Source organism: Cervus canadensis, chromosome 3 (genome assembly GCF_019320065.1).
Source record: "Cervus canadensis isolate Bull #8, Minnesota chromosome 3, ASM1932006v1, whole genome shotgun sequence".
In the NCBI taxonomy this organism is placed as follows: Eukaryota; Metazoa; Chordata; class Mammalia; order Artiodactyla; family Cervidae; genus Cervus; species Cervus canadensis.
In genome coordinates, this window is record NC_057388.1 from 93,082,088 (window position 1) to 93,154,176 (window position 72,089).

The 72,089-nt window shown below is 42.4% G+C and overlaps 2 protein-coding genes across 7 annotated transcripts; one reads left to right on the top strand and one right to left on the bottom strand.

The window, feature by feature from the left end:
• Nucleotides 1-31,971: 31,971 nt before the first annotated feature.
• AKR1B10 (aldo-keto reductase family 1 member B10) lies at nucleotides 31,972-49,054 on the top strand. Of its 6 annotated transcripts, none has more exons than XM_043463756.1 (11): nucleotides 31,972-32,138; nucleotides 33,715-33,882; nucleotides 37,852-37,968; nucleotides 38,964-39,041; nucleotides 43,629-43,751; nucleotides 44,027-44,133; nucleotides 44,505-44,586; nucleotides 44,775-44,861; nucleotides 45,371-45,454; nucleotides 46,644-46,726; nucleotides 48,707-49,054. In XM_043463756.1, the coding sequence occupies exons 1-11, from the start codon at nucleotides 31,980-31,982 to the stop codon at nucleotides 48,747-48,749; spliced, it is 1,131 nt and encodes a 376-aa protein (XP_043319691.1). In that variant the 5' UTR covers nucleotides 31,972-31,979; the 3' UTR covers nucleotides 48,750-49,054. The 6 variants fall into 6 exon arrangements, with proteins under 6 accessions (XP_043319691.1, XP_043319692.1, XP_043319693.1 ...); XM_043463757.1 differs by having other exon boundaries at nucleotides 48,813-49,054; XM_043463758.1 differs by lacking the exon at nucleotides 44,775-44,861.
• A 9,737-nt stretch (nucleotides 49,055-58,791) lies between these two features.
• Nucleotides 58,792-60,080, bottom strand: LOC122438663 (nucleosome assembly protein 1-like 1). The gene has a single exon (XM_043463755.1). It carries the CDS (start codon nucleotides 59,990-59,992, stop codon nucleotides 58,817-58,819), a length of 1,176 nt encoding a protein of 391 aa, XP_043319690.1. The 5' UTR covers nucleotides 59,993-60,080; the 3' UTR covers nucleotides 58,792-58,816.
• Between the last annotated feature and the right edge of the window lie 12,009 nt (nucleotides 60,081-72,089).

Genomic DNA, 72,089 nt, shown 5'->3' on the forward strand with positions numbered 1-72,089 from the left:
CCTCCATCTTCAAAAGGCAGCAGTGCTAGGCTGATCCCTTCTCATGTTGCCATCTCTGACTCTTTTCTCATCTCTCTTCCTAACCTCTTCCACGTACAAGGACCCACGTGATGACACTGAGCTGACCTGAATAATCCAGGATACTCTCCCCATTTTCTTAAGCTCCAAAATTGCTGCAGATGGTGACAGAAGCCATGAAATTAAAAGATGCCTGCTCCTTGGAAGAAAAGCTGTGACCAACCGGGACAGCATATTAAAAAGCAGAGACATTACTTTGTCGACAAAAGTCCATATAGTCAAAGCTACGGTTTTTCCAGTCGTCACGTATGGATGTGCGACATGAACCATCAGGATGGCTGAGCTCCAAAGAATCGATGCTTTTGAACTGTGGTGTTCGAGAAGACTCTTGAGAGTCCCTTGGACTGCAAGGAGATCAAACAAAAGTCAATTGTAAAGGAAATCAGTTCTGAATATTCATTGGAAGGACTGATGCTAAAGCTGAAGCTCCAATACTTTGGCCACGTGATGTGAAGAGCTGACTCATTAGAAAAGACCCTGATGTTGGGAAAGATTGAAGGCGGGAGAAGGGGACAACAGGGGATGAGATGGTTGGATGGCATCACTGACTGAATGGACATGAATTTGAGTAAGCTCTGGGAGATGGTGAAGGATAGGGAAGTCTGGCATGCTGCAGTTTGTGGGGTCACAGGGAACTGGACACGACTGAGCTACTGAATAACAGCAAAGGTCATCTGGAAATTTAATTCTCCTGTGCTATGTAACCTAACATATTCACAGGTTCCAGAGATTAGAGTGTGAATACCTTTGAGGGGTTCATTTTTTCACCTACCATTCCCCATATATTATTTCTCAACAGAGTATGAACTTGAGGCCATTATAATCCTTTGTTATTCCAGGATTCAAAATATCTGAGTAAGGAATTAGAGAATCTTGAGTACACAGCCAAATTCCTTTCCTCTGGGTATTTGGCTTAAATAAATACTGCTTCCCAGTGAGAAAGGTCCACAGCAGGGACCATGGGAAACACTCTAGTCCTGTTTAAATCATGTCCAGTGGAAAGGATAATAAAAAGGGAAGAGAAAGTCACTCAGTCATGTCTGACTCTGCAACTGTATAGTCTGTGGAATTCTCCAGGCCAGAATACTGGAGAGGTTAGCCTTTCCCTTCTCCAGGGGATCTTCCCAACCCAGGGATGGAACCCAGGTCTGCTGCATTGCAGGCAGATTCTTTACCAGCTGAGCCACAAGAGAAATCCAAGAATACTGGTGTGGGTAGCCTATCCCTTCTCCAGAGGATCTTCCTGACCCAGGAATTGAACCAGAGTTTCCTGCATTGCAGGAGGATCCTTTACCAACTGAGCTACCAGGGAAGCCCGAGAGTAATAAAACAAGTACCTGTAAGAAGACCACCAGGTCCAGACAATGTCAAGGATGAGTTTTGCAAACTTCCGAGGAACAGATCATTTTAATGTTGTATATACAGTTCCACAATATAGGGAAGAAAAAAGAGTGATTGAGAGAAGCCAGCCAATTGTTTCATCAAACTAGCAAACCCAATAACAAATAACTACTCTTCAGTACACAGCATATTTCTACTGGCCCGTGCAAGGCCTCTCAATTTGTCATCTGTTCCCACTTCCGTTTTTTCCCATTGCCCTTCAACCCTGCTGCATGCTTCCTGTCCCTATTCATGGGCCAGCACTGTTGTATAATTAATTACAACCTTCTAAAATGGCTTTTGATGCCTGTTCTTTTAAATGTTGTAAATAACATGCTGTTAGCAAGAACAAAGAGTGTAGGGCAAGAAACAAAAACTATTGGCTAACCTCATGTATGAATTTAGGTACAAAATTCTATGATAACAACTTTTCCGCTACACAACTTGTTATATTACTCATGCTATTATGTTCAGATGTCCAAGATACTGCTCAGCAAAAAAGTTGCCCCCAAAGTGCATGATATCTTCCAAAACTAAAGAAATAAAATGTGTCCAACTACCATGAGCTGCACGACGGGGCAAAGAATGGTTAGCGCTCAGTCATGGTGCTGACCCTTGGAAAGAGGGTTTCAAATAGGTTGCTTTCCCCAATTAAACCTTTTCATAGATGGGGGCAGGGGGAGCCTATAAGTCCCCCAGGAGCATTCACTTGGACTTCTGCTCTGAGCTCCCCTGGTCATCGTGCCTGGGATGCCTCAGACTCCATTCACAGGAAGATATCTAATAACCCAGCGTGTGTGGACCTGCCAGCTCATTTTCAACACTGGATCTGGGTATGTTGTCTTCATATCCACCCTAATTGCAGGGCCCTTTTTATGAGTGCTGTGTTTCCATCCCAGCTGACTTGCTACGTTTTCCCTTCTCCCTGGAATAGGATGCCTTCTTGGTGCCCTATTTATGTTAAAATGTCTTTCCTTGTGAAAAGTGCATTCGGGACTTGCCTGGTGGTACAGTGGATAAGAATCCACCTTTCAATGCAGAGCATACAGGTTCGATCCCTGGTTCAGGAGGATCCCACATGCTATGGAGCAACTAAGCCCATGCCCCACAACTACTGAAGCACATGTGCCTAGAGTCTATGCTCCGCAACAAGAGAAGCCACCACAATGAGAAGTCTGTGCACTTTAATGACAAAGAGTAGCCCCAAGTGACAAGTGATAGTCGTTCGGTCGTGTCTGACTCTTGGCAAACCCATGGGCTACAGTCCATGGAATTCTCCATGCCAGAATACTGGAGTGGGTAGCCTTTCCATTCTCCAGGGGATCTTCCCAACCTAGGGACTGAACCCAGGTCTCCTGCATTGCAGGTGGATTCTTTACCAGCTGAGCCACAAAGGAAGCCCAATAACACTGGACTGGGTAGCCTATCCCTTCTCCAGTGGCTCTTCCCGGCCCAGGAATCAAACTGGGGTCTCCTGCATTGCAGGTGGATTCTTTACCAACTGAGCTATGAGGGAAGCCCTTGCCTGCTGCAATTACAGCAAGCCTGCACAAAACAACAAAGACCTAGTGCAACCAAAAATAAAAAATAAATTAATTAAAAATAAGTTAAAAAATGAATTCTTCCTGGCCCATTTCTCCTGTCTCCGATTCTATTTCTCTCTTTTTCTTTTTGAAGATTTTTTTGATGTGGACCATTTTTCAAGTCTTTATTGAATGTGTTGCAACGTTACTTCTGCTTTATGTTTTGGTTTTCTGATCTTAGCTCTATGACCAAGGATTGAACCTGCACCCTCTGCTTTGGAAGGTGAAGTCTTAACCACTGAACCACCAGGGAGGTCCCCTCCTAATTTTCCGAAGGTCTGTTATTTTGAGTGATCCAAATGCTGTTTGATCCTCCAGACATGCTGCTGCTGGTGACTACTAACTGTTTCAGTACAGTTAGGAAATAAAGCGAAGGTGAGGAAAAGTCGAGTTCCTCAGGCTGTGATCACATGAGTAGCAATGACCCCTGAGTGAATTGTTTTGTGTGTCCTGTAGTGTTTCTCATAACCATCCATAGTGAAATTTTGTCTTTCATCCTGAGGCGTGTGGGCCCATCAAGTTACACCTAATTGCTTTCTTTTGTCAGTAATCCAAGAATGCTGATTAAACCGCTACCTCGGCATGGATTTCTTACCCACAACAGTTTTATTTTTATAAATGATATTCTGGCAGGTGAGACATGCAGTGAATAGACTTCTACTCTTATATGCCAAAACCTTACTTAAACCTTCATTTTCACAATTAATGGTCCACATTAGCAGCACCCTGCATGTCTCCCTAAATTAATTCTATCTTTTAAGTTAGCTCATTTTGAGGCTCAAGAAATATATAGTGTACCCTTGCATCCAATAAATCAGAAAGAGTTTCTTGTCCACTCCTAGGCTATTTTACCCTCATGTTTGTAAAAGGCCTTGGTTTCCACAGCCAGATGGGTTTCAAATGGTAAACAAGAGGCAAAGGATCCAAAATGACAACGCAGGAATCTCTGGGTTCTTGTAGAACAAGGACTCAATATAGAATAGCATTAAAGTAAGAATATCCATCACAGCCAAAGGCTGCCTCACAGCAAAGATATGGGGAGACTCTTGAGCTCCCATTTTAGGTAAGGGCTGTATTAGGGCTTCCCTGGTGGCTCAGTGGTGAAGAATCCTTCTGCCAATGCAGGAGATGCAGGTTCCATCCCTGGGTTGGGAAGATCCCCTGGAGAAGGAAAGGGCAACCCACTCCAGTATTCCTGCCTGGGGAATCTCATGGACAGAGGAGCCTGGCTGGCTACAGTCCATGGGGTGATGAAGAGTCGGACATGACTCAGCAACTAAAGAGCAACAAAGGGCTGTACCGAGACATACTTTGTCTCTTGAATCAGGAACCACCAACTTATATATGAATCCCGTGAAATGAAGCGGTCCAGATAGGACCTCAGTGTTTCTTATCCTTAACTGCTATATCAGCGTTTTCTTGCTTACATAACTGGCAGTAAATCAGAGTTAACACTGAGATGCAGATCACTGAATTTATTTTTGTCAGCAAATAAAGCTGACAAGCTGGTAGAAGCTCTCTTGAAAATCCACAGAGCCAAGGTGACAAAGTGATGTGCAAGTCATTCAGTCGTGTCCGACTCTTTGCGACCCCATGGACTACACAGTCCAGGGAATTCTCCAGGCCAGAATACTGGAGTGGGTAGCTTTTCCCTTTTCCAGTGGATCTTCCTGACCCAGGAATTGAACCGAGGTCTCCTGCATGGCAGGCGGATTCTTTACCAACTGAGCTATGAGGGAAGCCCCAAGGTGATAAAGCAACACATTAAATCACTGTCTCATGCTCAGTGCCACATAGCCACATGGCCACATAGTTATATTTATTATTTTTATGTGGTTCAGGCTATTTTGCGTAGTGCAGACAGATGGAGTCAACTCTCTGACAGCATACATGGATACATAAACTACTTTTTTAAATACTTCCATTTATCTTTTTTAGAGATGAACTTCCAGTGAAATGCTATAGATATTTAAGGATTTATAAAAAATTTAAATTATATCTCTATTTAAAAAAATTTTGGACTAATATTAATGCTAATAATAATGCTATTCAGAAGAAAAGTTTCCTAATCTTTCAAACCTTATGGTCATAGACAATATGCTCAGATACTCAGTCATGTCCAACTCTTTGCAACCCCATGGACTGTAGCCCACCAGATTCCTCTGTCCATGGAATTTTCCAGGCAAGAATACTGAAGTGAGTTTCCATTTACTCCTCCAGGGAATCTTCCCTACTCAGGGATCGAACCTGGGTCTCCTGCATTGCAGGCAGATTCTTTATACCAACTGAGCCACCAGGGAAGTGGTCACAGACAGTAAAACATTAAAATGTTAAAACTCAATTTTTGTTGGAGAGAAACATGATCTAGTGAACAAGAAAAACACTTCGAGCCTAAGAAAGTACTACGTTAGGATAAAATTCTGTGAGAGTGAAGCCTAGAGTTATGAGTTAAAGGAGCAAAAGGCAAGATGTTAAGTTTCTAAATATCAAAGAAAAATCTCAGATTTAGGAGTAATGTTTTGTTTTAAAATGGCAATATTGATAATCAATTGGGATTATGTCCTTTGAAGCTCTTTCAAAAAGTAAATATTTTGCAAAATTTCTTTGGACAAAAATATTAGATTTCAACATAAAGAGTAAGGTTTATGTAAGAAGGTTCATATTTTTTTCAAACCATTTTAGGAAAAGTGTGAAAAATTAGAAGACATTGCCTTAAAGAAATTTACTTAGGTGTAGTAGAAGAACTGTCAACATTTTTTGCAGTAGCATTTTCAAAATAGCAAATAAAATTTTTTTTAAGTGTAACAAACCAAATGTCCATTAAGAGGCTTAACCCTTGGCACGAACAAAAGGAAATCAACTCTGAAGCTGAAGCTCCAGTACTTTGGTCCCCTGATGCAAAGAGCCAACTCCCCTTGGAAAAGATCCTGATGCTGGGTAAGACTGAGGGCAGGAGGAGAAGAGGGCGGCAGAGGATGAAATGGTTGGATGGCGTCATAGACTCAAAGGACTTAAGTTCGAGCAAACGCTGGGAGATAGTGAAGGACAGAGGAGCCTGGCATGCCGCAGTCCGTGGGGTGGCAAAGAGCAGGACACGACTTAGCAACTGAACAACAGCAACAACGAATGAGCAAAATATGCCAAAGGGCAGGTGTACACAGGCGCTCCAGGGGAACTGGGCAAACACAGTGGTTGGCAGACTACAGCCCCTGGACCAGATTTAGTCTGTCACCTGGTTTATAAATAGCATCTTATTGGAACGTGTGAATTCATGCTACATAGCAGGGCTGAATATTTGGACACCACAGAGTTGGCAACCCTTCATTCTCCTCTCACTGGAAAGAAGGCCAAAACAATTTGCTTATTTGATAAGCTTTGGCTTTTTACAGAAAAAGTTTTCTGACCCCTGGTTTAGTTCGTCAAGCTGGGGCAGGGGGTAGGGTGGGGAGCACAACTATCCTTTATAATGTTCTTTTAAAAATTGAAATGTAGTTTATTTACAATGTCATGTTCATTTCAGATGCACAGCACAGCGGTTCAATTATATAGATACCCTTTTCCAGATTCTTATATATTGTAGATTTATCACAAAATACTGACTATAGTTCCCTGTGCTGTATAGGAGGCCTCTGTTGGTTATCTATTTCATTCTTTATAACTTATCCATACATTATGTCTATTCTTTTATAGGTATGAAATATGGCATGAATTTTAATTTAATATTAAATATCTACGAATACTTTTCATTTCCCTGCAACACAAAATTCTAAGTAGGTAGGAAAAATACCCTGGACTATTAAAGCATAGTTTCTGTGGAATACATTTTCTTCAGTATCGTTTCTCATTGTGTGTTCTGCAGTTCACTCGTGTCAAGGAGGATCTACTAACAAAAGCACATCAGAGTAGGAGGATGGTCTTCCAGGACTGGAAAAGTTTAGAAAAATCACAACTATACTTCCACTTAAAAAAAATTCACAATGCAGATGGTTAGTGTGTTAAAGGACAAGTCCTGCACAAAAAGTGACCTGCTTATATTTGCTTAACCCAGAATTTTCCAAACTGTTTTGAATAGATTCATTTTTTTCCCCCCACATAACATCTATTCCTTGGAGCACACTTTTGGCAACTCTCTAACCATCTACCGGCAGTAGGGATAGGAGGAGAGGGCCAAAGGGAAGCAAAGGGCCATGACATTGATTTGGGGGTGATTCTATATGGTTTTGAACTAAAGCTGGGACTGTAGAACAGAAAAGTATGGATTGAAACAGAAAACACCGCTTTAAAGAATCAGTAATGCTAGAACTCTATTTGAAAATGAGGAAGAAGGCAGGGAGATAGAGCAGGACCATTCTACACATCTTCATAACGGAGGGTGTGTTTGTGGCTCAGTTGCGTCTGACTCTGCAATCCCATGAACTATAGCCTGCCAGGCTCCTCTGTCCATGGAATTCTCCAGACAAGAATACTGGAGTGGGTTGCCATTCCTTTCTCCAGGGGATCTTCCCAACCCAGGGATTGAACCCGGGTCTCCTGCATTGCCGGCAGATTCTTTACCGTCTGAGCCATCAGGGAAGCCCATTCATATTGGAGTGGCTGGGGACAACTGGAGGGGGAGAAGATATTGGTGACAGAGGCTGCGCCAGTCCTTCCACGGGGCAGACTAAATGCCCGCTGCTGCCTTTGATGAGGCTGCTGCCTGCGTTCCTGCCAGTCAAGGAAAGGCAGAGAGGGAGCTGGGCAAGAACACCAGTAGATCAGTATGAGATTACTGCAGGATAAAGCCACCTTCGTTCCCTTCTCACAGGAGAGGGGGCCAAGCTAGCTGGCTCTGCTGATCACTTGTCAGCAAGCACCCTTTGCTTTGGTTCATAGCAGTTTCAGTTATTGTCTGTTATGTCAGAACAGGGCGGCCTGTGAATTTCCCTTCAATGTGCTCATGTGCTGTGGCCTTAGCTGGGGTCAGTGTTGATATTTTTGCAAAACGTTGTAAGAGGGCTTTGCATCGGCTGCTGTTTGAACTTGGTTTCTGGGCAGAATGGTGGAAGGGAGGGCAGATTCTTCAACTGTTGGACTTTAGCCTTGACATATCAAGTGGGCCGGAAACTCTGAGCAAAGTCCAGGCAGGAGTGAGGTAAGGACGAAATGGTGAGAGAAGAGAGAAAACACAACAACAAAGAAAAGAGTGCTTCTGGCTGTCTTTGATCCTGGCCAAATGAGAAGTGGAGAGGACCTAAGAGGTGGTGGGGACAGCCCTGGGAAATACCCTTATCAGCCCTGGGCCCAGGCCTCACTCCTGCCCTGGGGACAATCACTGTCAAAACCCCACAGCCCATCCCTGTCCCATGGAGCCATCTAATCTTCCTAGGCACAGCCTTTTCATTTATTTTCTTCTGACCTTTGAGGTTGCCCCTGAACCATCTAAAGAGAATACTTGTTTCTGAGATGCTTAACAAAATAACAGCTCTGTTAAAGTCACGCTTTCAGTTCAACTGCGTTGAGTCACGTAGGCTAAACTTCGAGGCTCCGCAGCTGAGCCCGGGGCCTGCTCAGGCGCCGGGGGCCCTCGGGCTCCTGCGCTGGCCTCCCGGCCTGTCCAGGCTGCCCCGTTCAGTGTGAATGCTGTCCTGTCCTCACAGCTCTGCCCTTGGTGGCCCCCGACCCTTGAGGGGCCGGAGCCACACTGCGGCCTGTGGTGGGGGACGGGCCCCGGGCCTGAGACTATCCTCCTCTCCACCTCCTGCGCAGGGTGACCTTCTGGGGGGCTGGGGCTGTAGCCCGGCGTCGGGCAGAGGGGCTGGCCCATGCCGGCCCCTCAGAGGCTTAGTAGCGCTCAGTCCCTCGGTCGTGGCCCCCTCTTTGTGGCCCCATGGGCTGTAGACTACCAGGACTGTGGCCCACCAGGCTCCTCTGTCCGTGGGATTTTCCAGGCAAGAATACTGGAAGGGGATTGCCATTTCCATCTCCAGGGGATCTTCCCGACCCAGGGATCGAACCTGGGTCCCTGTGTCTCCCGACTGGCAGGCGGATTCTTTACCACTAAGCCTCCTGAGAAGCCCCAAGACATCTGAACTTTTACACTATTACAAGGCGATAATAATTCGTGAAGGTGGCAAGCGGACTCATATCTTGGCTGAGGTGGTCTTTGTGCTAAGTGCTCTTCTTAAAGTGGAGACTTTCCTTCACTGAACTCAGATACTCAGCACAGGAAATGTTTACTCACTACCAAAAGTGCTGAGAGGAGGGCAGTCTGTTAGTAATATCTTAGTTTTCAGCCTGCTCCGCTTCTCCGGCCTGGATCTTCCCCAGTCATCATACTAATGGCTATCAAGTCACCGCTGACCTCTGGCCATCTTGCCCCAGCTCCCATGCTGGCACCATCAGGGTGGCAGGGTTTCTATGGAATACACCAAAAGCCGTGGGCCCCCAGCACCGTGGCGTGGAGGAACCTTGCTTCTCCCAGGCTGGAGTTGCTCCCTAATTCTTCAGGTTGCAGCCAACCTGAGTGAGGGTTTTGCCTCTTCCCTATTCAGCGCTGCAGTGTCCTCTGAGAGCTCTGGGCACCTTGTCCTGTCACTCTTCCTGGCCCCTTCACTTCCAGCCACCAGATCATACTGTTTTTCTCTGCTTTAGCCTGTAAATGCATGATCTAAGAATGGGACCTCCTTTGTATCATAAGGCAGCTTTTTGAATAAGTGTTGTTGAATTCTGTATTTTAATATCATTAAGATTTTTACTCCAATATCCATGCGTGTATTGGTTTGTAGCTTTTCTTCCCCTGCCAGTTTTATTGAGATATAATCGACATACAACCCAAAGTTTACAGTGTAAGCTTTGGACGTATGTACATCTTGTGGCATGATTACTTTAGTTAACATCCATCACCTCTCATAGTTACCAAAATACAAAAAAATTTTCCATGTTGAGAGCATCTAGGACCCTCTCTCTTAGAGACTATCAAATATGTCATAGAGTAACGGTAGCAAAGTTATGGTGTTGTATATTACGTCCCAGGATTTATTTATCTTATAACTGAAAGTTTGTACCTTTTGACCACTTTACCAGTTCCCCTACCCCCACTCTCTGCCTCTAGTGACCACAAATCTGATCTCCTTTTCTGTGGGTGTTTTTTTTTTTTTAAGATTCCACACATAAGTGAGATCATACAGTATTTGTTTTTCTCTGACTTATTTCACTAAGCATAATATCCTCAAGGCCCATCCATGTTGTCACAGAGCCTATAGTTTTCTTTCGTGAACTATCGTGATGTTTTGGTAACAGTGCTACAGTGAATTCATAAGAGAAATTGTGAAGCTTTTCTTCCTTCTCTGGAAGGAAATCAAAGAAAATCAAAACATAGAGGAATTATTTGTTCATTAAAGGTTTGAAGAGACTTGATCTATAAACCCGTTTGGATCTGTAATTTTTTAGGGAGTGGGAGTGAAAGAGATACTGCTCTTTGACAAATTTCTCATCTTTCTCCACAGATACTTATGGGTTTAGTAAGTAGATACATCTACTTTTGAAGTACATTTTAGCAACTTAAACATACAAATATTCCACAATTAAAAATGTAATTGTATGGAATTATGTAAAAGAATTTCAAAAAATTTAAAATTTCTCCTGTATCTGTGATGATTTTTGCTTTTCTATTTTTGGGGATAAGTATTTGTGACTTCCTTGTTGTTTTCCTCATCAATCTAATGGGAGGTGTTGTTCTTTTGTTATTGTAGCTCATCTTTATTTATCTCTTAAAAACATGTCATATAGATTCAGCTTTTTTACCCAATTTGATAAATTTTAATCATGAACTGAATTAATCATATTGATTTAATAACTATTTATTATGCATAATCCTCAAAAGATACCAGAGGATTGTTGTAAAGATTAATTGTTCCATGAACATTAGCACAATTCCAGAAGAATCATAGGTGCTCAACAAAGGTTATTCAATGTAGTAATAGATTATGAATAAGACAGTGTCCCTGTCCATAGAAACAAGACAGTTTTCTTTGATTTTTAATAGGTAAATTCAACATATTCATATTATTGTAATAAGTCTTTTCAAATTTCCATTATCTAACCTTATTTTGTTTTTGTCACACTTTCCCGACTTTTTCCAGATTGAGAAAGTTTCTTTTAATCCTGACTGTTTCTCTTCCTATTGGTTTGGATGTTCTACAACCCACTCATTCATTCAATTATTTGCTCTTTCTTGGATAATCCTTCCTTCACCTTTTATCCCAAATTTTCCTCTGGGATCTTTCCACTATCAGCCACTCACTCAGAGAAGAAATGGGAGCACCAGCTCCAGGGGGTAAATAGTTCCCTCTGATTGTGGAAAAAATGATAAATGACAGATACTTGTAAAGTAGCAGGAAGACAGAGCTGTTGGTTATTTTTTTTTTAATTTGCACTGACTCAAACTTTGAAGGAATGTAAGAGGCTGTGTAGCCCACTCCCTTAAAGATGAAGACATTCACCAGCCACAATCATTCATTCATTCATACACAAAGATGTGCTGAAGACCTGCTATGTACCAGATGTTCATAAGACTTACCTGTCACAAGACAGGTAAGATTTCTTCCATGTGGAGTTTACATTCTTGAGATGGGAGAAAGAAACATCAAGTAAAAAACACTAATTCAGGCTGTAATGAGTTAGCCTGAGAAATAAATTAGATGGTAGAGAGTAGTTGCAGGGGAGAGAGTGGGTAATCATGCCACCTTACAAAAGTTGGTCAAGGAAGGAAGCTTCAGTTCAGAGGAGACAATTTGCTGAGACATGCAGAGAGAAGTCAGCTCTGCTAACAGCCAAACAAAAAGATTTCAGGCAGAGGGCACATGAATTCATGCATATGTTAGTTAACAGAAACTTGTGCATCAGAAGAGTCTGTATGCTAATTTTTAATAAAATTAAAACCTAATTATGCCAGTTAAAAAAAAACAACAACCATTATCCTATATTCTAACTCCCTGAGAACGGACACCTTAAAATGTTTATCTTAAAATGTTGAGCACAAAACTCAGCATCCATAATGAACTAGATAAAAATTGATGTTAATGGTATTAATATATAACAATTTTAAGTTAAATATCTTAAAAATTAAAAAAAAGTCAACTGCCTATGTCCTGTGTTGACAAAAAAACAAAATGCAGCATATAAAAGTTGTGAGTTAAACTTTATCCACAGACCTTACTGAAGACCGTGGCCTGGGAAACAAGGTCAGATACCTCTGAGAAACTGCTCCAAGAGGTAAAAGAGGAGCCAGGATGTCTCTGAACTTTTTTTGCTTGGAAAAAAATGTAGTCAAGCATCAAGAGATTACTGCTAATCATAAGGAACAAACATGTCAAGTTAATGATTTTAGTGCCTTTTTCTGCATGGGGAAATGCAAGACTCTGGGGTCATTTGACATTTTTCCTTAGATATGTATCTAGGAGCCATCCTGAATTCCCCAAAGGCGATTGCAGGGGCTAATGGTTTCATCTTTAAAGCACTGGAATGGCAGGCAACATTTTTTTCTCTACCCCTGGGACAGGAAAGGACTTAGAATATTTGAAGAACGGCAAGGAAGCCTGCAAGTGTGACACATGATAAGCCAAGGGAATCACAAGATGAAGGGAAAAAAAGGTAGAAAAAGGACAAAGTGCAGAGGCCTTGAAGGTTCTAATGCAAGCCTGTGTTTCACTGTGAGTGCAGTGGGAACTCCATGATATGATCCATTTTCATTGTTAAAAAGGTACAGTGAAGAGAATGGTTTGCAGCAGCAGTTCTCATACTTTAGCATGCCTCAGTACCACCTAGGTAAAATATAAATTGCTGGGCCCCACCTCCAGTGTTTCTGAATCAGTAAGTTTGGGGCAAGCCTTGAAATTGTACCTTAAAACAAGTTCTAGGCGCTGAAATGGAGCAGGACTCTATGGTCCTTGCCCCCACATGTCCTTGGCCTTCTGTTTGTCTGTGGAAAACTTCAGCCAAAGAGTAAGTTTAATCAGAGAAGTGAGAACACGAAGAAACAAAGGAAAATAGTCAAAGGAGACTAAATAATAACAGTCCAGTCATTAAGCATAATCAAGGACCTTTTGTTCCTTTTTCAAGGGCTAGAGATAATATTCTGAGCCATATCCTGTGAGCTGTGTTATACAGGCTGAAACCCCTACCAGGTTGAGAAGTTAACTACACGATGACCAGACTGCAGCCAAGACAAGCTGCCACAATTCTGAGAACTGGCTTCAAGAAATGAAAACAAACCCACCCTGGAACTGAAGATTAACGGTTGTTGTTCAGTCACTCAGTTGTGTCCAACTCTTTGCAACCCCATGGAATGCAGCATGCTAGGCTTCCCTGTCCTTCACCATCTCCTAGAGTTTGCCCAAACTCAAGTCCATTGAGTCAGTAATGCCATCTGACCATCTCGTCCTCGTTGTCCCCTTCTGAAGATTAACTGTACTTAAAGCAATCAAGATGACATGATGCTAATTAGATCATTGATGACCAGTTTCAAGATGATTGTCAGAGTTGATCGTGCTGTTTCTGCATGTAGTTCCTCTTTCAGCCTATAAAAGCTTTTACCCACTGATTTGTCAGTGGGAGAATTGGCCTTTGGACAGATATCTGCCCCCTTCACTCCCCCCTACCCCAGTTGCTGTCATTCAAAATAAAGCAAACTTTCCTTTCCAAGATTGCTGGGAGAAATATCAATAACCTCAGATATGCAGATGACATCACCTTTATGGCAGAAAGTGAAGAGCTAAAGAGCCTCTTGATGAAAGTGAAAGAGAAGAGTGAAAAAGTTGGCTTAAAACTCAACATTCAGAAAACTAAGATCATGGCCTCAGGTCCCATCACTTCATGGCAAATAGATGGGAAAACAGTGGAGACATTGACAGACTTTATTTTGGGGGGCTCCAAAATCACTGCAGATGGTGACTGTAGCCATGAAATTAAAAGACACTTGCTCCTTGAAAGAAAAGCTATGGCCAACCTAGACAGCATATTAAAAAGCAAAGATATTACTTTGCCAACAAAGGTCCGTCTAGTCAAAGCTATATTTTTTCTAGTAGTCATGTATGGATGTGAGAGTTGGACTATAAAGAAAGCTGAGCACCGAAGAATCAATGCTTTTGAACTGTGGTGTTGGAGAAGACTCTTGAGAGTTCCTTGGACTGCAAGGAGATCCAACCAGTCCATCCTAAAGGAGATCAGTCCTGAATATTCATTGGAAGGACTGATGCTGAAGCTGAAACCCCAATATTTTGGGAACCTGAAGCGAAGAACTAACTCGTTAGAAAAGACCTTGATGCTGGGAAAGATTGAAGGCAGGAGGAAAGGGGGACGACAGAGGATGAGATGGTTGAATGGCATCACTGACTCATTGGACAGGAGTCTGAGCAAGCTCTGGGAGTTGGTGATGGACAGGGAAGCCAGGCGTGCTGCAGTCCATGGGGTTGCAAAGAGTCGGACATGACTAGTGACTGGACTGACTAACTGAAATTGTTATGTAAACTACATCCTGAACCTATGCACCTGTCAACCTCTAACTCTGCATGAGCCACACTCTGCATCTATTATCTTCTAACTTTATGCAAGTCACATCCTGATGCTTAACTACAGCGCTCTCTCCTCAAACCACCCTTTGCAGTTTGTTTTTCCTTTTTTTCCCGCATTACAGAAAGAAAGTCATAGCGCAACCACAAAGGACAATGGATCCAACTTCCAGACTGCCAGACACAAATTACTGGGCTAACTGACGCCAGCCTATTGAATGTTTTGAAACAATGCAAAAAGAAAGAAGAATACAGGATCCTTACACCTTTGCTCTTTATCTCCAACCTCTGACTTTGAGCCCCAACTATATGACCCCCTTGATTCCCCAAGGAGGGGAGACACAATTCTTGATGCAGGAAGCTACTGCGCTCTCTCCTCTGCTGGCTTGAGGATTAAGGCTATCTTCCTACTTCCTCCAAACTCTTATCTCTGTATTCTCTTATTCAACGCTGGTAGGCAGAGAAAGCCAAGATTTTGGTAGCAGCACCATGGGCTGAATTGTGTCCCTGGCAAATTCACCTGTTGAAGTCATAAGCCCCAGTGTGGTGATATCTGGATGAGGAGTTTTATGGAGGTAATTAGGTTTCAGTGAGGTCGTGAAGGTGGGGGTCCACATGAGGGGATCAGTGCCCTTGTAAGGAGAGATTTCACTTTCAGTGTCTTGTAAGGACACAGGTAGGAGGCAGCTGTCTACAAACCAGGAAGCAAGCCCTTATCAGAACCCAATCATGCTGGCACCTTGATCATGGGCTTCCAGCCTCTTGAATTATGAGGAGTAAATTTCTGTCGTTTGAGCCACCCAGACTGTGGTACTTCGTTATGGCAGCCAAGTTAAGAAGTTAGGTGATGCTGATACTGGGCTGGGGCCACTTGGCAGGGAACTGCTGCTCGGACAGAGACAAGAATAGGTCTATGGAGACAAGTTAGGAGTTATTTCAGGGATCTGGATGAACATGGACACCATGGTACAGCTTCAGTGGAAAGGAAAGTGAGAGGGAATCGGTCAACTGATTTGTGAAAAGCATTTACCATCATATAAACAAGAAGAGTTAATGTATCTCTCAACTAAAATTTTTTCTAAGGATTGCAAAGAAATTCTCTCAAACTTGTTTCAACATTATTCTATTTTTCTTTTAAGTATTTTAAAGTCACAAATACAAATGTTCAGCAGAGAGTCAGACATGAGTGAGTGACTGAGCATACCCACACAAAGTGGTAAAACGGAGAACTGAATGTTTCCTCTGACTTAGGTCACATATGGGCATCATTAGGGCTTCCCAGTTGGTGCTGGTGGTAAAGAACCTACCTGCCAGTGCATAAATCATAAGAGAGGTAGGTTTGATCCCTGGGTCAGGAAGATCCCCTGGAGGAGGGCACGGCAATCCACTCCAGTATTCTTGCTTGGAGAATCCCATGGACAGAGGAGACTGGCAAGCTATGGTCCATGGGGTTGCAAAGAGTTGCATATGACTGAAGTGCCGGCACACACACACATACACACACACACACACACACAGGCAACTTAAGAAAAATGTACAATCCCACTGTGGTGTTGGAGAAGACTCTTGAAAGTCCCTTGGACTGCAAGGAGATACAACTAGTCCATCCTAAAGGAAATCAGTCCTGAATATTCATTGGAAGGACTGATGCTGAAGCTGAAACTCCAATACTTTGGCCTCCTGATGCGAAGAACTGACTCATTGGAAAAGCCCCCGATGCTGGGAAAGATTGAAGGCGGGAGGAGAAGGGGATGACAGAGGATGAGATGATTGGATGGCATCACCAGCTCAGTGGACGTGAGTTTGAGTAAACTGGGAGTTGGTGATGGACAGGGAGGCCTGGTGTGCTGCAGTCCATGGGGTCGCAAAGAGTCAGACACAACTGAGCGACTGAACTGAACTGATAATCCTCATGTCAGCAACATGACAGCATAGGATGTCCCTCCTTTTTGTCCCCCTTAAAAACACCTAATTAGGCCTTCATGTATGAATAAAAACGCCTTGTAGAACTCGTGGGATCCAGCACTATACACCAAGGGACCCAAGAGGACTCTTGCTCACCTATGCATCTGTTAATAGGCAGACAGACTTCAGAAAGGGCTGTGGGACCAGAGGAGCCAGCAAACCTGCCCCAAACCCTCTTGGCTGCGGCCAGGGAAGACGTGGAGAGTGCTAACTTGGGTAAATACCCAGTGATGGGAGAGAATTCTGGCCTTCCAAAAAAAAAAAAAGATTCAGAAAGTGGTTAGGGAAAAAAACATGAGTTTGCACACAGTAAGAGGAACTCTGCCTGTGCTGCTCCTTCTCTAGATGACACAGTGAGGGGCTAAGCTATTCCACGGGGACCTTGCCCAAGGGGGAAGGGAAGTGAGTCTCTGGCTGAGTGCAGAACACAGCTGGAGAAGCCCATTTCTCTCCAGCAGTGTCCCTAGCACTGAGACAGGAATTCCATGACGGGTGGGAGGGAGGAGATCAGGAAAGAGGCAGACCGAAAATACCAAAGGACAGTAAAGGGCTGCAGTTCCTACAGACTGAGCCCAGCACTCCAACAGGAAGCTCGCCCACAAGCCACCAGGAGGACCTTACCTGAGGGTCACCCCACCAGCCTGCAGGCACCCCAAGTGCCCCAGGACTAAAGACACACCACCCCGCACTCTTTAGCTGGCTTGCCTCTGAGGGCAGTGGCGAGACAGTCTGGTAAAATCAGTGCGATCAGAAAAACAGACCAGGAAAAACAGACAAGGGAGAAGCCACAAACTTGAGCTATAGCTCCACCTTCTGGAAAACAAGAAAGATTTCAGCAGTCAGCGGAGTGAGTTGAAAGAACCAGAGACGATCTAAAAGCTTAAGAATCCGGCCATAAAAGAAAGATCTGTGGAGCAGGTAGATCCATACAAAGGCAGAGGGAAAAGCCCAGGTATAACAGGACCAATAAAAAAATACACCCCCTCTGAAGACAACTAGTAATCTTTTGAGAAGTCTTCAAATGCAAAAGCATAAATGCAAAGCTATTAAGGAACACAGAGAATCAAGGAAATGGCACAAAAAATTGACAATAATCCCCCAATAACCGAGCTCAGAGGCACAAGCCCTTGTGATCTAACTGCTGAATAATTAAAACTGGCTGTTCTGACAAAGTCAATGAGCTACAAGAAACAGAAAGACAATTTAAAGATATCAGAAAAAAAAATAAACAAAGTGAGAAATTTAACTAAGAGATATAAAGCATAAAAAAGAACCAACCAGAAATTCTGGAGCTGCAGAATTCAATGAGTGAAATGAAAAATGCAATAGAGAAAATTGGTACCAGAGTAGATCAAAGGGAAAACAGAATAAGTTACCTAGAGGACAGGAACTTTGAAAAAATCACTGCAGATGGTGATTGCAGCCATGAAATTAAAAGACGCTTGCTCCTTGGAAGGAAAGTTATGACCAACCTAGACAGCATACTAAAAAGCAGAGACATTACTTTGCCAACAAAAGTCAAAGCTATGGTTTTTCCAGTGGTCATGTATGGATGTGAGAGTTGGACTATAAAGAAAGCTGAGCACCGAAGAATTGATGCTTTTGAACTGTGGTGTTGGAGAAGACTCTTGAGAGTCCCTTGGACTGCAAGGAGGTCCAACCAGTCGATCCTAAAGGAGATCAGTCCTGGGAGTTCATTGGAAAGACTGATGTTGAAACTGAAACTCCAATACTTTGGCCATGTGATGCAAAGAGATGACTCATTGGAAAAGACCCTGATGCTGGGCAAGATTGAGGGCAGGAGGAGAAGGGGATGACAAAGGATGAGATGGTTGGATGGCATCACTGACTCAATGGACATGGGTTTGGGTGGACTCTGGGAGCTGGTGATGGACAGGGAGTCCATGGGGTTGCATAAAGTCGGATACGACTGAGCGACTGAACTGAACTGAACTAAACTGAGGGGAACAAAGAAGGGTGAATGAAAAAGAGCAAAGAAATCCTACATGATCTATGGGATGCAATGAAACATACAAATATTAGAATAAACAGATTTCTAGGAGAAGAGAAAGAGGAGGCAGGACGATTGTATCAAGAAATAAGAACTTAGATGATGAAAATGCTCTGGAATTAGTTGTGATGTTTGTAATTACTTAGTGATTAAACACTGTACACTTTAAAAGGGAGGAAAAAAAGAAATGATAGCTGAGAACTTCCTGACCCTGAGGAGAGATTTGAACATCTGTATTCATAATGCTATTACCCTTTATCTCAGTGCAAAATGACCCTCTCTCAGACATACCCTAGTGGTCAGCAGTAAAGAATCTGCCTGCAATGCAGGAGACACAGAACACTCAAGTTCAATCTCTGGGTCGGGAAGATCACTGGAGAAGGAAATGGCAATGCACTCCAGTATTCATGCAGGTAAAAATCCCATGGACAAAGGAGCCTCGTGGGCTACAGTCCACGGGGTTGCAGGGAGTCAGACATGACTGAGCAACTGAGTACTCACTCACTCAAGATATATTATAATGAACCTATCAAAAATAAAAGGTAAAGACACCATGGCTGTCATCAAGAAGACAGGACATAAGGCAAGGATATGGAGGAAAGAGAACACTTACGTATTGTTGATGGGAATGTAAATTGGTTATCCAAATAGAAAATGGTGTGGAGGTGTCTCAAAAATTAAAAATAGAATTATCATATGATTCAGGAATCTCACATCTAGGTATATAGCCAAAGAAAATGGAAACAGGATCTCAAGAATATATCAGTACTCACATGTTTATTGCAGTAGTATTCATAATAGCCAACATATGTAAATAACCTAAGTATATGTCAACAGATGGATGGATAAAGATGTGCTGTGTACATGCAATGGAGTACTATTCAGCTTTTAAAAGAAGGAAATCCTGCCATTTGTGACAACATGGGTGGATCTTGAGGGCATTAGGCTAAGTGAAAAGACAGAGAAAGACACATACTTCAAGGCATCACTTACACATGGAATCTACAAGAAAAATCAGACTCATAGAAACAGAATAGAATGGTGGTTGCCAGGGAAATAGGGAGAAGTTATTAAAAGAGTACAAAATTTCAGTTATAAGATGCGTAAGTCTGAGGATCTAATGTCTAATATGGCAACTATAGTTAATAACACTGTACTGTATACTTAAAATTTGCTAAGAGAATAGAACCTAAATGTGCTCTCTTTCTCACACACACACACACATGTACACATACAAAGGGTAAATATGTGGAATGAGGAATGTGTTCGCTAACTCAAAGTGGGGGGGGACCCCTTTCACAATGTGTACATATATAAAATCATGTTGTGTACTTTATCTTACAATTGTGTTTGTCCATTATACCTCAATAAAGCTGAAATATGATAAGTAAAAACCTACTGGGCTGTGCTGTGCTTAGTAGCTCAGTCTTGTCTGACTCTTTACAACCCCATGGACTGTAGTCCATCAAGCTCCTCTGTCCACAGAGATTCTCCAGGCAAGAATACTGGAGTGGATTGCCGTGCCCTCCTCCAGGCGATCTCCCCAACCCAGGGATCGAACCCATGTTTCCTGCATTGCAGGCAGATTCTTTACCGTCTGAGCCACCAGGGAAGCCTTCTACTGAAAAAAAAAGATTAGGGCAACTGAAAACTTAAGTTTCATGACAAATCTACCTTTGTGGGCATGGCTTTGTAGCTCTGGACCGTCTGGCTTCCATATACTTCTCTGCCTTCATCCTTAGCTCTGTTCTTGGATCATCCACACACTGGCTTCCTCCAGTGAATTTCAGTCTCTCTCACTGCAGGGCCCTGGCTTATACCATTCTTCTGCCCAAAATGTTCTGTGTCTCACCATTTTTGGAATTGTTCTTTTCCTCCTTGTTCCCATCAGATACATGAGTAGCTGCTTCCTCTCCCTCTTGGATATATTGAAGAGGGAATATTGGACAGGGTGAAAAATGATCGCTGCCCATCACTTATTCTTCTGTAAGGTATTGGGTTGGCCAAAAAGTTCATTTGGGATTTTCACTTTACTGAAAACTCTAACGAATTTTTTGGTTAACTCGATCATTTTCTTTTAACTTTTCTTTTACACAAAGTAAAACATTGTACATACATATTCCTCAAACCAAATAAAAGAGAAATTCAGCTTCTTAAAGTATAAAACCATAAAGCTGGAAGGTACCTAATCAAAGCTCTTACCAAACCTCCTGGGGTTGATTAAACGCAGCCACAAATTCTTTGTAACAACTCTATCAAGAAGTAGAGTTTGTTTTCCCACATCTTGACTCAGTGTTGGCCCTGTGACTTGCTTTGACTAATAGAATGTGGTGGAATTAATACTGCAGACGTTCTAAGAATAGGTCGTAAAATGCCTCGGTCTGGAAACCTGGCAAGGATGACGGACACGCATGTGGAGAGGGATCTCGGCTGTCATGGCTGGTAGCCATCTCAGTCAAATGAAGCTGGAGGTGTGAGTGAGCCCAGCTGACACCATGTGGAGCAGAAACAAGTTTGCTGAGGAATTGCAGCCTGAGTTGCCAACCCATAGACTTATGAGCAAATAAATGGTGGTTGTTATGACAAGCTCATTCACACAACAGCTGATACACCTTCCTAATCCCAGTTATCCAATAAAGATCTTTTTCCGTCTCACTGGATCATCGGTTAAGTGGTTCTAGAGGAAATATTGTGAAGGCTAGGTAAGACACCTTTAGGTATTCTGTGAGTCACAAAGAACTTACTAGTTTAACAATACTTGCACTGCCATGTAATCAATATGTGCTGGGACAATAAGATGGCCTTGTGAGATTTACGGGAATTTCTACTACGACCTGGTGGCCACAGTTATGAGATAGGCATATGTTACCTGTTACTGAAGTAGATCATTTAACAAACATTATCGGAGTCTGAAGATTTTCTATTCATAGGTGCAGACGCCATGTCAATTGACCTCAATGAGTTATATCATAATCCACAGTCTAGAGGTTAATGTTCACTTCAAGAGTCAATCAGAGGATTTCCCTGGTGGTCCACTGGGAGTGACTAAGACTGCACTCCCAATGCAGCGGGCTCAGCTTCGATGGGAACTAGATCCCCCAGGCTGCAAGTGAAGATTCTGCACGCCACAACGAGGATCAAAGATCCCTCATGCCACAACCACAACCTGGCACGGCCAAATAAAAATAAATAATTTTAAAAAAAAAAGAGTCAGTCAAAGCCAACTCACAAACAAGTGAGACCACAAAGACAGAAACCCCACCACCTGCAGGCTGAAATCTATGCTGTACTGGGCCACGAGTCTCTGTCATGTCCTCTGTATTGTAGGCTACCCGACTAGTCACAGCTGACTTATATCAGATCAGGATCTGACCATCTTGCAACTAAACCTGGAATTGCAACCCTCATCACTGAGTCACTTCTGCTCGCCTCTCCTTTTCTAGACCCCATTTCACAGTGGAAACAATTACAAGGTAAGAGAGTCCCTTTATCCTCTTCCTTTCCTTCTTTTCCTCCCTCCCCGCCTCCACCTCTCCTCTAGCTGAGATCCTTTTACACAAAAGAAGTGTGCCTTTCCAACTTTCGCATGTGCTGACTTTGTTAACCTCACTGTGAACAAACAGAAACTTCTATTGCACTTGTGATCTAGGGCTCTGAAACTTAATTCGGGTCTATTAGCAGAAACTTGATCAAATAGTTTAGTTCCTAAAGCTACCCTCAAAAAACGAACCCTATTAATGAAAAAATGGTCACAAAAAAAGGATGAGGCTGTACCATCTCGAAATGGGCTATGTGCAGGGCCCACAGGTCCATGAAACCCAGTAGGCACAGGGTCTAGGGTCCATGATATTTTTTAGGGACCTGCAAAGATGTTTTAATTTTCATTTCTTTAATACTCAGAAGAAAAATATGTAATATAATAATGTGCATGTGTGCTCAGTCATTCAGTCCTATTAGACTCTTTTGCGACCCCACTGACTGTAGTCCACCAGGCTCCTCTGTCCACAGAATTTTCCAGGCAAGAATACTGGAGTGGACTGTCATTTCCTCCCCCAGGGGTTCTTCCTGGCACAGGGATGGAACCTGCATCTCCTGCATTGGCAGGTGGATTCTTTACCACTGCGCCACCTGGGAAGCCCCTAATATAATAAACTGCATAAAATAATACATCAATTCAGTTCAGTTCAATCACTCAGTTGTGTCCGACTCTTTGCGACCCCATGGACTACAGCATACCAGTCCTCCCTGTCCATCACCAACTCCCAGAGTTTACTCAAACTCATATCCATCGAGTCAGTGATGCCATCCAACTATATCATCCTCTGTCATCCCCTTCTCCTCCTGCCCTCAATCTTTCCCAGCATCAGGGTCTTTTCAAATGAGTCAGCTCTTTGCATCAGGTGGCCAAAGTATTGCACTTTCAGCTTCAACATCAGTCCTTCCAATGAACACCCAGGACTGATCTCCTTTAGGATGGACTGGTTGGATCTCCTAGCAGTCCAAGGGACTCTCAAGAATTTTCTCCAACACCACAGTTCAAAAGCAACAATTCTTTGGCGCTCAGCTTTCTTCACAGTCCAACTCTCACATCCGTACATGACTACTGGAAAATCATAGCTTTGATTAGACAGACCTTTGTTGGCAAAGTAATATCTCTGCTTTTTAATACGCTCCCAAGGTTGGTCATAACTTTTCTTCCAAGGGGCAAGCATCTTTAAATTTCATGGCTGCAGTCATCGTCTGCAGTGATTTTGGAGCCCCCCAAAATAAAGTCTGTCACTGTTTCCACTGTTTTCCCGTGTATTTGCCATGAAGTGATGGGACCAGATGCCATGATCTTAGTTTTCTGAATGTTGAGTTTTAAGCCAACTTTTTCACTCTCCTCTTTCACTTTCATCAAGAAGCTCTTTAGTTCTTTGCTTTCTGCCATAAGGGTGGTGTTATCTGCATAACTGATGTTATTGACGTTTCTGCTGGCAGTCTTGATTCCAGCCTGTGCTTCATCCAGCTTAGCATTTCTGATGATGTACTTTGCATATAAGTTAAATAAGCAGGGTGATAATAAACAGCCTTGATGTACTCCTTCCCAATTTGGAACCAGTCTGTTGTTCCATGTCCAGTTCTGTTGCTTCTTGACCTGCATACAGATTTCTCAGGAGGCAGGTCAGGTGGTCTAGTATTCCCATCTCTTGAAGAATTTTCCACAGTTTGTTGTGATCCACACAGTCAAAGGCTTTTGATATAGTCAATAAAGCAGAAGTAGATGTTTTTCTGGAACTCTCTTGGTTTTTCAATGATCCTATGGATGTTGGCAATTTGATCTCTGGTTCCTCTGCTTTTTCTAAATTCAGCTTGGACATCTGGAAGTTCATGGTTCACATACTGTTGGAGCCTCACTTGGAGAATTTTAAGCATTACTTTGCTAGTGTGTGAGATGAGTGCAATTGTGAAGTAGTTTGAATATTCTTTGGCATTGCCTTTCTTTGGGATTGAAATGAAAACTGACCTTTTCCAGTCCTGTGGCCACTGCTGAGTTTTCCAAATTTGCTGGCATATTGAGTGCAACACTTTCACAGCATCATCTTTTAGGATTTAAAATAGCTCAACTCGAATTCCATCACCTCCACTAGCTTTGTTCGTAGTGATACTTCCTAAGGCCCACTTGACTTCGAATTCCAGGATGTCTGGCTCTAGGTGAGTGATCACACCATCGTGATTATCTGGGTCATGAAGATCTTTTTTGTATAGTTCTTCTGTGTATTCTTGTGGACTTCCCAGGTGGTGCTAGTTGTAAAGAACCCATCTGCCAATGCAGGAGATGAAAGAGATACAGGTTTAATCCCTGGGTCGGGAAGATCCCCTGGAGGAGGAAATGGCAACCCACTCTAGTATTCTTGCCTGGGAAACCCCATGGGCAGGGAGCTTGGCGGGCTACAGTCCATGGGGTCGCAAAGAGTCAGACACCACTGACGTGACTTAGGACGCATACCCGATGTGTATAATATAATGCAATATATATAATCTCAAATTCAGCCTTTATACCAGCTTACTCATAAAATATACTTTAGCATATTTTTATGGAAGCAGGGGTTTATGGGTTCACAAACGTCATAATGAGGCCCTTGCTGTGTGGGGGTGAAACTTAACACCCAGTGAACTTGGTTGTGAGCCTGTTCCATGGCTGGGGCTCAGTTGGAAATGAATTAAGAGCTTTAAACAGAGCTGGGATGTTAAGAAAAGAAGGGGCCTAGGGCAAGTTGTTTCAGAAGAAGCGTGGGCAACCAGTCTACTGGAAAAATAGTAAAAAGTAAATTAGAAACAGCATGAGCAGGAGCAGAATGAGGCTGGTGGTGGGGCATGGGGTGGGAAGCTAGAGTATTTTGTGTTTGGGATAAGAAACTGGGTTCAGAGGAACAAAGGCATATGTGCGTGCTAATTCACTTCAGTCATGTCTGACTCTTTGTGACCCTCTGGTCTGTAGCCCATCAGGCTCCTCTATCCATGGGATTCTCCAGGCAAGAATACTGCAGTGGGTTGGAACTATGACATTAGGTACCAAGTACATGTGGAACTGCCGAATGGGAGCTGTGTTCCTGGAGACAGGGCCCAGGTGAGACAGAAGAGTCCTGTTCTCAGGGTGTGGGGACACCAGAGCCGGGACCCCACTCTGGTTGGGCAGAGACTAAACAGGCCTGCAAAGCATTTCTGTTACTTGTGTTTCACACACACAAAAAAAACAAAAAACAAAAACAGGAAATCACTCCTATTCTCCTGGCGGAAAACCTGTGTGTCTTCATCTGTCACAGATAAGAATGCCATGGCCCTGACTTAGATCCGTCTCATGAGTCCCATTTGATGTGAATAAAGGAAACATATTCTATCAGCCCCAGGGATAAGCAATCCAACCAAAGAGTGCTTTCACAAGTTACAGAAGTATATAAATGTCTTTAAACTATCTCCATTCTTGTAGCAAGCTTTCAAAATTAATGATGCCTGGGAGGAGTAGTTCCAATCTATAAATCCTCCCTGAAGGCAATTAAAATCATCATTCCCTTTAGTTGTTGCATTTTCATCAGTTTCAAAAGATCTTGGATGGAGAAATATATTACCAAGTCTGGATTGACTTCTTTGCAACATGGCATAATGCAGTGACTCTTCAACTTAGGTGTATGTAAGAACCACTTGGATGGTGGGTGTTAAAACAGTAGACTCCCAAGGACCACATCCCTGCTCTGCATTTTAGTTCACTGGATGTAGTTATCTGCATTTTCAACAAAGAAATCTGAGTTGGTTTAGGTGCCAGTGATTGGTAAATGGTTTTACGAGAAACATCTTCATAGTGCTCCAGGTATACTCTCTAGTGGAAAGAAGAGTGTCTCCACTTTGGGAGCACCTTAAGGACCTCCCTAGGAAACTTTTTACAATGCCACTGTTTTACCCTCAGACTTAGCAGTTCCACTCTCCTGTAAATACCCACAGGAAATATGAACATATATTCACCAAAACATACATACAAGACTGTTTATATCATCATTAGTTCATAATATCTCCAAACTGGAAAGATCCTAATGTTTATCAATAGTTGAACCAAATGTCATAGAGTGGAATACTATACAGCAATAGGAATAAACAGACTACAGCTTCATCCAGCAACATAGATGAACTTTACAAGTGTACTTTTCAGTGAAAGGGACCAGGTACAAAAAAAAACACAATGTATGAAAAATGAAAGTTGTGTCTGACTCTTTACAATCCCATGGACCTTTAGCCTGCAATGGATGCGTGCTTGCTAAGTCGCTTCAGTCATGTCCGACTCTTTGTGACCCCATGGACTGTAGCCTGCCAGGCTCCTCTGTCCATGGGATTCTCCAGGCAAGAATACTGGAGTGGGTTGCCATCTTCTTATCCAGGGGATCTTCCTAACCCAGGGATGAAACCCAGGTCTCCCGTATTGCAGGCAGATTCTTTACCATCTGAGCCACCAGGGAAGCCCACGCAATTAGTTCAGAACCAGGCACAACTGCTCTGTGGTGTCAGAAGTCAGGAGAGAGGTCATCCTTGAGGATCTGGAGAGTGACTGGGAGAAGGTGTGAGGGAGTTTCTGTGTCTGTAACGTTGTTTCTTGTTCTGGGTGTGTTCACCTGTGTGTGTTCACTGTGTGAAACTCATCAGCCTCTGCTCAGGTTCAGAGCGCTTATCTTGAGGGGCGTGTTAAACTGCAACCAAATAATTGTATGCTAAGTCGCTTCAGTTGTGTCCAACTCTGGGCGACCCTATAGACCGTAGCCCACCAGGCTCCCCTGTCCATGGGATTCTCCAGGTGAGAATGCTGGAGTGGGTCACCATTTCCTCCTCCAGGGGATCTTCCTGACCCAGTGATTGAATCCTATTTTCTTACATCTCCTGCATTGGCAGGCAGGTTCTTTACCACTAGCACCACCTGGGAAGCCCCATACTTAAAGACTAAAAATTAAGTTCAGTTGGTGTCTGGGTTCTCCTGGAGCCCAGCTGAATCTGAACTTGAGTGAGTGTGGGTGTGTATAGATGGGCGGTCCCGCATGTCAGTGGTTATAAGTTCCCCAGGTGATGCTAGTGTACAGGTAAGGTTGAGAACCACTGCTTGAGGAAAAGCCTGATCTGGGTCTATGTGTGACCTTTAAGGTGACCAACATTCCCTCAGATGACTGACCTGAATAGTTTACCTAACCTCTCTGAAGCTCTTCCTCCACCATAGGAGGATGATGGTGATCTCCACTCAGTAAAGTGACCTAGGATGAGAAATGGGAAAATAGCACACAAGCGCTTGGCCTCATGGCGACAGCATCCTTCCTTCCCCTCTCTCCTTCTGCAGGGTGTTTCCTCTTCAACCCGATCTCTCCCTTGCCTGACAGACTGTCTTAGGGGATCCTATACTTCTCAGGGGATCCTGTCCTCCTTCTTGAGAAGGAAGGGTCTCTTTACCTGGATAAAGACGGAGATTGTAAGCAGAATGCACAGCGCAGAGCACTGTATGGAGCCTATGGACTAAATGCTCGTAGCACAACACTGTTCATACAAACTCCAACGCAGGCAGATTTCACAGCGGTATCATGAAAGCAATTCACCAAAATGCTAGCATATGGCCTCAGCACGAGGAACTGAAATTAAACAGGGGGAACACATAAACCCATGGGCTTCCCAGGTGGCTCAGATGGTAAAGTATCTGCCTGCAATGTGGGAGACCTGGGTTCGATCCCTGGGTTAGGAAGATCCCCTGAAGAAGGGAATAGCAACCCACTCCAGTATTCTTGCCTGGAGAATCCCATGGACAAAGGAGCCTGGTGGGCTACAATCCATGGGGTCGCAAAGAGTAAGACACAGTTGAGCGACTAACACTTTACACTTTTTTAATACTCAAACATTGTGTGAAGCAATGATGTTCATATGCCATAGATGGAGTCAGTTCGTGCACCTGACCACTCCCCAAGTACATGAATGAAAAACATACACGTTGATGTCTAGAAACATGTATTTTTATGGAAACAAAGACAAAACCCCATCTGACTTCCTTCTACACTCCAGGGACCCCTGTACCTGAGGACCCTTTCTCTTGAGAACATGGTTTTCTGGGCAGCAGAAATGAAACTTGAGAGTTTTCGCCTGTTCTGGCAATCTTTCCTCAAAATATGTTTTCTTTTATGCTCTAGATGACTCACATTTCCTTAATTTACATAGCTGAATACATGCTTGATCAGTCTGGACGTCTGGGTTTGCTGGTCGTGGATCACTGTGAGTCATCAATCCACACAAACTATGAGAAAATAAGTGTTTGTTGTTTTAAACTGTTATTTTGGGAATAATTTATCATGCCGCAGTAGGTGACCAATACACCAGAGAAGAGCCTTCTCACGCTCGTGGACGCACCCTGCTGGCCCTTGTCTGCCACGTGCTGGCCCCGCCACCCCTTCCGATGAGTGTGTAAGACCTACAGATACTGGCATCATTTCTGGACATGTCAGCCACCTCCACTGGTTGCCAGTGTCCCCAAGAATCCCCACTGCCATCCCCTACCAGATGCTACAGCCTCTCTCCTGCTTTGGTGTTTGCTTATGTTTAGTTGCTAAGTCATATCCGACTCTTTCGTGACCCCATGGACTGAAGCCTGCCAGGCTCCTCTGTCACACTGGCTTTGTCTTTAAAGTCCAATAACCTGTATTCATATTCTAGCTCTAGCATTTACCTTGAACAAACTACTGAACATTTCAATGTGTCAGTTCCTCTGTTATGAAATGGGGATAGTAATAGTATCTACCTCATTAGGCTACTTGAATAAATGAGAAAATGTGTTAATACATGCACTATTGGGTATTGCACATGGCTACTAATAGTAATAATAATAATAATAGTAAATCAGAATCAGAATTACCTCTCTTCTCATCTGACAATGAAGGCTTTTTGTTTGTTGTTTTAAGCTGAGTAAGACTTCTGGCTGGATCATTCTTCCTGTGAGATAAATTCTGAACCAGAAATTCCTCAGTTCATTAGGAGACTAAAGCTTGCTTTGGTTTATAAGTAAAACTGAAATTAATTTTTGATGGCATGAATGAAAAAATGGGCTGCATGCAACTGCTTCTGGCTGATGATACACACTTCTGAAAATGTTCTATGTTACACTTTCAGCTTACACTGCCTTTCTTCTTTGCCAAAGTCTTTGCTTTGACTTTCTTGTATTTCAGGATTAAAATCCACTACATTTAGGATTCCTTCCTGTAGGTATCAGCAGGGTTTAGAAGAGACTTGCAAAATCAAGCAGTGTGGGGAAAGTACCTGGTGTGAATCACCATCTATACATTGACTTTCCCTGAACTGGGATTCATATATCTGGTCCTTAGGTGTGATCATCCATCCTTTTGCATAGCTATCTGAGATGTCTTTATTCCCGTCAAATCCTTAGTTATACAGCCCACTCACAACCTCCATCCAGCTCCCCTGAATATCATATGCTTGATGAACTTGTGTTTGTCACAACTTTCACAGTTTCTGACTTGAGATGTTCAGGGGCTCACCAATCCTTCTGAAACCTTACCCTGTTATGCACACACTCAAGGACCATAAGGTAGAAACAAGACAATTAACAGAGACCACCCCCCCCCCAAGCTTGTCTTGCAGAGCACCAGGGAAACTAGGTATGGAAACACTTACTAGCAGCATCTCCCACTGGCACATTGAGGGACTAAAATGATCAATCGTGAACTTTGTACACTGTTTGCCAAAAATCTACCATATATAACATGTGGAACTATCCTGATACTGCACATACCACCCGTGAAGAGGCATGAAGGACAGTCACCCCTGTGCACAGAATTCCTGAAACTTCTTCATTTCCACCAAACGTTTCAGAGCTTCCTCCCCATCTTGCTCCCTACTTCCACAATAAATACCCGACACAAAAGCCCATTGGGGAGACAGATCTGAGCTTTGCCTCCTGTCTCCTTGCTTGGTTGTCCTGCATAAAGCCTTTCTCCTTCTGCAAAAGACCTTTGCCTCTTTTGGTCTTGTGCAGGGCAACGGTCTCACTTGTTTTGTTTCACTTCCTTTCAGCCAGCTTTGCCAGTGGATGTAAGTAATCGGGCTGCTCTCCCAGCCCCTGGGGCTCATGGGACACACTGAGACTACGTTTAGCCACTCATCTGGACACCTCCTGTGGTCATGAAGACCCTACAGTTTCGGGAACCAGGAGATCCCATCCTAGACTTGATGCCTTCTCCACAGCCTCACCCTGGGAAATGAGGCACAGTTCTCCTCCACTTTGGGGCATCTGAACTCAACTGGGTATCCTTAGACATGCTCCAAAATATTAACAATAATCATTTCTAAATGTGGGACTATGTGTGGGTTTTATTTTCTTAATCTATTCTGTGTTCTCTACTGATTTTTCTTTTTATATTTAAAAAATGAAAGTTGTAAATAATTACTGAAACATCACAAATGGTGGAGTGTGTTATTCTGTAAATGGTGTTGCAAAAATACCCCTCAGTTTTGGGACTTTCCTGGTGGTCCACTGGTTAAGAACCTGCCTGCCAGTGCAGGGGACACAAATTCGAACCTTGGTCCTGGAAGATCCCTCATGCAGCAGAACAGCTAAGCCCTTGCACCACAACTACTGAAGCCTGAGTGCCTAGAGCTCATGCTCCCCAATAAGAGGAGTCCCTGCTCACTGCAACTAGATAAAGCCTACCCACAGCAATGAAGACCCAGCATAGTCAAAAATTAATTAATTAAAAAACCACTATTTAAAAAATTCAGTTTTGAACCACATTTCACATGATAAACAAAAGCAGACAGCAGATTTCCTTTGACCACATACTCCCCTTTCTGGAGAAAAGCACAGAGACCTCAGATTAGTTGGAACCAGAAGTCTGATGATATTGACTTCTAATTACCTCACCACCAACCAATCAGAAGACTGTCCATGAGCTGAGATCACATACCCCATAACCCTCTCCTAAGCATGTGGTCTCTTCCTCTTTTCCCTCTGTTATCTCAGAGCAAAACCTGGGGAGTCAGGAGTTGGTTTTTTGGGACATGAGTCCACCTTCCCCAGGACTATGGGCTTCTGCAATAAAGCTGTCTTTCTTTTCCACCAAATCAATACTACTTAGGTGACTAGCAGTCAAACCTGAGTTTAGTAACATATGCAATGTATTAAATATATATTTTGAATGTGTATACACAAACATGCACACACATTTACACATATATGAAAGTCTGGACGAAACAGTACTCTTGTAATGGTATCATGAGTGGTGAGAATATAGGTGATTAATATTTCCTTATTTATAGTCTACATTTTTCAGTTTTACTATAATGAGTATATATCATTTTTTCTTGATAAGAAATTACTTTAACAATTTCACTAACCCAAATTAATTTCTTGATCAGTTTTCTGTATTTCCAATTTTTTCATGTGAATAAAAATATTGAAATTAAAAGAAAAAAAAGAAGAATCTCACATGAACATTGTCTTAAGGGAAAAGAAGCCTAAAAGTTCAGGGTTTGTTAGGACTTGAGTACATAGCATTTTTTTTCAATCACAAAGTTTGTTTTTCAAGAAAGTGGCAAGCATCACTAATATATGATGAATATTAGCATACAAAGAACCTATCCAGGCGGTTAACAGACAAATCTATTCTTATACTTCGATAGTTTCCATGCTCTGAGGGGAAAAGAAATTTACAACAGCTGAGTAATAAGATAGGAACAATTAAAATAGATACACATTTTTATTTTCCATGTGCATGTATTTTAATTTGTTGATAAAATTTCACTCATTAAAAATTCATGCTTTTTTTTAATCAGGGAGAACTCTCTCGAGGTAACAGTGTCTGGTTTTCATTAACCTGAACCTTACAAAAGGCTGACAGGACTTTCCCGTTCATGCCAGGGCAGGCGGCTTCCTCTGCAGTCAGTACATTTCCGTGGGGCAGAAGACATCTAACTTGCTCCCTCAGGGCTGTTTCTGCACGCACTATGGCCAACTTTGTGGAGCTCAGTACCAAGGCTAAAGTGCCCATCTTGGGACTGGGCACCTGGAAAGTAAGTATGCAAATATTTGGACACCTTCTTCCCTTGAGAGGCTTTGGGCATTTTCTCCTGTCTTGAGGGAAAGCCCAGAGGCAAGGGTTTTGGGGAGGTAAATATTGGGCGCTGGAATCAGCCTTTCTCAGGGTTATTCTTTCTCAGGGCTGATTCAGCTGTAGTGCTCCAAGACTGACTTTTTCCAGCAGTGGTGAGAGCTTTCCTAGCAGGTATCAAGTTTTAAGCAGTTTAAGTGAAAGTGTTAGTTGCTCAGTCGTGTCTGTCTCTTTGTGACCCCATGGACTGTAGCCCACCAGAAGATCAGTAGTAAATGCTTCTTTTTCTTTCATTGTTTGGCTTGGCTGGATTAGACAGAATGTGGTATTTCTAATGCCCTTCCTTCCTTCCTTCTCTCTTTTTTCTTCCTCCCTTCCTTCCCAGCTCCGTCTCTCTCTTTCCTTCTCTCCTTTCTTCAAAGAAAGAAAAACTTTCTGCCTTCGAGTGAGGGGAGACATTCCATTTTTACAAGGTTTTCTATTTCTCCTTTTCTGAAACAATAATTATATAATGTCTTTTATCCACTCTTAGGTATACGCCTGGTGCTGTACTTCAAATTAGACATTCACTGTGGCACTTACCACGGTGACCTCATTCATGCATGTACATGCTAAATCACTTCAGTCATGTTCAACTCTTTGTGACCCTATGGACTGTAGCCCACCAGGCTCCTCTGTCCATGGGGTTCTCCAGGCAAGAACACTGGAGTTGCTTGCCACGCCCTTCTCTAGGGGATCTTCCTGATCCAGGAATTGAACTCCCATCTCTTACATCCCCTGCATTGGTAGGCGGATTCTTTACCATTAGCATCACCTGGGAAGCCACAATGGCTTCATGAGGCAGATGCTGTTGTCATTATTCCCATTTTGCAGACAAGGTTTAGAGAAATTAAGCAATCTGCTCAGGCCACACACCTAGCATGAGATGAGCCTGAATTTATGAGGTAATAACTACTTTCTCTCTGAAAATTCTCTCTGAAAATTTGGTATATTTCAAAATCCAGTGTGTAGCCTGGTCATTAGAGAGAGTTTGCTGTCTCTTCTACATACTTTGATTTCCCTGGTGGCTCAGAGAGTAAAGTGTCTGCCTGCAATGCAGGAGACTGGGTTCGATCCCTGGGTCAGGAAGACCCCTGGAGAAGGAAACGGCAACCCACTCCAATACTCTTGCCTGGAAGATCCCCTGGATGGAGGAGCCTTGTAGGCTACAGTCCATGGGGTCGCAAAGAGTCGGACACGACTGAGTGACTTCAGTTCACTTCACTTCACTTCTACATACCTGGAGACACTTCTGGGCTGGAGGATGAACCTGAATCAGAAGGGAATACGCCTGAGCTAGGATGGGATGTGATGCTATAATCATAAAATGAATTTGCTTTCCTTCCTTCTCTTTTGAAAAGTTTTCCAAAGCATGCTTTTTTCCCAGGTGTCCCCTAGGAAAGGGGATCTCAGGGAGATCTTGGTTTGGAGAAGCTGGGCTGAGTAAGACAGCTTGTTGAAGGTGGTCTGGGGAGATGGTTTTTTCTTTTTCCTTCCAGTCTGGCCTAGGAGAAGTCAGAGAGGCTGTGAAGGGGGCCATTGACATAGGATATCGCCACTTGGACTGTGCTTATGTCTATGAGAATGAGCATGAGGTGGGGGAAGCCATCCAAGAGAAGATCCAAGAGAAGGCTGTGAAGCGGGAGGAACTCTTCATAGTGAGCAAGGTACCAAGCGCTCACCTGGTGGGAAGACTACACTTCAAAGCAGGCAGCAGTGTTGGATCTAGTCAGCATCCAGAATTCTGTCTTTTCATACTGTTCAGGGGGTTCTGGAGGCAAGAATACTGAAGTGGTTTGCCATTCCCTGCTCCAGTGGATCACATTTTGTCAGAACTCTCCACTATGACCCATCCATTTTGGGTGGCCCTGCACGGCATGGCTTTGTTACACAAAGCTGTGATCCATGTGATGATTTGGGTTAGCTTCCTGTGATTGTGGTTTTCGTTCTGGAGGCTTTGGAATTATAGTCTGCCCTTTGATGGATGAGGTTAAGAGGCTTGTGCAAGCTTCCTTATGGGAGGGACTGGCTGTGGGGAAAACTGGGTCTTCTTCTGGTGGGCAGGGATACGCTCAGTTAATCTTTAATCCAGTTGCCTGCTAGTGGGTGGACTGTGCTCCTTTCCTATTAGTCGTTTGGCCTAGGGCAACCCAGTCCTGGAGTCTACATGCTCTATGGTAGGGCTCCTCAGTTTGGTTTAGCTCAGCTGTGTCCGACTCTTTGTGACCCCATGGACTGCAGTGCGCCAGGCTTCCTTGTCCTTCACCAACTCCTGGAGCTTGCTCAGACTCCTGTCTGTTGAGTCAGTGATGCCATCCAACCATCTCATCCTCTGTCATCCCTTTCTCCTCCTGCCTTCTGTCTTTCCCAGCATTAGGGTCTTTTCCAATGAGTCAGTTCTTTGAATCAGGTGGCCAAAGTATTGGAGTTTCAGCTTCAGCATCAGTCCTTCCAGTGAATATTCAGGACTGATTTCCTTTAGGATGGACTGGTTGGATCTTCTTGCAGTCCAAGAAACTCTCAAGAATCTTCTCCAACACCACAGTTCAAAAGCATCAATTCTTCAGTGCTCAGCTTTCTTTATGGTCCAACTCTCACATCCATACATGACTACTGGAAAAACCATAGCTTTGACTAGATAAACATTTGTTGGAAGGGCTACTGGAGACCTCCAAAAAAGAGGAAATACCAAGGGAACATTTCATGCAAAGATGGGCACAATAAAGGATAGAAATGGCAAGGAACTAACAGAAGCAGAAGAGATTAAGAAGAAATGGAAAGAATACACAGAAGAACTATACAAAAATGATCTTAATGACCCAGATAACCACGATGGTGTGATCACTCACCTAGAGCCAGACATCCTGGAATGCAAAATCAAGTGGGCCTTAGGAAACATTACTACAAGCAAGCTAGTGGAGGTGATGGAATTGCAACTCAGCTATTTCAAATCCTAGAAGATAATACTGTTAAAGTGCTGCACTCAACATGCCAGCAAATTTGGAAAATTAAGCAGTGGCCACAGAACTGGCAAAGGTCACTTTTGATTCCAATCCCAAAGAAAGGCAATGCCAAAGATTGCTCAAGCTACCATATAATTGTGCTCATTTCACATGCTAGCAAGATAATGCTCATAATCCTTCAAGCTGGTCTTCAACAGTATGTGAACCAAGAACTTCTAGATGTGCAAGCTACATTTAGAAAAGGCAGAGGAACGAGAGATCAAATTGCCAATAACTCTTGGGTCATAGAAAAAGCAACAGAATTCCAAAAAACAAAAACAAAAACACATATACTTCTGCTTCATTGACTACACTAAAGCCTTTGACTGTGTGAACCACAACAAACTGTGGAAAATTCTTAAAGAGATGGGAATACCAGACCACCTTACCTGCCTCCTGAGAAAACTGTATGCAGATCAAGAAGTAACAGTTAAAACCAGACATAGAACAAAGGACTGTTTCAAAATTGGGAAAGGAGTATGATAAGGTTGTATATTGTCACCCTGCTTATTTAACTAATATACAGAGTACATCATGTGAAATCCTGGACTGGATGAATCACAAGCTGGAATCAAGATTGCCAGGAGAAATATCAACCACTTCAGATATGTAGATGATACAGCCCTAATGGCAAAAGGAGAAGAGGAACTAAAGAGCCTCTTGATGAAGGTGAAAAAGGAGAGTGAAAAAGCTTGCTTAAAACTCAACATTCAAAAAACAAAGATCATGGCATCTGGTCCCATCACTTCATGACAAGTAGATGGAGAAAAAAATGGAAACAGTGGAAGACTTTATTTTCTTAGGCTCCAAAATCACTATGGATGATGACTGCAGCCGTGAAATTAAAAGACACTTGCTCTTTGGAAGGAAAGCTATGACAAACCTAGACAGCATATTGAAAAGTAGAGATGTCACTTTGCCAACAAAGGTTCATATAATCAAAACTATGTTTTTTTTCAGTAGTCATGTACAGATGTGAGAGTTGGACTATAAAGAAGGCTGAGCACTGAAGAACTGATGCTTTAAATTGTAGTGCTGGAGAAGACATTTTAGTGTCCTTTGGGCAGCAAGGAGATCAAATTATTCAATACTAAAGGAAATCAACCCTGAATATTCATTAGAAGGACTGAGGCTGAAGCTGAAGCTCCAATACTTTGGCCACCTGATGCAAAGATCTGACTCATTGGAAAAGACCCTAATGCTGGGAAAGATTGAGGGCAGGAGAAAAGGGTGAAAGAGTATGAGATGGTTGGATGGTATCACTGACTCAATGGACATGTGTTTGAGCAAACTCAGGGAGACAGTGAAGGACAGGGAAGTCTGGCATTCTGTAGTCCATTGGGTCACAAAGAGTTGGACATGACTGAGTGACTGAACAACACCAAGAACAACTCAGGTCACTTCCCCCAGCCATCTTCATCACTGTCTTTATAACATCCCTGGACACAAAAATCCACATTATCGTCCAATGTTGGTGCAAAGATGCTGCTGCTACCCACCTGTCTTCAGTGGGTTTTCCCCTAGAGGAGAAGTCTCCATTGAGCCACGGTGATGTCCTTAGCATCCCTGTTCCCTGTTGGTGGGCTCCATCTTCCCCTTGGCAGCCAAAAGCTAAGACTGCAATTGGATCCTGAAGCTCCACCTTTCAGCACTGTGATCTCAGTGGTTGTAGCCCAGAGGTTCTCAGCTGGCAGGTACTTTGGAAAATTGTGGGACATACTTATTGTCATATATGAATTTCACTTCAGTTCAGTCTAGTAAAAGGCAAGCTACAGAATGTTATAAAAAGAGGGAGGGGTGGAGTGAGAGAGGGTTGCTGCTGCTATGGCTAAGTCACTTCAGTCGTGTCCGACTCTGTGCGACCCCATAAGCGGCAGCCCACCAGGCTCCCCTGTCCCTGGGATTCTCCAGGCAAGAACACTGGAGTGGGTTGCCATTTCCTTCTTCAATGCATGAAAGTGAAAAGTGAAAATGAAGCCGCTCAGTCATATCCAACTCTTAGTGACCCCATGGACTGCAGCCTACCAGGCTCCTCCATCCATGGGATTTTCCAGGCAAGAGTATCGGAGTAGGTTGAGAGGGTTGAGAATCACTGAATATGCATTATACCCAATTTGCTAAAAGCAACTAGTTATAGGTACTTGGAATGTGCTTGTATCTAGTGGGACAAATAGACCCCATTGGTTGCGTCTGGATAAACTTCTTGTAGAGTTATCATTTGTGGCCCATGGACTTGGAGACATAGGAGAGCAGTAGAGGATCACCTGTTCCCAAAGGCTTAAGAACTTAAATGCTGGTCACAATTCATACCTTCAGAAAGCCTACTGCTGAGGAAGAGAAAGGCACATGTGAACAGATGCTGAGTCTGTGCCCAAATATGGTACCTGATGTAACAAATACACAGAACACCAGGTGAGTCAAAAAGATAACTTGCCGTTGACACTTAAGAGTTGTCAGTGACTTCCAGAGAAACCTGGTGACCTTGCATCCCTGGATGATGCATCTTAACCCCCTGTGCTGTAAATGGCTTGCCCCTGGGGTTAGCTCAAGCTGAGGGTCAAAAAGCAGGGAAAGCAGAGAAAGGTAGCCCCTTCTCTGTCCATTGCTGACTTCTCCCTGCTCTGCTCTCTGCAGTTATGGCCCACCTTCATGGAGAAGCATCTAGTGAGGGAATCCTGTCAGAAGACCCTCAAGGATCTGAGACTGGACTATCTGGACCTCTACGTTATTCACTTTCTGCAGGCATTACAGGTTGAAGTTCCTCCCTGTTCCAATCTCTGGTTCCTGGACACATGTTGGAAGATAGCAGCTGCATCAGGAGTGGGGAGGGAAGGGTTGGGGGCTGGAGGCTGGGGACCAAGGGGAGCTGAAGCAAGAGGCCTTGTACTTCAAGACTCCACAGGAAAGTTTTCAGGATGAGACGGTGGAGCAGAAAGACACTGTCCTGAAAAGGAGTCCAAGCCCATGGACCAATGTGGTGGTGACCACACACCTTGGCTTTCTCTGTTACATTTGAGAAAATTATGATTTCTAGCAGCCCAGGCAAGCTGCAACTTCCACGCTGCTTTGGTCCTGATTCCATGCCAAGGGCTCTCCTCCCAGGGCAGCTCTTACATAATGCTGTTTCAGGGCTCAATCCTCCCGTTAACTGATGCACTGGGAATGCCATTTTGGAGAGGAGCCTAAGTATGATCGTGCTGAAAGGTAGCCAGTGCTCAGTGAGGATATAGGACTCTGCTCCTGCCTTTGCCAGAGAGCCTGAGGGACATGAACTCCCAGCTCTCTCACCTCTTGAAATTGAACTTTGTCCCCAAGTGCATGTGAGAAATCAATGTCCACAAGGCTAATGGTGGCTTTTGGATGTGCTTATGATAGACTTTAAAATCAGTCCAGCAGTTTCTGGGAATTCCCTCAGGGTCCAATGGTTAGGACTCCATGCTTTCACTGCCAAGGGCATGGGTTCAATCCCTGATTAGGAAACTAAGATCTCAGAAGCTGTGTGGCATGGCCAAAAGAAAAAAAAGTCCAATAATTTCTAAAATATAAGAACTTGTGTTTTTTACTCCAGCAGATTGATTTAGAGATTTTATTTCAACTCAGCTTCTTGAAATTTATACTGTGGAGCTTGAGAAAAAAATTGTATGCAGATGTGGGTGTTTAGGACGAGTTAGGATCCTGAAACCTCACTTGACAGAATCAGGTGTTTAGATGCACACTGCGCTAAGCTTCTTGTTTCGCATTTACAGCCTGGGGAGGACCTCATTCCCAAAGACGATAAAGGCGATACCATCAGCAGTAAAACAACATTCTTGGACACCTGGGAGGTAGGTTCCATCTTGTTCTCAGTGGACTGGGAGTGAAAACTTGCCTTCAGTCACCTACAAGGGTCTACACCAGTGTGAAGGAGCCCAGGTGCTCAATGAGGTTTTATCTCCTCATCATTTTGTAATTCTTTGAACTCCTTCCTAATCATCTTTGACTTTTGGGGTTCACCTGACACTTCTTATATTTTTGAAAACTAAGACTGAATCCTCAAAGGAGACTGGGAGTACAACGTATCTGATTTCAGAGGATACCCGGTTTATTCTTAAACCAGGGAGAGGGATTTGAAACAGAGTGTTGCCCTGGAATTGCAGGGATTGATTAAAGTAACGTAGTGCAGGTTATTTAACTCCTCCAAACCTCAGTTTCTTCTGCGTCTTAAAAAAAAAAATTTTCCAATAGATACTAATAATATAAAGCTTCCTGGGTGACTCAGTGGTAAAGAATCTGCCTGCTAATGCAGGGGACACAGATTTCGCCCCTGATCTAGGAAGATCCCCCATGCCTGGGAGGAACTAAGTCGGTGCCCCACCACTACTGAGGCTGTACTCTAGAGCCAGGGGGCAGCAACTACCGAAGCCCATGCGCCCTAGAGCCTGCGCTCTGCAAAAAAAGAGCAGCGCCTGCTCACCACAGCTGGAGAAAGCCCTCATGCAGGAATGAAGACCCAGTGTGACCAAAAATAAAACTAAATTAATAAAAAAACAACAGAAAGACATTTAAAAGTTAGCAATAATAAAACAGCAATGATTATGTGATTAAGAGCCATTCTAAAATAATAAGCCATTGTCTATATCATATCTCATGAGCAAGAGCATATATATATATATATATATATACATATATATGTGTGTATATATATATATCAGTTCAGTCACTCAGTTGTGTCCAACTCTCTGCGACCCCATGAATAGCAGCACGCCAGGCCTTCCTGTCCATCACCAACTCCCAGAGTTTACTCAAACTTATGCCCATTGAGTCAGAGATGCCATCCAGCCATCTCATCCTCTGTCGTCCCCTTTTCCTTCTGCCCCCAATCCCTCCCAGCATCAGGGTCTTTTCCAATGAGTCAACTCTTCACATGAGGTGGCCAAAGAATTGGAATTTCAGCTTCAGCATCAGTCCTTCCAATGAACACCCAGGACTGATCTCCTCCAGGATGGACTGGTTGGATCTCCTTGCAGTATATACACACACTGTGTGTGTACACAGTCTCTTCAGTTGTGTCCAACTCTTTTCGACCCTATGGTCTGTAGCCCGTAGCCCACCAGGCTACTCTCTGCATGAGATTCTCCAGGCAAGGATACTGAAGTGGGTTGCCATGCCCTCCTCCAGGGTTATGTGTGTGTGTGTATATATATATATATATATATATATATATGTAAATCAAGTTCTCTTGGGAAAATCTTATGAAGGCATCATTCTGTCAAACATTCTGCTATCCTGAGCATATAATTAAATATAAATCCATGGTAAATGTGACAGAACATCACTGCTGTCCAAGCCAAAAGCTGGCTGAGCCCACATGCATGAAGGTGGGTTCAAACTTCAAGTTTAAAAATGCTGTTTTTCTTAGATTTACATATTCTTTTTAATCTAATAACCACACAAGTCTTTATCCAACTACATAATCTTAAACACTTGTTTGATATACTCACTAAAACAAATTTATGAAGCCTGAATTTTCAAGAAAATATAGTACTTTCTTTCTGCTAGTGCCAAAAGAGTAACCATAAAGAGAAACATGAATTCTGGTACTTAACTAGTTTTTTAAAACGTCAACATATTTATTTTCCTACCACAAACAAACTCCTGTGAGAGAAACATTTCAGGATGAAGATTTAATGAACCATCTAACGGTGGGAAATCAATCCTGAATATTCATTGGAAGGACTGGTGCTGAAGCTGAAGCTCCAATACTTTGGCCACCTGTTGCAAAGAACTGACTCATTAGAAAAGACCCTGATGCTGGGAAAGATTGAAGGCAGGAGGAGAAGGGGACGACAGAGGATGAGATGGTTGGATGGCATCACCAACTCGATGTACATGAGTTTGAGCAAGCTCGGGAGTTGGTGATGGACAGGAAAGCATGATGTGCTGCAGTCCATGGGGTTGCAAAGAGTCAGACATGACTGAGCGACTGAACTGAATTGAATGTTTTATGTGCATGGGCTCAACTCAGGGAATGTTTCATTCCTGAGAATGAAAGTTATGGTAAGACCTACAACAGAGCCTAAGATTTCAATAGACTAAGCTTTTGCATTAGATTTGACAAGAGGGCTCTGTCATATACATTACCTTGGTAAAATAAGACCTCTGAAATATCTTAGGGATTATTCTTTGTGAGATATGGAGACTGAGACACCTCTAGTATTGTTTCCACCAGAGTTTTGACCTTATTCTTATTTTCCCTTTCTTTTTTACTTTTTTAAGTTATGAGATTATGATAACACATTTACCTGAGACTTGGAAAATACAAGACAAAGTTACATATAGTTCCACTATATGTTATGATTTTTTTAGTAGATAAATTGAGATTTTTAGTTGGAGTTTCAATATCAAACTCTCAAAAATTAATAGAATGAATAGACAGAAAAGTAGAAGGAAATAGTAGACCTGAAAAGTACCATGAACCAACTCAACATAATTAAGATTTACAGAATTTTCACACAACGGTAGGATACAAATTCAAGTTCTCATAGACAATAAACTGGGAGACACTGGAACATATCCAGGGATATAAAACAAGTTGCAAAAATTTTATGGTCTAAATGTATTGAAATCACACAGAGTCTGTTCTCTTTATCTCTGTGGATTTATGTTAGAAATCAAGATAGATGAAAATAACCCACCTATTTTCAAGTGCAGTGTGACATTTACCAAGAGAGATCTTTGACTTATCCATTGAAAGCCTCAATAAGGTTAGAAGATGGAAAGAACACAGAGGGCAAGTGCATGGAAGAAAGCATTTAAATGAGAAATTAATATCAAAGATACTTTAAAAACTCCATGTATTTGGAAATTAAATGTCCACTTTTAAATGGTGTTGCCCTCATTCTTAACGAATACTTAATAGTATTCATTGTGACAACTATGTCATTGTTCTCTGTAAAAAGTACTCTGATTTTCACATTGCTGTATCCTTAGAATAGATTTGAGAATGATTACTAAATGAAAGATTTTGATGATCAAGTTCAAAGAATCTAGGATGAAAAGGCAGGACTGAAGCAATCAACGTTTATGTGGACCCATAACCAGTTCAACAGAAACTTTCTTGAACACCCTGAAGCAGATGTGAGAAAAAGAGTGAAACAATGTCAAGATGTATCATGCACCCACCTGTACCTGCTCTATGGTACACAGAAACAGTTACATTGGTTCGCGGCCCAACTCAGGTGCTTTGGAGACTTTGCCATCTCATCAATTCTAAACTTTTTTTGCCCAATTGAAACACTACATCATCTACCCTAGTGGATCTCTCTATGCATTAAAATCACCTGGGGAGTTTTAACAATCCCAGTGCTGAGGCCACATGCTACATGGATTTGGTTAGAAACTCTGGAGGTAGAATCTGGTCATCAGGATATATATATATATGTATTTTTAACTATTTATTTTTGGCTGCCCTGGGTCTTCATAGTTGCCCTTGGGCTTTCCCTAGCTGTGGAGAGCACGGGCTACTCTCTAGTTGCAGCGCACCAGCTTCTCGTTGTGGTGGCTTCTCCGGTGGACACAGGCTCTGGGTGCACGGGCTCAGTGGTTGTGGTATACGGGCTTAGTTGCTCCACAAGCAGCATGTAGTATCTTCCTGGACCAGGGATCCAACCCGTGCTCCCTGCACTGGGAGGCGGATTTTCAACCATGAGACCACCAGAGACGACTCTAGGCATCAGTATATTTCAAAGCTGTCAGGTGATTCTGAATTGCAGGCACATTTGAGAACCACTGGCTCAACTGTCCCCCAAACACCTCATGCTTGTCTTCACCTCAAAGTCTTTGCTCCTGCTTTCCTCTCTACTCATGGGCTGGATGGAAAATTTCTTTTTCCCCCTTCTTTCTTATTTTTTAAATTATGGAAGTATTATAACACATTTACAGGAGAATTGGAAAATACAGAACAAGGTTGCATATAGTTCCACTACATATTACAATTATCTTTTTAGTAGACAAATTAAGATTTTTAGTTGGAATTTCAATACAAGCTCTCAAAAATTGACAGAATGGACAGAAAAGTAGAAGGCTATAGTAGACCTGAAAAGCACTATCAACCAATTCAATGTAATTAAGATTTATACAATTTTCACACAACAGCAGGATACAGATTCTATTCAAGTTCTCACAGACTATAAACCAGGAGACACCGGAACATATCCAGGGACATAAAACTAGGTACAAAAATTTCATGGTCTAAAGGTATTGAAATCATGCAGAGTCTGTTCTCTTATCACTGTGGCTTTATGTTAGAAGTCAAATTCTTTTTATTAGTTCGGCTAATCCACACACGTGCTCCTGTCCCGGAGGAGACTGAGCCAAACTAGCGTCCTTGAGATCTCTCTAGCAGTGGCCAAAGTCGTCCCTTTCTATGACAGGCCGTGGAGGAGCTGGTGGACGAGGGGCTGGTGAAAAACATTGGGATCTCCAACTTCAACCACTTTCAGATCGAGAGACTCTTGAACAAACCTGGACTGAAATACAAACCAGTGATCAACCAGGTAAACTGTTTAGTAAAGGGTAAGGTTTCTGTTCTATTATTTCTTAGATGTCTGGAGGCAAGTTCAATGCTTTGCACTAAGTCTCGTCTTGAAGGTCAGGCATCACGTACTTTGTGGGTCATGGGGGACAGGTCTCGGAGTCTGGTTTAGCCAGCCTAGAAGGGGGCAGGATTTGGCCTTTGCTGATAGGCCTTTTTCTGTGTGTAGAACTCCCAATGAGCAGCTCAAAGAGCAGGTGGACTTTCTCAGTGATGAGAACTGCTTGCTTTTAACAGGTTGAATGTCACCCATACCTCACGCAGGAGAAATTGATCCAGTACTGCCAGTCCAAGGGCATCAGTGCCACAGCTTACAGCCCGCTAGGCTGTCCAAATAGATCTGGGTGAGGCATCTGATCTTTCTGTCGACATTCTTTTAAGAAAGCCATCAGAAAGAAAAATGCATGTAAGGCAATGTGCCTGGCATACTCAAACAGTGGGGAAAATATGGGAACTTAAAAAAAAAACAAAAACCAGCAACCTTTTGGGAATACTCCAGTTTAGCCACCTAGCACTGGACCAGCCTTTGCAAAAACTCCTGAGGCTTCAGAACCCATGGGTGGACCCCTGGGTAAGACATGAAGCTTTCAAATCCTTTTACCTTATCTACCACATGAGGAAGACTGACGATCAGCCTTGGGCCCACACCGGAGTAATATTCATCTACATATGGTAGCCATGGTGATTATACACACCAACCATCTTCTCCCTCTAGGGCCAAACCAGAGGACCCTTCTCTACTGGAGGATCCCAAGATTAATGAGATTGCTGCAAAGCACAAAAAATCCGCAGCCCAGGTATAAAGTCTATAGTTTCTTTACCTGCCTCAAACTAGACTTGTGTAATTCTTAATATTGCCTTCATTTAGCTCCTGTATTTCTTTTATCTTATTTTTTGGCTATGCTGGGTCTTCATTGCTGCGAGAGGGCTTTCCCTCATTGGGGTGAGCGGGGGCTTCTCATTGCAGTGGCTTCTCTTGTTGCAGGCTTCAGTATTGTGGTGCCTGGGTTTAGCTGCTCTGACGCATGTGGGATCTTCCCGGAACAGGGACCGAACCAGTATTCCTGGCATGGCAAGGAGGACTCTTAACCACTGGACCATTGGGGAAGCACCTGTTTAACTCCTTGAAGGGAAAGGGAACAAGAGAGGAAGCCCTCTAAGGCCTTTCCTTGAAAGTCTGTTTGTTTGGACCTCCAGGAAATAGCATGGTTATCACTGAAACAGGGATGGCCTCCAACAACTTCTGTTGAGACTGGAGGACCAAGAACAAGAGCATGGCTTTGCAGCCAAAAGACTTGGGTTCAGAACCCAGCTCCACTACATATCAGCCTTACGATCTCAAACTCTATCCCAGGTCACTTTATTTTTTAAAAAGGAAGAATATAGGGGTGTTGTGAGGATTAAGGGAGAGAACTGAGCAGAGGACTGAGGAGTTATCTGATAGCTATAAAGTGCTCAGTGTATATTAGCTATTATAACTTAATAAAGACACAGTGAATGGCAGAGATGTTTCATTTTCTGAAAAAGTAGAGGGAGTGGTCATTGCAGATGAGTGTAAATGAGAAGTCCCCTTTTGCACAGGTTCTTATCCGGTTCCATATCCAGAGGCATGTGATTGTAATTCCCAAGTCTGTGACACTCGCACGCATCGCTGAGAACTTTCAGGTAAGGTTCTGGCTGGTTCAGTTCAGTTCAGTGGCTCAGTCGTGTCCAATTCTTTGCAACCCCATGGATTGCAGCACACCAGGCTTCCCTGTCCTTCACCAGATCCCGGAGCTTGCTCAGACTCCTATCCATCGAGTCAGTGGATGCCATCCAACCATCTCATCCTATGTCATCCCCTTCCCCTCCTGCCTTCAATCTTTCCCAGCATCAGGGTCTTTTCCAATGAGTCAGTTCTTCGCATCAGGTGGCCAAAGTATTGGAGTTTCAGCTTCAGCATCAGTCCTTCCAGTGAATATTCAGGACTGATTTCCTTTAGGATTGACTGGTTTGATTTCCTTGCAGTCCAAGGGACTCTCAAGAGTCTTCTCCAACACCACTGTTCAGAAGCATCAGTTCTTCAGTGCTCAGCTTTGTTTATAGTCCAACTCTCACCTCCTTATGTGACCACTGGAAAAACCATACCTTTGACTAGATGGACCTTTGTCAGCAAAGTAATGTCTCTGCTTTGTAATATGCTGTCTAGGTTGGTCATAACTTTCCTTCCAAGGAGCAGACTGGTTTTCTCAGTGGAGGAGGGGATGGCAGAGACTCCTTCACCAGGTTTTTCATGCTGTCCTTGTGTTTTCTGTGGGCTTCCACCACCTTCCCACCACCCTGCCATCTCTCAGGCCAGGGAGCTGACCTCAGGGCTGAGATGAATGACCCATGACCGAGGGTGGGCTGGGGGAGCAGCCGGTGATATCCTGTCAGGTCTGAGCACAGATGTACCTCTCCACTGCCTGAGAAGGTCTGGGCTGTCCCTAAGCAGTTGTGTCGTGGGCCACACACAGCAGCAGACAGTCCTGCCTATGCTTCTGCCTCCCAGCAGCAGGAGAGAGATAGATCGTACTAGAAGACCTGCCTTTCTGGAGGAACCCACGTGTCCATCAGGGGGCTTGCACCCTGTGCAGTTCAGAGCCTGTAAGACAAGGAGGCTTAAAGGCTTTGGAACACAAAACCTCAGAAACACAGCAGTCTCTGTGTAGCACCCAATTTAGAGCCATTCGTGTCTGGAGGACATAATGGGAGAAACTCCCTTGGCTAGTTACTCCTGTGGATGTGAGCTTGCTCCCTACTAGCGTGGCTGGAGATCTCAAATTGCACCAGGAACTGGCTTGCTGATGATGTTCTGGAATTCTCACTTTTCCAGGTCTTTGACTTTAAATTGAGTGATGAGGAGATGGCGACCCTACTCAGCCTCAACAGAGACTGGCGGTACTACCCCTTTCACTGGTAAGTGGTGCTGGGCTGAGTTAATTAGGAGGATTGCCAGGTGTTTGTCTAAATTGGTAGAAGTTTAGCTAGAAGGATTGAAAGATAACTGGAACTACTTTTATTTCATATGCCATTTTCTGGTAGTGTTGAAAATCAAAACTGGAATACCTAGAATTATTATGAGGAAAGAGCGGGTGTGTGTGCTCAGTCACTCAGTTGCATCTGACCCTTTGTGACCCCATGGGCTGCAGCCCACCAGGTTTCTCTGTCCATGGGGATTCTCCAGGCAAGAATACTGGAGTGGGTTGCCATGCCCTCCTCCTGGGGATCTTTCCAACTCAAGGACTGAACCTGGGTCTCCTGCATTGCAGGCAGATTCTTTACCATCTGAGGCACCAGGGTAGACATATCCTTAATTGCTGCATATTGTTGGGGCTCCTGGATGTAGTTCTGGAATCTTAAGAGAGAACATGTTGTTAGTAGGTAGAAGGCAGAGGCAGTCATTCATCCTTTCATCCACTAAGTATTTACTGAGCATCTACTATGTGCCAGGCACTCTCTAGGTGCTTGGGGGTATCATCTAGACAAAGTTCCTGCCTTCACAGTCTTACATGCTAGTAAGGGAGTACAGAAATAAACTCACAAATAAGTATGTTGATTGAGAATGAATCCTACAACTGACAAAGAAAGTGAATTGTAGGAAGGCATTGTCTACCTTCTCTACTCCATTCCATTCTCTATTCTATTCTAACTTCTCTATTTTCTATTGAGAGAATACAGAAATAACCTCTCTCTCTACACACACACACACACACACACACATCAGACTGCAATAAAGGCTAAGCAGAAAAATCAAGTAGGGTAGTAAGGGAATAGGGAGTGGAGGGTGCTGGGGGAGTGATCCCTTAAAAAGGAGGAGTCAGAGGAAGCTTTGCTGATTGGTGACAGTTGAGCAGAAACCTGAAGGAAGTGAGGGATGAGCCATGTGGATACCTGGGGAAGAGCATTCTAGGCAGTGAGGATGGCAAGCGCAAAGGCCCTGAGGTGGAACTGTGTTTGGAGCACTGGAGTAAGAGGTCGAGTGGGGCTGGAGCAGAGCGAGTGAGCGGCAGAGGGAGAAAAGTCGAGGTCAACAGTGTCAGGGGCTCAGAGCAAGCAGACATGTAGACACTGTGAGGAGGGCTTTTGGTTCGTGCTCTGAGGGTGCTGAGAAGCCAGCAGAGGATTCTGAGCCGAGGAGTGGCATGATGGGGCTTGTGCTTTAAAAGCCCCACTCTGACTTCTGAATTGCGAGACTACAGGGAGACTGCTGTTATAACCCAGGGAAAAGGCAACATTGGCTGGACCTGGGTGATGGTGAGTAGAGAGAGCCACCCGATTCTAAATACATTGGGAAAGCAGAGCCAATCGGATCTGCTAATCCATTAGGATTCAAAGGAGGCTCCAAGTCTTTGGTTCTGGTGTTGCCTGAATCACACACAAGATGGAATCGCCATTTTGGGGGAAGAAATCAGGAGTTTGCCTTGGGACATGTTTGCAATATCCAGTAAAGTTCTAAGTGTGTGAAAAGTGAAAGTGCTAGTCACTCAGTCGTGTCCAACTCTTTGCAACCCCATGGACTGTAGCCTCCCAGGCTCCCTTGTCCATGGAATTCTCCAAGCAGATTAGATTCCTATTAGCAAGATATATGACATTTTTTGTTTCACTCAGTGATCATAACAGGCCCAAGTTATTCTATTGTTGTTCCTTCCAGGGTTATTATTTATTAGCTACCATTATGAAGCTTTCTGGTGTCCTGGTCATCATCCCCCCACCCTCCTTCCTAGCACACCATTCAGATCTGTTTGAGGGAAGGTGGAGGAAGACTTGGGTTCTTATAAAATCTTGGGGGAAGGGGAGAAGCTGATAGAGAGCAAAGCTCATAGGATCCATGAAGAAGAATGCCATTTAACCCAGAGTTTAACATTGGCGTATTCTTCACAACTGTTTTCTCTGCAGGCTGAAAAGTCTGGAGGAGTATCCCCTCTATGCAGAATATTGAAGCTGAATCTCTTAATGCACATTATCCTTCTTCATCTTACTGAAGTGTAATTCTCTCCACCAGTGTCCTGTTGTAGCCAAGGTTGTCTGAAATCACACCAAGCCTGCCCTGCTGAAGTCCAGGGGTTAGGCAGTTGCTGTATCTGGACTGGTTTGTTCAACCAAAGGAACAGATTACAACTGGGAGATTCAAGTTGGATAAGCCAATTACATTTTTTTTTTCCTCACTTCTTCCATCTGATTATGGGGACTCCACTAAACTTGAGGATACAATGACTGAAAATAATAAAGAATAATAATAACCAACAGGTATTGAGAGTTTACTATGCGCCAGCACTATTTGGGTGTTTTTTTGTATGTGTGACTCACTGAATCCTGCAACCACCCCTTGGAGGGAGATATGCTTACATTTCACAGAAGCTGAAATGCAGGAATGGGGAGGCCAAGGCACTTGGTCAGGGCCACTCAGGTTATAAGTGGATGAACCACTTTCAAAGGCTCTAGGAGAGCTTTGGTTTCACTGGCAATCAAAATGTCATCTACATACTGAAGAAAGGCTCCCTCATATAACTGTAGGTCCTTTAGATCTTTGGCTAGGGCTTCCCTGAAACTGGGAGAAGCATTCTTGAATCTCTGGGGAGGCACAATCCTGCAGAACTGCCATTTCAATTTGGTCTCTGGGTCATCCTATTCAAAAGCAAGAAATCCCTGTGACTCAGGACTTTAGGATGTGCAATAAAAGGTCTCTTTGTGACCCCATAGACTGTAGCCCGCCAGGCTCCTCTTCCATGGGGTTCTCCAGGCAAGAATACTGGAGTGCCTAGCCATTCTTTTCTCCAGGGGATCTTCCTGACCCAGGGATGGAACCCAGGTCTCCTTCCTTGCAGGTGGATTCTACCTTCTGAGCCACCAGGGAAGCTATGTAGGCCCAAAACTGTAAGCCAGCAGAAATCTCCAGAGAAAGTAAGGTATCGGGGTTGGGTGCCACCAGATGAATGTCCTCATCCACCAGATGAATGAATGAATTGCTCTCAGGTCCTGTATAAAGTGATATTCTTGGGTCTCCGGCTTCTGGACTGGTAGGATGGGAGTGCTGTGTGGTGACTGGCAAAGACAGATGAGGTTATGTCCAAGGAAGGCACATATTACTGGCTGGATTCCCTCTCTGGTATGTTCCCTTATGGTCTATTGTTTTAAGTTCAGAATGTTAGACCTTGGATGGAGTTCCACCTGTGCAGGGTGTTGCTGACTTTGCTCTTCATGGGTTCCCATCTGGCCAAACATCCCATCTTACCTTCTGCAGGATCTCTTCAGGTAATTTCAGGCACTCAGCCTTTCCCAGCTATAGTAATGCTGCTTGAAGCAAGTAAGATTGTCCTGGCAGCTCCTTCATGTCCATCCTTTCTTGGGAAAAAGTTCCTCTTGCATTTAGTTTACTCAAGAGGTCTCTCGTCCCCGCAGATGTATTGGACACTCAGGCATGTACAGGAAACTGCCTCAGATAAGTCTCTCTCATCTGACATTCCTGCGGTTTCCATAAGGGCTTTTGGAGAGGTTTAGGAGATAGTCGTTAACACTGAGGAGGTGTGGCCAGTTTAGTACTTTAGCACAGAGAAGTTAGCTCCAGTATCAATCAAAAAATCAACAAGCTTATTTCCCCCAGTCCTTTTTACCCAGGGCTCCAGGTAGGAAATGTCAGGGGAGCCAGTGGTTCCTAGGGGAGCCCCCTAGGCCCTGTCACTCTTGGCCACAATCAGTCATCTGGGGCATCCGTGGAAGGAGGAATGAGCAAACTGTTTCTGTATCTGTGGTGTCCCTGGCACTCTGCTAGAGAGCTTCGGGGTCTTGGTTCATCATTTTGTTTTTAACCTCACGAGGCTTGTAAGTTACAGAGTATGGTATCACACTTCCCATCCATATTTTTACATTCTTGCTATTATACATTCATAATCTATGAGACTGTTTTGAGTGCTTTTAAAAATTAAAAAAAAATTTTTTCCTTCATGTGATTATGATTTCCTTAATTTAAAATCTTAGGTACAGGATAAAAGGATTAGATTCCTATTAGCAAGTTATATGACATTTTTTGTTTCACTTGAGTTTAACCAGAGGTGAATTAAAATGTGGATATGGAGAAATATTTTAAAAAGCAACTTCCTAGTTTTCTCTGATTTTATTTTTCACATCTAGATCTCAAATAATGAGAACTTTGCAGGCCTTGGATTCTTCAATTTCACAATTCTAACCAATACAATGAGTCCATCTTAATATTTTTTCACTGATTTTGGATTGCTGGGAATAAAGCCACACTAGCCATCAACTAGGTGGCTCAGTGGTAAAGAATCTGCCTACTAAGGCAGGAGACTCATGTTTGATTCCTGGGTCGGGAAGATCGCCCGGAGGAGGAAATGGCAATTCACTCCAGTATTTTTCCTGTAAAATTCCATGGACAGAGAAACCTGGAGGACTACAGTCCATGGGGTTGCAAAAAGTCAGACACGGCTGAGCATGCTGCATCCAGTCTAATGTATACACTATAGGTGTGTTAACTCTGTCTACTCTATGATGATGTCATTATGTAGTGAATTTTCCTTTTCTTATGGGGAGAGAGGATGAGGAGTAATGGAAGGGGAGGATGCTGAGGCAGGATATGGGAAAGGAAGGAAGACTGTCACAGGAAGTAGGTGAACAAGAAGTGGTCCTCATGTCCCAAGTATGTCTCTCCACCCATATTTTTTGCATTGAGCTGGGAAGATGGGTACCAGCCAATATGGAGATCTGCAAAATCACTGCTTCGGTCCTACAAGTCCCAGGGACTCTCAGGACCAGACGGGACTCATTAGTATTTAAGTAGGATCTGGTAAGGGCTTCCCAGGTGGCTCAGTGGTAAAGAATTTGCCAGCCAATGCAGGAGCTGCGAAAGATGTGGGTTCGATCCATGGGTCAGGAAGATCCCCTGGAGAAGGGGATGGCAACCCACTCTGTGTTCTGACACAGGAGTCTGGTGGTCTACAGTCCATGGGGTCGCGAGGAGTTGAACACAACTCAGAGACTAACACTGTCATCTCACTTTCAAAGTAAAGTCTATCTAGAGAAATATAAGATTTTTTCCTAGGTGGTAACCAGTGAATTTCATGTTTGTTATTCTCTTACATAATTTTCACATTTTCTAAAGTAAAAAATTCATGTTTATAATCAGAGATGTATTAAGTATCAAAAAAATAACAAACATCCAACTCAATTAGTTATTTCCCACACTTATTGAGAAAGTCAAATCAAAGAAACACTTATAATTTAGATTATTTTCATTCAATTGGCCTTTCAACTTTAGAAAACAAACACACTTAATGTACTACAGGTGGAGTTTGATTGTTGTCGTTCACTCACTCAGTCTTGTCCAACTCTTTGCGATGCCATGGACTGCAGTGGCCAGTCCTCCCTGTCCCTCACCGTCTCCCGGAGTTTGCCCAAGTTTATGTTCATTGCATTGGTGATGCTGTCCAGCCATCTCATCCTCTGATGCCCTCTTCTCCTTCTGCCCTCAATCTTTCCAAGCATCAGGGACTTTTCCAATGAGTCATCTGTGCACATCAGATGACCAAAATACTGGAGCTTCAGCTTCAGCATCAGTCCTTCCAGTGAATATTCAGGATTGATCATCCTTAAGATCGACTGGTTTGATCCCCTTGCTGTCCAAGGGACTTTCAGGAGCCTTCTCCAGCACCACAGTCCAAAGGCATCAATACTTTGGTGTTCTGCTTTCTTTGCAGTCCAGTTCTCACAACTGTAGTGACCACTAGGAAGACCACAACCTTGACTATACGGACCTCTGTCAGCAGAGCAATGTCTCTGGTTTTCAACACACAGTCTGGGTTTGTCATCACTTTCCTGCTAAGAAGCGATCATCTGATTTCATGGCTGCAGTCACCACCCGCATTGATTTTGGAGCCCAAGAAGAGGAAATCTGTCACTACGTCCACGTTTCCCCTTCTGTTTGCCATGCAGTAATTGGGCCAGATGCCGTGATCTTAATTTTTTAAATATTTAGTCTTAAGCCAACTCTTTCACTTAACTCCTTCACCCTCATTAAGAGGCTCTTTAGTTTCTCTTCACTTTCTGCTGTTAGAGTGGTATCATCCCCATGTCTGAGGTTGTTGATGCCTATCTTGATTCCAGCTTGTAATTCATCCAGCCTGGCATTTCTCATGATGTGCCCAACATATTGATTAAATAGGGTAACAGAAGATAGCCCTGTCATACTCTTTTCTTGATCTCTGAACCAACTGGTAGTTCCATACAGGGTTCTAAGTGTTGCTTCTTGACCCGCATACAGGTTTCTCAGGAGACAGGTAAGATGGTCTGGTATTCCCATCTCTCTAAGAGGTTTTCACAGTTCGTCATGATCCACACAGTCATAGTCAATGAAACAGAGATAGATGTTTTTCTGGAATTCCCTTACTTTCTCTATAATCCAGCAAATGTTGGCAATTTGATCTCTAATTCCTCTTCCTTTTCTAAACCCAGTTTGGACATCTGGAAGTTCTCGGTTCTCATAATGCTGAAGCCTAGCATTCAAGATTTTAAGCATGACCTTACTAGCATGGGAAATGAGTGCAACTGTCCAATGGTTAGCATTCTTTGGTACTACCCTTCTTGGGAATTGGGATGAGGATTGACCTTTTTCAGTCCTGAGGCCCCTGCTGGGTCTCCCAGATTTGCTGACACAATGAATGCAAAAGCTTTATAAATTTGATTACACTGTGTTTAAAATTATATCCAGTTTGTATTTTCTCATTTGTTGTCATCAGGGTAAATGTTTTCCCAGCAATTCCGGGGAAGTTTTTCACCTTTCGCCTGTTCGTGCTGACTTTCAGCACTTTTGTTGGTTCAAAATGGTCAGGGTCCACACAGGCAGAAAGGACCAAGAAGAAGACTTTGACCATTGTTTAAAAATTACACACACAAATGAATAAATAAAAAAAAATAAAAATTATACAAGAGGGGTGGTTTGAGATTACCACTGAGTGTGTGCTCCAGGGCCTTTGTCCTGGTGGTTCTCACTGCCTGGAATGTTCTATCTACCCTCAGACAGTGTGAGCGATTATCTGTCTCAGATTCTTTGGGTCTTTGCTTGTTATCTTCTTTGAAGGCCTTCCTTCACCACACTATTTAAAATTAATCCATCTCTGGTATTCCCTCTTTCTCTTCTCTGTTTTCTCTTTTTCCTGTGGCATTTATTTATCTAACACATTACATATTTTATTTATTTGTTGTTTGTATGAGGAAACATCAGACAATCCCATCATAAGAGCTGTTCGACAAAATTAGTGGTCATGTATCAAAATGGCAAAGCTGAAGCTCAAAGGGACAGAAAGAGTGTTCCTTTCGATAGTGTATTAAGAATGTAATTAATGTTTTTTAAAGCACACAGAAATGCCAAGGGTTTTGTTAAGGTCCCAGGCCATTTCTTTATATAGCAATAAGCAGGGTTTTTAATAGTTTCCTTTTAATTTTAAAAGGAATTAATATCTGCCAATTAATTTTACATATTTCTCCTAGAATTCAGCAAGCAGTAAATACAGAGGGCCTACATTTTGGTTTCTGTTTTTTAAAAAAATCACCCTGGACTTTTTTTTTTTTTTAATTAGTTGTCTTAACAAACTTACAAACATCAGTCTCTGGACATAACCAGAAACAAGGTCAGCAGTTTCCACTTTTTGAGCAGCCCCACTGCCTTCTATGTGTTTGTTTCTCCACACTTGGCACTACCATGTCCAAATACAATCTTATCAATTGTTACATGGTTGGCCAAGTTCCCTGCACCATGCCTCTGCCTAGCATCCTCCTCATCCCGTCTTTGGATCTGGGCTTTGGCCTTCTGTTGACAAAACACGTATCACTGTCTCTTTCTCTCCCACCAAGGCAAGGGCAGTGGAGTTAGAGGGGGAGGCTTCTGAAAATTGAACATATCCACAACCCCCAGCTTATTCCTTTCTCTTTACAACCTTTCTTTTTCCTGGTGTTAGTTATCATAATAAAGTGACACACACATCACCTAAATATATTTTGCAGAATAAATCAAACACCAAGTATTTGTATAAGTCCAGAAAGAGGTTAGTAGATTGAAGTTAGAACCTTCAGCTCTTCTGAAAGTATTAATAATTGCACATGTGCCAAAATAAAGCTCCTTCCCTTCTGCCTGCCTCTCAGAACATGTGGCTTTTCCTAGACCCACTCTTTCCACTTCCTGGCAACAATTTGAAAACCAGCTAGTCCTGAGGGCTCTTGAACTCTTGAACAAATTCCTTAATTTCTGCTTGAGAGTTCAGAGGGAAAAAATTATCTCAGGAAAATACATGTCTCTACTCCTTTCTTCTCTGATTCCAGAACTTTAAATGTGCCTCTTCTTTCAGATTTGCTTGACTTATTTCTGAACCAACTGGTGATATTCAAGAGTGGAAAATACTGCTGCAATTGCTATTTTCTAATTTTTTTGTAATTTATTTCTTTTCTACCTATAAGCTAGAAGCCAAGCACCCAGACTGACTCTTAAATATTTGCTTTGTGTGCTGTATGCCAAGTCACTTCAGTAGTGTCTGACTCTTTGCCACCCTGTACACTGTAACCCGCCAGGCTCCTCTGTTTATGGAATTCTCCAGGCAAGAATACTGGAGTGGGTTGCCATGCCCTTTTCTAGGGGATCTTCCCAACCCAGGGATCAAACTCAAGTCTCTTATGTCTCTTGCATTGGTAGGCAGGTTCTTTACCACTAGCACCACCTGGGAAACCCAAATATTTGCTTTGTGTGCATATTCAGTCTTGTCCAGCTCTTTATGACATCATGGTCTGTATCCAGCCAGGCTTCTCTGTCCATGCAATTCTCCAGGCAAAGATACTAGAGTGGGTTGCCATTTCCTTCTCCAAGGGATCTTCCCAACCCAGGGATCCAACTGGTATCTCCTGGGACTTCTGCATTGGCAGGCAAATTCTTTTACCACTGAGGCACCTTTGCTTCATTCTAATTATCAACCTCGTGAATCTGTAAACTGAAAGATAACTGTGCAACATGAGGTTTGTAAGTTAAGTTATATTCAGCATCTTACTGAGGACTATAGCCCAGGAGACTATGGCCTCTTCATAGCTCTGAGAAACTACTTCTAAGAGGTAGGAGGGATGATAGTTCATATATATATATATATATTTTTTAACAGGGGAATCCATGCAGTCAAGTATGCATCTTGATAAATGATTGCTGCTAGTGTTGCAATGAAATAAAAAAACAATTTTCTTTTTCTCTTTTGCCTTTTGAGTCCTTCTCTACTTTAACTGTTCCTGATCTACTGTCTGCATTGATAAGAAAGTTTCCTTCTTTTCAGAAGACTAACCTGTGTTAGAAAAACGCCGCGGGAGGAAGAAAGCCGCCTCTAAGGACCGTTGATGAAGGCCTTTATTGAGCGGTCGCTCTCGGGCAGAACTCCCAGGGGCAGGTGAGTGAGGAGACAAAGGGAGTCTGCGAGGTATGAGGGGTGGGGAGGGGTTTTATAGCCAGGGCCGGCGTCCAAGCCAGGTCTTTTCATATAAGGAAGAAAGCGCGGGCTACAGCGGCGGTCAGTGTCCGAGGGCTCCGGGTCGGTACCTGATTGGACCAGGCTGCAGGGGGTCGGTCCCCGGAAGTTAGCCAGCCTCCAGAATTTGCCTTGTGACACTTTTTCTGGGGCATGCCCCGACCTTTCAACCTGTTGTGTAAACTACATCCTGCGCTTATGTACCTGTTACCTTCTAACTCTGCATGAGCCACACTCCACATCTATTATCTTCTAACTTTATGCTAGTCACATCCTGATGCTGGACTTGACAGCACTCTCTCTGCAACCCCCCCTTTCCCCCACTTGTAGTTTGTTTTTCCCTCTTTTGGCATTACAGAAACAAAGTTGCAATGCAAGCCACAAAGGACAATGGACTTACTACCAGGACCAACTGCCAGACTCAAATTACCAGGCCAACTGATGCCAGCCTATTGACTGTTTTGATACAATTCAAAAATAAAGAAGAATACAGGATCCTTACCTTACACCTTGGCTCTTTATTGCCAACCCCTGACTGTGAGTCCCAACTATATGATCCCCTTGATTCCCCAAGGAGGGGAGACACAGTTCTTGAGGCAGAAAGCTACTGTGTTCTCTCCTCTGCAGGCTTGAGGATTAAGGCTATCTTCCTATTTCCTTGAGACTCTGTCTCCATATTTTCTTATTCTGCTCCAGGGGGCAGAGAAAGCCAAGATTTTGGCAGTAACACCAGTCCAAACAACAGATAGCTCAAGTCAGTGATTTTAGTGCTTTACTATGTATGGGAACATGCAAGAAGCCGGATTCATCAAAGTTCTTCCTGAGATATACATCTAACTCTCTAAGGGGCCCGTATGTTGGAGGCACGGGACATCCTATTATTGTCTTCCTTTCCTCTGTCTGGAGCACAGATTGCGTCCTCCTGTTATCGTCTTGATCTCTTCTGTCTGAAGTTTAGGATGCACTGTTGGTCAGCCACTGCAGGGGGTTAATCTTTGTAGAACTGGCTGGTGACCTGGTGACCCAAACGCTCTTTGCTCTTCCTCTGTTTGCAAATCTACCAGACGATAAGCAGTCTATTCACAGCTGTACGCTCTACAAGTTCTGCTGAACAAATAGGTTTGTCTCCCTGGAGCTATGCCCTGTTTCTCTGTATGAGGTAGGCCAGAGCCAGCAGCTGAGGGAGCCCCAAGGCTAAAGTGCATCTGTGTGTTTTGGGTTGTGGCAGAAACGATAGGACTGATTTAAGAGATTCACCTGGTGCCAGCCAGACTAGACTCACAGGCTATCGAGGCTGGTGGGGCTTTAGAAGCACTGAATATCTTCCAGGCCTTCAACTTCTCAGTCTGGCTAATGCCCAGCCTCCTCTGGTGGCCAGGAATTCACTTCTGACAACTAGTATTCAGGAAAATCTTGTGTTGAGAGGTCTTTCTTATGTTGAGGCATAATATGCCTTCCTATATCTTCTGAGGGCTTCCCTGGTAGTTCAGATGGTAAAGAATCTGCTTGCAATGCAGGATACCCGGGTTCCATCCCTGGATTGAGAAGATCCCGTGGAGAAGGGAATGGCTACCCACTCCAGTATTCTTGCCTGGAGAATTCCACGGTCAGTGGGCTATAGTCTGTGAGGTCACAAAAAGTTGGACACGACTATCAGTATATATCTTCTACCTAGAGGTCTCAGTTCTGTATACTGTGATCACATGGCATTCTGATCCTTTTGTAATAGGGAAAAACAAATCTGACTCCATATTGAATCTGTTTCTTTTACTTTAACCTTTGTATTCTATTGCTTTTGCTGCAAGTTAATCACAAAGGAATGTTGCCTATAGCTTAAAGTATACACAATGGCTCATCTCTGGGACACCTGCCTCCCAGGCCTGAGCATTAAGCTAAAATACTGTTGTTTAGCTCAGGGGAAACATCCTGACCAGGCCCACTTATGGATGGCTGCAAAGAAATTAATGCAATCCCTCTGCAGTCTGGCCAGAACCAGGAAATATTTGTAAATAGTTTTTGCCTTTTTTTTACTTTACTTTCTTCACCTCCCCCTCTGTAATCTATAAAAGAAACTAGTATCCAAATGTGGGTAAGGGGCTTCCCTGGTGGTCCAGTGGTTAAGAATCCACTTGCCAATGCAGGGGACACAGGTTCGATCCCTGCTCCAGGAAGATCTCCCGTGCTGCATGGCAGCTAAGCCCATGAGCCACAGCTACTGAGCCAGCACTTGCTTTTCAACTAAGACCCGAGCTGAGCACACTGACCTATGCCTGCCGGCCAGTGGGTGGATCCTCTTTCCATAATGCTGGAGGGAGAGTCTGACAAATTCTGGATGACTCTTCCTTTTAAATATTCTTTTTTTTTTTTAATTACATGACATTTTTATTTTAGGCTGCAAAAACAAAAATGAGCAAACAAACAACAAAAAACTTACATCAAATGATGTAAATTCATCCTTTCCAGGGAAGCAGCAGGTTATCCTCAAGGCCACATACATCCTGCTTCACTGCTGCTTGCACTCTGCTGGATTTTGATCCTTCTTTGGGTTATAGTCTGGATCATTTTCCTCATCTCCTTCTTCTTCCCCTTCCTCATCCGCTTCTTCACCTTCTTCATCATAATCATCGTCATCATCTTCAATAGCTTCTCCAGTAAAGTATAACACTGATCTTGGGATTATACACTCATGTAAAAAGTGACCAATTTCAAAGTCTGCAGCGAGGATAGCTTCAGAATCATCATCCAGATCTCCACTCTCAGGAACTTCAGGAGGGGCAAAAAAATTAAAGAAAGAGTCATTAGAAACTGTTTTGGTCACAGTACGAACTGTCCCACGTCCCTTGTGTTTCTGCTTCCTCTTAATCATTTTCAAAGTGACATTCTTCCCTTTTTTCCAATGTATCTGGCACCCTGTACAACCCATAATTTCTGGTCCATCAAAAGAAAAGGGATCAGAATCATCTGGTTCTGACCTCATCCTATATGTCTTTGTCAACACTTCATTTGTGAAATATTCATTGGGTTCAAAGTGAAATTCTAAGACAAAACTCATAGGTTGACCAGCATCTGAGAACTTCACTTTAATATATTTCAAGCGCTTCAGAATAGGTTCATCATGTTCCTGAACCATATCACTGAACAAGTCAACATTCTTAAAAACTGTCAACCAAAACTCAGGAATTCCCTTGGGATCTTCTTTTTCTTTATCCTTTCTCTCATCTTCAATCTTGGTCTTTTCTTTTAGCTCCTCTGAAATTTCATCTTCCTCATCTGGTTTCCACTCACTTTCTTCTTCTGTAGGTTCATAAATGGCATTAATGATCTCAAATCGCTTATCAAACAGAGGCTGATAAAGAACAGCATACTTTCTTTCAAGATCATGAACTTCCTCATAGAATTTGGCTTCTATCAGCGCACATTTAGCTTGAAGGTTTTTAAGAGCATTCACCCGTCTTTTAACTACCGTAGACAGGCTTTCAATGTATCCTGTTGGTGTTTCTACCAGACCATCAAGTCTTTCTTGAAGGGCTGCAAGAATCTGAGGATTTTGCATCATCTGAACAGTCAGCTGACGCGCTTTGATTTTTGTTTCTTCACCAGTCTCTTCTTCTTCTACTTCTTCAACATCATCCAAATCTTGATCAAGTTCAGACTGTTCTTTGTTGTAGATGTCTGCCATGTTGTACAAATGCCAAATATTTTAAAAAATGACAGATTTCGTTTTCCAGCTCAGCTCTCCGGTGGCTAGTGCGGGGAGCCGGGCGGCCCGAGCTACGCAGGCAGTGACTCAGGGCGGCGGCGGGAGGAGCAGGAGCCTTTTAAATATTCTTTATCTGTCTCAAATGTGCTCCATCATCATGTCTGTACTTGGCAGTGTGATCCAGATAGGAGTCTTGGCTAAGTCAATACTTGTTAATTGAATGATTGAATAAATGAATCAAAAATCATTGGATAGGAAGAACAACATAAGTTAAAACTGGAGAGAATAGAATATATTTTATGTTGGTTTGTGAATTTTTCAACCAATAGTTTAGAAACACTGTTTTGAAGATGAGATTTGTAAAAGCTACCACCCCAGCAGATTAGATCATGACATTGAAGCAATAATGGGATTGCTGGCTTTGTAAGAAGAAAGAGATCCCTTTCATGCATTCAGGGAAAGACCATGGGACTTCACTGGTTGTCAGCGGTTAAGAATCTGCCTGCCAATGTCGGGGACACAGGTTCTATCCCTGGTCTAGAGTCTACATGCTGTGGGGCAACTAAGCTCATGAGCTGCAACTACTGAGCCGGTGCTCTGCAACAAGAGAAGCCCCCATAATGAGGAGCCTGTGGACAAAGAGTGGCCCCAGCTCACTGCAACTAGAGAAAGCCCAAGCACAACAACAAAGACCAAAAATAAATAAATGAAAGACCACATAAGGATGTAGGGATAAGGTGGCTCTCTGCAAGCCAGGAAGAAAGTGCTCACCAGGACTCAAACGTGCCCGCATCTTGAAATTCCCAGCCTCCAAAACTGTGAGAATAACTGTCTGTTGATTCAGCCACCCAGATATGTTGTTCTGTCGGCCTGAGCTGGGTAAGAGAGTAACATACCATTCAGAGGAGTAAGTTAATTCTGAGATGAGATGTAGGTGGTCTGTTTTCTTACTTTACCTTGAAGGAGATGGGATTTCTGACATCTTTTCCATTCAACTCAAGAAATGTACCACAGAGAACTCTGTTGGTCTTGTGCTCTGTCTGCTGCAGAGAGGGCCTGCACAGAGGGTGGGATGGATGGTCCCAGTCCTCCAGACAAGGGAGGATGTGCGATCACCTGCTGTGGTTGAGGAGCCGAAATGCAGAACAGGATTTCCGGGAGTGGCGAAGGCTTGCAATTGCTCCTATGAGCAGTGCCCCAAGCAGGTAACAAAGGATGAAAGAAGTAAACTTGAGCAGCCTTGAGGTTGCCACTGAAGTTACACATCATGGATTTAGTGTTGATTCATTGTATAGACTTTTATAACTTTCTGCAGGAGAACCTGGCTGTCCAAAAGGAGAGAGACAAGAGGGTTGATTCCACCTAGCAATGAGGATTGGAAAGGCAGTTAAGAACAAAGAATTCCAGAGGCTTGTTGGCATTAAGTAACTAACTCTTAACTAGAAGCAGCTTCAGAGCCATCGGGCAGGGGATGTCTCAAAGCAGGAGGAGACTACCCATGTGAACAGGTATGAAATGAATACAGACAATGAATCTGGGAGAACCCTGCCATCTCTATCATAGCTCAGGTCTGGCCACTTCGCTGGTTTAGTTATATGAAGCTCAAGTTCTTCTTGTCCCCTGCTGACTGACCTTCGGTATGATCTTTTCTTTGTTTAATTCCACTGCCCCATCAAACTTGAGGGCCCCATTATAAGTAACGGTTACCATACCCTACTTGGTGTCCAGTTTGGTGGACAGTTGAGACTCTTCTGCCACCTGGTGGTCATTGGTCACTTCAGATGTCCATGGGATCCAAGCCGGGAAAGAGGTCAAGTGAAAAACCAAGACAGAGTTGAACACTTGGGTATGAGCATTCAAGAGGTTGGGAGTTCATGATGAGGGTAAGGAAAATATTAGTAGGTATAAGAAAGACAGGGGAATAAGAGTTTGTGGTTTAAGAGAATTTCAGAGTTTGAAATTTTGAGTATTAAATGAGGTCCCCTTCATGGATCAGAGCCTTGTTCTGCTGAAGGGGCTTGCATAACTCAATGAAGCTATGAGCCATGCCATGAAAAGACCACCCAAGATCAACAGGTCATGGTGGAAAGTTCTGAACAAAACATGGTTCACTGAAGGAGGGAATGGCAAACCACTCCAGCATTCTTGCATTGAGAACTCCATGAACAGTATAAAAAGGCAAAAAGATATGACACCAGAAGAAGAGTTCCCCAGGTTGGAAGGTATCCAATATGCTACTGGGAAATAGTGGAAGGCAATTACTAATAGCTCCAGAAAGAAAGAAGTAGAAGGTCCAAAGCAGAAAAAACACTGAGTTGTGATTGTGTCTGGTGGTGAAAGTAAAGTCTGGTGCTATAAAAAACAATATTGCATAGGAACCTGGAATGTTAGGTCCATAATTCAAGGTAAATTGTACACGGTCAAGCAGGAGATGGCAAGAACATGAAGATCTTAGGAATCAGTGAGCTAAAGTGGATGGGAATAGGCAAACTTAATTCAGATGATCGTTACGTATACTACAGTGGGCAAGAATCCCTTAGAAGAAATGGAGTAGCCCTCATGGTCAACAGAAGAGTCTGAAATGCAGTACACAAAAATGACAGAATGATCTCAGTTCATTTCCCAGGCAAAGCATCAACGTCACAGTAATTAATTCAGTTTTTGCCCCAAACACTAATGCTGAAGAAACTGAAGTTGAACAGCTCTATGATGACTTACAAGATGTTCTAGAACTAACACCAAAGAAAGATGTCCTTTTCATCATAGTGGACCGGAATGCAAAAGTAGGAAGTCAAGGGATATCTGGAGTAACAGGCAAGTTTTACCTTGGAGTACAAAATGAAGCAGGCACAGCAAAAGCTAACAGTTTTGTCAAAAGAACACACTGTTCATAGCAAACACCCTTTTCCAACAACACAGAGGAAACTCTACACATGGATATCACCAAATGGTCAATACTAAAATCAGATTGATTTACTCTTTGTAGTCAAAGATGGAGAAGCTCTACACAGTCAGAGAAAACAAGACCTGAAGTTGACTGTGGCTCAGATCATCAGCTCCTTATTTCAAAATTCAGGCTTAAATTGAAGAAAGTGGACAAAACCAAGAGGCCATTCAGGTATGACCTAAATCAAATCCCTTATAATTATACAGTGGAGCCGATGATTCAAGGGATTAGATCTGATAAACAGAATGCCTGAAGAACTATGGACAGAGGTTTGTAACATTGTACAGGAATCAGTGACCAAAATTATTCCCAAGAAAAGAAATGCAAGAAAGCAAAGTGGTCGCTGAGGAGGCTTTATAAATATGAGGAAAAAAGAGAAGCAAAAAGCAAAAGAAAGGGAAAGATATACCCAACTGAGTGCAGAGTTCCAGGAAATAGCAAGGAGAGATAAGAAGGCCTTCTTAAATGAACAATGCAAAGAAATAGAAAATATTTCTTTATTGGAAATATTGGAATAGAATATTTCAACTACCATACAATTGCATTCATTTCACATGTTAGCAAGGTTATACTTAAACTCCTTCAAGCTAGGCCTCAGCAGTACGTGAACTGAGAACTTCCAGATGTACAAGCTGGTTTTAGAAATGGCAGAGGAACCAGAGATCAAATTATCAACATTTGTTGAATCATAAAGAAAACAAGGGAGTTCCAGAAAAACATCTACTTCTGCTTCATTGCCTAAAGGCTAAAGTGTCAGGGAATGTTTGACGGGAGGATTCCTACGTGCTGTCTCTCATGAGTCCTTTGTCCCTCTTCAAGTGGAACAGCACGCTGCTCCCAGGGACTGAGGTCATTATGTGAGGCAAGCATGGGTCTCCTTTAGTAAACATTCTCCTTAGGACAAAACAGCTTAATCTCCTTCCCCTTACTTGAGATATGGATGTGTCCTGACCTTGTGACTAACGTTACCCCTTGGTCCCTTGGTAACGGTCGCTGTACGTTTGGTTTTCTGATCTCTATCATTCCCGAAAGAAGTTTCTTGTACTGCAGCCTATATATACTCATAGAAAAATCATTAAAGCACCTTTGCTCCACCAGAGCTTAGGTCCCCGGGTCTTTTCTCTCTCTCTCTCTCTCTTTCTCTCTCTCTCTTTCTCTCTTTCACTTTCTTATCATCGACTCCGTACCACAAGGTTCCAGTCCATTAAAGGACCCCAACAAATGGCGCCAAAGAACAGGGACACTGGTATACGTGGCATATCGGGCGGAATGACTCAGGGACCTATTGAGGTCGGTAAGTACTAAGGCATGGGTTAAACGGCTGGCCAGCCCCATTATTTTTCTACTTTACTTCACCATTTGTTTAAATTTCAGGGACTTCTGGCTTCACGGCAATGAATAGAGTCTTGCCTTCAAACAGTAGTTGAACATAATCCTTAGTTGCCTGATAAATGCAGTTTTGATTTAGAAATTTGGCTCCAAGTCAAAGAAAATGTTAAATGAGCAGCCAAACAAGGAAAAAATATTCCAATTGATCTCTAGCCCCTATGGGCTCTTATTAAAGCTGTAATTCTGCCATTTCAAGGTACATTCTAGCCCTTCCAATATTCAGCAACAGACAGAACACTTATTACATAAATATAAATTAAATGATTAAACTTTACAAAAGGCCCAATTAAAACAATACAAAATATCTCAAAATTTTCTTACTAGCCCTGCCCCGGCTGCTCCAAATGCTTCTCCTCTGCCAACAGTCACAACTCCAAAAGTCTCTCCTTTGTTGGAACCTAATGAAAAGTTATGCTAATTTTTAAGCTAGATTAGAAGCTGCTATTTCCCGTACTGTAATCAGAGAAGAAACCAAAAATCAGCTAGAGAAATTACTTGCTTATGAGAATGCAAATCAGAAATGTCAAAGAGCTATAGCTGCAATTTGTGAGACTAGGACTATTATTGATTATTTAAAAGCTTATCGCAATCTAGGATCAAAAACTCAAAAGATGCAAATGCTGATTGAGGCAATGGCTACTACCTTTAAAAAGGGAAATGAAACCTTTAATTGTGGAGATAAAAATCATTTAAAAAGAGACTGCCCTAAAAAGGCTAATAATACCAAAAAATTTGCCCTCGCTGCCGTAGAAGAATGCACTGGGCCAAAAGTTGTAAATTTAAATTTGATATTGATGGAAAACCTATTCCGGGAAACTCCAAACAGGGGACCCCCCAGGTCCCCTACAACAAAAACCAAGGGCAAATTCTATCTTTTCCCTCAAACCCTCAACATCCAGCAGTGCTGCCATCGATATACCAGCCCTAAATGATTTTTTCCTTTACCCTTAAGCAGTCCCTTCTAGAATACCTACTGGGCTTTTTGGACCCCTGCCCCCACAAACCTTCAGTCTTTTGCTTGGCCGATCTAGTCTGACTTCTAAAAGAATTACTGTTCACCCTAGAATAATTGATTCAGATTATAAAAGAGAGATTCAAATTCTGATGTCATCTCAGATTCTATGACAATTCAAAAAGGGGGACAAAATTGCTCAATTACTTCTTTTACCTTACATTTCTATTAATTCCTCTAATAATGTACGGACAGATGGGTTTGAAAGTACAGATCAAAAACAATCTTTGTGGACATCATTAGTATCTGAGTATGCCCGACCAAATATAAATACCAAAATTAATGGCAAAAGATTTTCTGATCTCCTCAACACTGGATCTGATATTACTATTATTTCCAAACATTTATGGCCCAAATCCTGGCCTGTACAAAGGGTCTCTCACCAAATTGCAAGAATTTATCAAACTAAAGTACAAGAAGTTTATCAAATTGTTCAAATATACTCATGTGAGGGACCAGAAGGCCAACCTGCAACATTAAAACCTTATGTGATAAATGTACCCTTTAATCTAATAGGAAGGGACTTACTTATACAATGGCAAACTCAGATATGTATTCCACATTTTTCCTAGGGGCCACTGCTCATTTAACAAACAAAACAATTATTAATATAACTAAGAAAAATTATGAGCCTATTTGGACAAAGCAATGGCCCCTTATGAAAGAAAAATTACAAGCTACTAAAGAACTTATAAACACACAATTAAAATTGAAACATATTGAAGAATCTTGCTCTTTTTTGCAACCAGAGATCCCATCACCTATTACTATTCCTCAAAATTGGCACATTATTATTACTGATTCACAAGATTGCTTTTTTAATATACCTTTACACCCTTTAGACCGGGAGAGTTTAACTTTCTCTCTCCCTTATCCTAATCATTTCGGGCCTCATAAAAGATTTCAATAGACTATGTTACCTCAAGGTATGCTTAAAAGTCCTGCTACTGCTACTGTTAAGTCACTTCGGTCGTATCCTACTCTCATGCGACCCCATGGATGTCAGCCCTCCAGGCTCCCCCGTCCCTAGGATTCTCCAGACAAGAGTACTGAAATAGGGTGCCATTGCCGTCTCCATAACAGTCCTAGTATTTGTCAAAATTTTGTAGCCAAGGCTTTACTTCCTATGTGACAACAATTCCCTCATGCATATATCATTAATAATATACTATAGCTACAAAAAAGAAAAATGATATTTTTGACACTGAATGGCTATGATATTCTTTAGACTCCGGAGAAAACTGATGAAAATAAAATATTTTTTGAAATTGCAAAACCGATTCTTCTTGCACGTGCAGTTAGGAAAAGGTTAACTTGTTAAATTTTTTTTTTTTTGGAGCTCCAGTTCTGCCTGGGAAACAAAAATAGGCCTAAGAAAAAACCTTAAGTTAACTCTTATCATGTCCTTGGGATACACAGCCCACTCTATCTAGGACTCCAGCCATTAACAAATTGGTGGAGCTCAAAATAAATAAATAAAACAAAAGGATATTTTAAATTTCAAATGGAGAACTATGCCTATGTATCTAAAATTATCTATGTCTCAATGTATGTCTTTGTTTTTAGATAGTGTGGAATTAATGAGCTCTATTTAGATTCAGCTTTACATGAACTGAAGGGTATTCAATGTTGGGTATAATGTTTATTTAAATGTGAATGTGATTTAAATATAATTATTTGTTAATCTAGTTGGGACATGTCTTGAGTCATCAACATTATATAATACTTTTATTATGCCTTGGTTTAAGGTAAACTAAGTTTGTCAACAAAAGGGTAACTCTTTATATATATATATATATATATACATACATACACACACACAAATATATAGATGAGATAAAAACTTTTAGATAAGCTCTATTAGAAATAATTGTATTTTTGATAGAATGATCTATTATCTATAATCTGGAGCCATCTCTTGGGATTGGAGTGACTTAGGTTTCTAGAGTTGTGCTGAACTAAGTAGTAGAAGTTTGTGAATGGCTGGGTCATGTCCAAATGAAGTAAGATTTTGAAACGTTAATTGCTGAACATTGGCTTACTCTTAAAAGGGGTTTTTCTTGCAGAAGAGCTGAAGAGATTTTGAGCTGTTAATGAATATAAATATATATTTGTATATGAATGGATATATATATAATATAATATGATTTGAGAAATATGTTCAACGGTCTATAAAATGCTAACATACAAGACATTTCATGGTTGCTATAGAAAAGTAAAATATATGCTTTTATAAGAAAGATATAAGAAATGGCAAATAAAATGATGAATACAAAAATATTTTTTTAATTGTTGAAACATTTATTATAGAATAAAGTGGTATTTACATAAACTTTACTAGACTAGTTTTTCATTGTCGTTCTAGCTACAGCAAATGTTCTTTCTCCAAATTAAACCAAATTGGAAACGAGAAAAATTCTAGGAAAACAATATTTAATAGAATTAACTTTGGTCAGCAGATACATTCAGACTGCAAATATATTAGAAAATGCAGTTGAAATGCTTGGGTGGATCACAATGAAAACCACAAAGTATGGTATGTTTATTTAAAATAAACATTGGATTTGTTTATTATGCTATCATACTTTGTTTTGGCCTTTTAACTTTTAAAGATATTTAATGCTAGAATTTTAAAAAGGCTTATGACAAATGAAAGAAAATTTTATGGCAAATTGATGTAACTCATTGTCCTGAACTTTCTTCCTCTTCCTTCTTACATGTCTCGATCAATACAAATTCTTCTTTTCTAGGGGCAACACCTCTCTAAGGTAAGACTACACAACATGTTATAACTCACCTATCAACTTACTTCACAATAATGAGAACACCTAATTCTATAAAAACAGACAATGACTCTGCCTATATTTCTAGCAGTTCAAACAATTTTTATATTCATTCTCTATTAAACAGATTACAGACATTCCTTATAGTCCACAAACACAAGACATGATTGGACAAACACATTACACACTGTAATTGCAAATAAAAAATTAAATAAGAGAATATACACAGGAACACTTTTGTCTTCCTTGTCCAGAACAAACTTTGCTAGATTCTGGTGTAGTGTAGACTTTAAGCCTGTAACTATTGTTGGTGTGACTATTTCTGTTCCCAATGTGTAGGATTCTTAAAGCAGGGCGAAAACAGCATTAAAAAAACAAAAAACAAAAAAAAAACACCATTTCCCGAATGGATTATTTGTTCCTAAAAATATCAGAAATATGGAATGTTTGCCTTCTTTTCAAGTCTGTCTTGGAAGTGTAGTCATCCTCTTTAACACACTGAACAGTGAGATTCAACAGTTGCTAAGCTGCATTTCTTTTTCAAGGACAAGGTCAAATATATTTGGATGTGAGCAACATTTCTTTTGTCAAGTTGTTCTGCATCACGTTTTCAATAATTTCACTTAGGAAAAAATATTTGAATGGTTACTCCTAATCCTTTGCCCCAAATAACACAAACCACAGCCAAATACTAGTCCCAAACAGATTTCTGAATGATTTTTTTTCTTTTAGACTGAAATATTTCCTAAGAATGTTTTCATCGTTATTGCTTTCCTCTCTTTTTATAACTGTTGTTAATATAGCCTTATTTGTTTTATAGTTTTTAAACTTACCACAAAGAGATGTTTTGACAAAAGCAAAAAACAAACAAACAAAAAAAGAAGTTTTGAAACATTATAGGACACTTCCTTTCCTTTGCCCATTTGATATCAAGACGGGTTAACTAATCAATAGAAATCTAAGAAACTAATCTTACAGGAAAAGGATATGCTTCTATTTCTCCAGATGGATCCAACGAGCTCACATGACTTCCTCTTCAGAAGATTCAACCTAAGGGGGCCCCCAGCATTCAGACTAGAGATGAAACAGCAAAAAACCCAGGAAGAAAGAATTCCAATATAAGCCCTGGCGACATTAAAAATTTTCAAAAAACGCCGCGCTCGACGTCATCGACCTTATGATCTCCCTATTTGGGGACAGATAAAAACCCTTGCTAACTAAACTGAAAACCTGATTTCTCAACAGGGAATGCCTCGGAATCCTAAAAATATTTTTCTTCGCTATGCTTGCTTTGCTTGCTTTTGCTTCCCCCGCTCAGGCTGACCTATTGATCACACTTACTGGGCTTATATACCTAACCCCCCTTTTTTATTGTAGGTTGTAAAATGGACAGATATAAGACCAACCATATCCACTAATGAGTCAACACATATACCTCCTCCTTAGAACTTGGAGGGGCCCTCTCATCCTGAAGAAAAAGAAAAACTAATTAATATCGTTCTAGGTTATGAAGTCCTTCCTTTATGTATGGGCCCAGCAGAATTATGTATAAACGTTAGTCGACAAACTTGGGCTTTCGTCCTGCCTCCAGAAAAGGATTTTCGGACACTACTTGGATTATTTACTGCCCTTTCTTTGTCAGTAAACTATGTTTATACTACTGAAACTTTAGAGAAAGAATTAGGGAAAGAACAAAGAACAACATGTCAAGGGTTTACTAATAAGAACTTTAAATATATTCCTGTTCACTGGGACAAAAATGTCACGCCAAACCAGGAAAATTAATGTTTATAGCTAATTATACAATTATCAATTGGGGACCCCATAGTATGTGGTTATTGAACTGCTCAGATGATATTAACAATACTATGTATGATTATATTACTCAAGTAACATGGAAGGTTACTAATACTACAACAGAACATTACCATGACAGAGGACTTCTTGGCTAGCTTGATGATGGAATGGCCCCCGCCTCGTCCTCGAATCATCCTTGATAAACAGATTGGGCCTAAACAATAGGACATCTGAAAACTTGCTGCATACACTGAAGAACTTGGGACTTGGACCAGACACTCCCCGGGGACCAATCATAGCTATAGCAATTATTTCTTTCACTATAATCAATCATATTTTATACAAGCCTATGTTCCACTTCCTTTTGTTGTAGCTATAAAAAATTTACAATTCAATGAGACTATACGTTTTGTAACTTGCATAAATTGCAGATTATATACTTGTCTTAACTCCTCTATTTCCTTAAGATATGATTCTCTTTTAATTCTTTGATCTCGACGTAGTCTATGGTTACCAATAAATCTCCAACAGCCCTAGGAAGAAGGTCCCATGGCTGGACTTGCTTCCCGGTTGCTTACTAAATTGCTCTAGCGATGTAAACGATTCATTGGATGGCTGATTTTTGGCATTATAGGATTAATAACTATTTGCACCATTGCTGTCATCACTAGCGTTACTTTACAAACCTCAATTCAAACACATAATTTTATCCAAAATTGGACTAAAAATGCTTATACTATGTGAGCCACTCAGTCTCAAATAGATGAGGATATTCAAAAAGAAATACAGGACCTGAAAACAGCCATCGAATGGGTTGGAGATCAATTAACAGATGTACAAAAACAGGTGATGCTAAAATGTGACTGGAATTCTACTCAATTTTGTGTTACTCCTGTTCATTTTAATAATAGTGCCTACAACTGGGAACAAATCAAGTTTCATTTACAAAACATACGTGATAATACCTCTCTGAATGTACAATTATTACAAAAAGAAATATGTAAAACTTTTTCTAATACTCTGCCCTCTTCCACTAGTATGGGAACTTTAGCTATACAATTGGCTAATCAATTATCTGGGCTAGACCCACATAGATGGTTTCAAAGCCTTACTCATAGCATTGGGTCTAGAACTATAATTTTGGTGATTGTCTTAACAATTATATTTGTTGTCTACTGTTGCCTTCATGCAAAGACTGTCAAAACTGAACAAACTCTGATGGTCAGAACTCTTCTTACAAATATTATAAATAAATAAGGGGGAATTGTCAGGGAATGTTTGACGGGAGGATTCCTACGTGCTGTCTCTCATGAGTCCTTTGTCCCTCTTCAAGTGGAACAGCACGCTGCTCCCAGGGACTGAGGTCATTATGTGAGGCAAGCATGGGTCTCCTTTAGTAAACATTCTCCTTAGGACAAAACAGCTTAATCTCCTTCCCCTTACTTGAGATATGGATGTGTCCTGACCTTGTGACTAACGTTACCCCTTGGTCCCTTGGTAACGGTCGCTGTACGTTTGGTTTTCTGATCTCTATCATTCCCGAAAGAAGTTTCTTGTACTGCAGCCTATATATACTCATAGAAAAATCATTAAAGCACCTTTGCTCCATCAGAGCTTAGGTCCCCGGGTCTTTTTTGTCTCTCTCTCTCTCTCTCTTTCTCTCTCTCTCTTTCTCTCTTTCACTTTCTTATCGTCGACTCCGCACCACAAGGTTCCGCTCCATTAAAGGACCCCAACACTAAAGCCTTTGACTGTGTGGATCACAACAAACTGTGGAAAATTCTTAAAGAGATGAGAATACCAGACCACCTGACCTGCCTCCGGAGAAATCTGTATTCAGGTCAAGAAGCAACATAAGTGGACATGGAACAACAGACTGGTTCCAAATTGGGAAAGTAGTACATCAAGGCTGTATCTTGTCACCCTATTTATTTAACTTATATGCACAGTACATCATAAAAAATGCTGGACTGGATAATCACAACCTGGAATCAAGATTTCCAGAAGAAATATCAACAAACTCAGATATGCAGATAATACCACTTTAGTGGCAGAAAGTGAAGAGGAACTAAAAAGGCTTTTGGTGAAGATGAAAGAGGAGAGTGAAATAACTGGTTTAAAACTCAATATTCAAGAAATGAAGATCAT

What these genes read in the sequence shown, in the direction of transcription:
- AKR1B10 (XM_043463756.1), top strand. Translation starts at nt 31,980, where the DNA reads ATGCCAGGGCAGGCGGCTTCCTCTGCAGTCAGTACATTTCCGTGGGGC. An exon ending in TGGGACTGGGCACCTGGAAA is followed by an intron (nt 32,139 to 33,714) that starts GTAAGTATGCAA and finishes TTTTCCTTCCAG; the next exon opens with TCTGGCCTAGGAGAAGTCAG. An exon ending in GAACCAGTATTCCTGGCATG is followed by an intron (nt 44,862 to 45,370) that starts GCAAGGAGGACT and finishes CCTTTTGCACAG; the next exon opens with GTTCTTATCCGGTTCCATAT.
- LOC122438663 (XM_043463755.1), bottom strand. Translation starts at nt 59,992, where the DNA reads ATGGCAGACATCTACAACAAAGAACAGTCTGAACTTGATCAAGATTTG.